This window comes from Stegastes partitus, unplaced genomic scaffold (genome assembly GCF_000690725.1).
Source record: "Stegastes partitus isolate 25-593 unplaced genomic scaffold, Stegastes_partitus-1.0.2 Scaffold191, whole genome shotgun sequence".
NCBI lineage: Eukaryota > Metazoa > Chordata > Actinopteri > Pomacentridae > Stegastes > Stegastes partitus.
In genome coordinates, this window is record NW_007577922.1 from 126,036 (window position 1) to 194,360 (window position 68,325).

The following is a 68,325-nucleotide window of genomic DNA, read 5'->3' on the forward strand; positions in this document are numbered from 1 at the left end:
AACACTACTTAAAAATCAACTTTTTTTTCCTTTTTAGTCATGAAGCGTACTATGCAGTGCAGAAAAAAAAAATCATATTTGAATCTCGATCTAATCATAGAATCGCTCCCAATTTAAACATAATATCATATTGCACTCAAAATTAAACAAGTCGTGTGCATTAAGCAAATGTTCTCGCTGAAATTGTCCTGCGCCATCTGAAGCCGACGCTGAAGTGGTGCGCCGCTATAGCACAACGCCTTCCTATAAATGAGAAATTGCTCTATTAATATTTGTTGCATGAAATATCAGGGCTCAAAATACGAGTTGAGTTGCAGCAGTGCAACCCACAAAGGTAATAGAGTAGTAAAACATTGTTTTCCTCTGTATGTACACAAACTTTTACGGTATGCATCATAATCTGGTATAATGTGAATGAAAGGAGAATTTTTCTTGTGATGCTGAGCTGTTTTAAAACCACATAAGCTCTCTAAAAGGTTTTGGTGAACTCCAATGAATAAATCCCTGTGTACATCTTGACATGAGGTGACTTCAGGTGTGCTGTTGTTGCTGCTCAAGAGGACTCTTTTAAAGAACCTGACTAAAGACTGTGATTATTATTTTAAAACATGAATTCATTTAGATCAAAAAGGGGAAAAAAACGGCATTATTTAAGATTGATATTTCTGTTTTTATACATTATTCTGTATGTAGTGAGCTGTAACTGCTGTCACTCCTAAAACTGCTCCAATTCTACATGTAGCTTTTGTCTAATCTAAAAAAAAAAAAACACAAACATATTCTTGAAATACACAAACAAACTCAAAAAAAAAAAAAATCGTAAAGCAAACAAGCAATTATATTTGTTCACTCTCCATTGTGAGCTAAAACCATATGCAGCTTTAAAGGGTGTTTCTCTTCCTAATGGGTCCCGTGAGGATGAAGGGGTTAATTGATGCAGATGTTGATCGCTTTTACACACGATGCAGGGAGCATCTCCCCGGTGGCTCCTATTAGAGGCAGTTTTAATGAAGTGCTAAACAGAAGGCTTTCCTACAGTGTGGCCTGTCCTCAGGAATACTCAGGCAAAAGAAAGCACTTCACAGGAAAACAAGGTCCCCTATTGATCGCCACGCCAAATAACTGAATCCTTTCCCAATCGATGCTTATTTCTCAACTTATGGAACCTAATAGCGGACAACGTGAGAGAAAGTCAATCAGGGAGGTGTTGTGTTGCTTAGGACACATGCATGAGTGTCATTTAGAGGAGGGGGGGGGACTGCAGATTTTAACCTTTGCAGCTTTAATTGTCTGAAATGCTAAATAAGTGAACATCACAAATTAAGCAGACTTTTTTTTAGACAATTTGTAAATGTGCTTTTTTTTATATTGCAAACATACATGTTGTGAACTTTAGCCCCCCCACAGACATGATATAAAGAATTATCACACTGGCCGCACAAAAATTCACGCGTGAATCTAATTCCAAAATTATTTCTAGGAGCCCACATGAACAAAATCCCACCACATAATATGTACTAGTCAGTGGAGGTTGGTTAAAGTGATGGTAATGCAATGGGGCTTCTCACGCTGCGTTACCAGCCCATAGTCACTAAATTCTGCTCATTAAAATGACAAACCCAAACACACAGTTACTCAGGCGTGATCTTCAGCTGTGTATGGCATCTGGCCCTGACGCACCTCCGCCCCCAACTCCCCAGAGCATCGCACACACACACACGCACACACACACACACACATGCATACGCAGAGTAACCCCAATCAAATTTTAAAACAATCAGCATTCCTTTCATTTCCAATTTAGTCACCTGCCACAGTCTCCTATTAGTGTCCACTATGATACAGTATTAGGGGTTTATAAATGAGGACGGTGTCTTCCTCCTCTTTCAGTCTGACAGAGTTTTCTGCATTTTTTTTCCCCCCCAGTCAGCTCCTCACTCCATCCGTCAGCCTCTCCTCCATCCTGATTATCAGGAGACACCAGTTTCAAAGAGACATCTTAATAGTGATGTCAACGTATTAATTAGAAGTGTTAATGAGCTAAAAGCAACCCAAATTAAATTAATGCAGCAATAGACAGAGAGCGAAATTAGCTTCAATTTCTGTAAATGATTCTGAAGTGTGCACAACATATCAGGCTGTCTGAACATTCCCATCCCCCAAAGCTAATCAAGAGCTACATTGCAATTAGCTGCTTAATTAAAGCAACACTCTGCTCGGAAAATCCGGCACAATTAAGTAATGGCTGTTATAGCATGAAGACAGACTGTATTTTTCTTCTGGAGGGGGGGAAAAAAAAATAGAAAACAACATATTCTATCCCTAATGGCCTGCAGGGGATTGAGCCAGCCAAGATGTGCCAAGATGGAGAGGTTTCTATCTCACGCTTCAATGGGGATCTTTGCTCCAGCTGGAAGCCTTGTGAATCAATGACAGCAAGGAAGATCAAACTGCCGTGCCCAGGGTTGCTAAGACATCTGAATTGGCACTGACTGGGGTGACTGCGTCCTAATCACCAGTTCTATTTTAGCAGCTCAATGGCTTCCAGTTGGACAGAGGGGCTCCAGACTATTGACACTTTGCACATATTTCAGCAGCGGACCTGTTACTGATCCCTGTGGCTGTGGACACTGTTGTCCTTCAGTCCCTGCTGGTGTGGCTGGAATATACCACAGTGTGGAATAAACAGTGTCAGAGCCAGAGGAGGGGAGGGGGAGGGATTTAGAAAGGAAAAAAAAATAAAAAAAAGTGGCCTTAGCTTTACATTTAAAGTTTAAATATGTACATGGATAGATTGGATGCATTTATTATTCAAAAATAATGTAAACATATAAGAGGTGCCTAATTGGAATGCTATGGGCCAATTAGTGCTGGAAAATGAAATTTCCATTACATGTACATCAAAAGATTTGTTTCGGGGAGACCAAATGGGAAGGTCTTTTGAGTCACATGATTAATTGGAAATATACGTCTTAGCAGCTCAAAGAAGGCAAGACATTTCGTTTGAATTTGCTAAAAACTAATCCACCGTCATTTAGCTGCTCTAAATCCACGCTAAATACTCATGCGCTGTGTACTGCAGTGTGATTTCTGCCGTTAGTATAGAAGAAATTCACATATTTTACTATTTTGTACCAACAGGGAATACTGCAAAACACCACTCGAACTTCAAGTGTTTTCTGCCATGTGCTACTTTTTGAGACTTTGTCCCTTTGTCTGTGATCATAAAGCAAAACTTCATATGTCATATAGAATTCGATTAAGATTGCAGTTTTGCTGTTGCCAAACGTTAAAACATGTGCAGAGTCCTTTATTCCTTTGCAGAACAACCAGAGCCTCCTAAATGCTGCAATAAAAGCACCAACACAAACCACCGTCTCCTATCCGACCCACAAACAAGCGCAACACTTGGTTTCAAATGAGGAGCCCTCCTCCCTGCCACTCACTTATTTTCTTGTTTTAAAAGCACCCGAATGAGCGGTGAGCTGTGATTAACAACCTTCTCGGAGGTGGAGTCCAGGGACTGTGGTGTAAACGCCATCCTTCAGCAGGTGTAGGCCACAGCAGAGCATATGCCGTCAGGTAACCAAGCTGGTTCGCTCTACAGAGACTCAACTGTGATCGTTTCCCTGGGCCTGCTTCTGCTGGGAACCAGTGTCACTCACAAACACCATCTGCCAGGAATCAGGTCTGCCTGCTAAGAGCATTTATCAGCGGGTCAAGGAGTGGTGCCTTCACACCTGCCGAAGCAAACAAAAGGAGAAGCTGCTTAACGTCGCTTTTGTTGTCGCCGATTTCTTCTTTAAGAATGAGCCACATAAACATAAAGCGGTAAAAGCAGAGATGGCTCAGGCCCACAGCGCTCCAGGACACCTTTCCCTTTGCTGAAGAGAGGGGAAAAGACACCTGAAGTGTTTGACGCTAAATTAGCTTTTCAAAGACAATAATTAGACTTCTCCCCTAAAGGTAAATTACCTGCTAACTAACTGAACTGTGTTCTAATTATAGGATCTTGCCTCTGAGCCATTGCCAAAGATCCTTGTTCCTTGCAAGAAGATGTAAAACACATAAAAGAAAAAAAAAAAAAATACATGTTGAAGTGGTAAAGCCTACAGAATACAGAGTGAAAATGTGTTCAGTGCTCCCGTTGCTCTGTAACGCAGAGCTGGAAAAGTGACAGATCACTTGCATAACTGCAATAACCTTTAGAGGATTTAAACAAGATAATTTCATACAGCAACCAGATGGCAGCTATCGTTCCTTATGTGCTTTCTGACAGAGGAGGTTGACTGAGCAACACTGGATGGGTGACAACTAGGTACTTATCTGCGCTTTGCATATTTTGCAGTTGATGTTGTGACACTGCAAATTGATTTGTAAGACACACAGTCAGTGAAAGGATATTGAATATTTACACTCGCCAAGTAATAAAACCTATCATGTCTGCGATGGGGAGGGCTTGGTTGGCCTTTAGGTCTAGGTAATTTCTCATTGTTCTGCCGGGCTGAGTGCTGAGCCTCCCGCAAGGCGGCACTGTGGCTGTGGATCACCGCAAAGCCTCAGTGAAGGGCCACGGCAAAGGGCCACACATTGGAATTCATCACCCGTGCTGATAGCCTGACACTAATTAATATGTAAATTTAACATTGTTTGTTTGCCGCCGTGTCAAACTTTGATGTGAGGAGTGGCTTCCAGGTTAACAGAGATTTAGTGGAGATTGAAGACTGCAGACCTGCCACATACCCCGACCAGCCTGTAATGTAATATTTTATTTAAATACACCAACTAATACTGTATGTCTCCACAGCTTAGAACCTGAGAGACAGGCTAATGATATTTTATTAAGCCAGAGTAATTGAGGATCCCATCAAAATATGTAATTAAACACTTAAGCATAATTATCCAACACAGTAGGAACCCGAATGAATTAATTAAAAAACGTCAATACATCAATTTATTTGAATTCCTTTGTCCCTTTTCTACTTGTAATAATTAACATTTTAATTGCCTTAATTTGTGATGAGTAAAAGAAATTCACACTTTATTTGACACCGGCAATAAAGCAAGAAATTTAAGCTCACAATAATGTACTCGCAGGAAAATGATGATGAATGTTAGTCACATATAGCTGATTGCAGCTGAGAGAAGAAGGGGGAAAAAAAGTGGTAAAGTGTTTTTTTTTCTATTTTTTTGTGCTGTAAAAGTGGAGGGTGTATATCAGTCTGTGTGTGTGTGTGTGTGTGTGTGTGTGTCTTTGCGTGCTTGCTTGCCGGGGTATATGTTCATTATCAGCAGGCTGCCTGGGTTTGATGCATACCTGGAGAGCAACTTAATATCCTCAGGCCACTACTACATGTCAGGCCATGAGAAAGATACACACACAAGACAGAGGAACATCTCTGGCCCCGGTGGAGCCATTTACCTTTCTCCAAGTAGGTTCAAGATATTAATTAAGATAAATCTACCTCAATTCACACATTCTGCCATCTGCCTATTTATCAGAATTATGTTAATCATTTCTGTAGGGCAGAAGAATTATTACCCATTTTGTACGTAATTCGTATTAACATTCAGAACTAAATGATTTTTGCATTCTGTTCCATATGGACTCCTTACACCATGACATCTTTTCAGCATACAGTATTAAAATAAGGGACACATTCATAACACTCTTCCGGAGCGTATGACAGCGCTTTCCCTCCGGTACTCCCACAAACAATATGGAAATGTATCCATTCTAATCATACGCAGCCTCTCAGGATTTATTCGTCATGATGCACCTCGTGCATTTGAGCAGCTTTAAACAAAACAATAATCTTATGATGATCCGTTCTGTCTCAGTGGCTGTGATTTGAAGTGATTCAAGACTGCCTTTTTTTTTTTTTCTTTTTTCTTTTTTCTTCCTTTTGGCCAATAGATGAGCTAGTTAATTAAACTCTGAGGAGATAATTAAGATGAGACGGCTGCTTGAATCACTCTGGTCATTCTGCCATTATCTAGGGCAGGCCGACAGGTGGCACGGGCCTGCATCAGGTGACGGCTCAGCCAACAGATCGCACCATATGATGGTACGGGCACATTTCATAGCATCCCCCCCCCCCCGCCATCCCCGGTGCGAGATGCTCCTGCAGACCCACATGTCATGCAAATCTACTGTAGATCTACTGAGCTGTTCGACTTGATCTCGGCTTTGAGTTTAGCGTCCGTGCGGATGCTGCTGGTGCGTTTGGGTCAGAGTCGGGGGCTGGAAGGAGAGTGCCAGGGCTAAAACAGGGCAGATCATACTCCTGCACAAGCCAAGGACTAATGAGGGTGAGGACGGGGCCAGGCAATGCTATGTGATTAAATTTAGATCTGGAGGGAGATCTTGACCCATGGTGGCCTATGTCTAAGTGACATTTACCCAAGAGAAACACACTGCAGCTGAGGCTTATTAACCTTTTATAGATCTAAGCAGTGCCGCCTGTCTTAATTGGCAATTGGATTATTAAACAGACCAAATTCATAGTGATTTGATCCAACAAGGCATGCAATGTGGAGGCTATTTTGGAAGGTGCAGCCTGCGACTAAGTGTGCATCCAATCCACGCACAATCTTCTAAAGTAAATCGTCTGGGAGGATCTTCAGTCAATTACCGGATCGTAACCAGCATTATTGGAGGTAAGTTATCAGGTTAACTGTGAATTACACTGTCAGTAGTGCAGAGTTTGGATCACTTTATATGCAATAAAAAAATCACAATCATATAAAGATAAAGGATAGAAAATGTGTTTAGCACTGACAGTTACATCATAATGAATTATTTTGTTTCATAAGTGCAACAAGACTTACTTCTGGGTAGTATTAACTATATAATCACATAATATATAAGAAGAAAAAGTTTCTGTAAATATATCAGCTACTATAGAAGGTAGTTCTGTTGTATACAGATCTCATTGTGCGTGCATCCTGTGTCAACTCAGGTAAGTTTAAATTAAATAACCCTCAAAAGTGATGTGACTATGAAGTTTCCAAAATGGTAAGAAGAAATCAACTATCACCTTTCAAATGTCTGATGATCTGAATATACACAATAAAAGACTGCTAAATTTATGTATCTTGAAAACAAACACAAATCTTTTTTCTGCTAAACTCTTTCATTTTTGATTCATACAGACGCACATATCTTTTTTTTAGTAACAACCCTTTAAAAGCTTTTCCTATAATTCTGAATATATTTAAGGAATATTTAAGAAAACTACCACTGGACCCCGAGCGCAGAAGTAACTGATCCAGAAGGCTATAACTGTGAAGCATCATGTATTTTATTCTTCAATCTATTTTCACTGGATGATTCAGCAAACATAATGATGACGTAAACTGTGAGCAATTAAAGTGTTGCTCCAGTCACGTTTTCCAGAGCAAAACATGCTGATTGTTCTGTGATCTTATTTACAATTTCATATTGATCAAGTGTGTTTAACTTTCTTTATAATTCTCTTCGTGCATCATTACGTAGAAACGATGTAACTAAGTCTCACCAGAGATTGATGCATTACGTACAAAGTCCTGTAAACGTTGTATTATTTCATTCTCTGTCATTGCAGTGCTTGTTTTAATATTGAAAAAGCAGATTAATGTGTATTACTCTGTATTTAGACTGACGATTGAAAACCTAGAGAAGCTCTACGCTCGACTTCATGTTGCAGGTAGAAAAACTGATGGTAGAAGCAATCGTCATTAGAATTTGTTTCAAAATCCTCTAATTTAAAATAAAAAGCGATGAGCTGCTGAGCCAAATATCATCAGTACAACAAATTTTCCCAGCAGCTCGAGGACTCGTCTTGTTGCGTCGATGCAGATACTCATTCAGTACGAGACTGCCACTTTTATGGACTTCTTACAGTCGGTTAAGATGACCGACAAGCACTGGGAACATTAGTTCTGTGCCACAAGTCCCATACATCAACTGTCTTGTGGCGAGTAAGGGAGGGGATCAACATATTCTAAATGAGCAGACATAATCCCACTGAATGTGGAGTTAAGCCATTTCATAATTAGCAGATTTTCTAATGTATGCCAGGCTTTAATGACCTTTGCAAATGAGAATGGTTGTTTGAATTTCCATCCTTCACATCGTTTTATCCCTGCCATATCTGCCTGATAGAATGAGTGCACCAGTTGATGATATGCATAAGCTTAATGAACAAGTGCACACACTTCTGAATGGAAACTGATGGGCTCAAGCCAGGGAGATTGGAAATGCATTTCCACACCTTGCATATCATCATCATGACCGTAAGTGGTGTCTCTCTGACCCGTTAACAATGCATTTCAAGCCTTTTCCTTCAATTAGGTACACTTCTCACTCAGATTTCTCTCATCAAAATGCTATTAGCATACTACAGTTTAAAAATATACTACACTCCTCAAGCAGCGCAACCTTTTAACTATTGTAAATGACCAAATTATCATTCATTCGGCAGCTCAGATGAAAGTCATGAGGAGCGGGTGTTACTTTCATAGTTAGACTGATGTGTTGTTTGGAAGTGTATCTAGAAATCGACTGAAACTCCCATTTACAAGCTTCAAACTCGTTAGAATCAATACTTTTACATTGACATATCACATATCTATGGGTTGTTTAAACTACCGAACACACAGAGAGTCACTGCCGCTTGGTAGTCTCCCTCGGCTCAGAGCTACTCAGCATCTATCTTTTTAGGATTTTGGGTGTCTGGTCCACAACTCTACTGGTTTGTTTCAATCCCTCCAATCTCAACAACCTACAAACAAACATACAGCATGCACAATGTAAAGCAGCTAACTAACCTGTTATTTCTAATATTTCAGATATTGGTAGAGACCAAAAACAAAACTAAATAGAGATCTGATTTACTTTCATGAGGACACATATATAAATAAATGTACCGTATCTGTGGAGGCATGTTAGTGCACTGGTTAGCACTGTGGCCTCACAGCTACGGATCTTTCTGTGTGGAGTTTGCATGTTCTCCCCGTGTAGCGTGGATTCTCACCGAGTTCTCCAGCATCCTCCCACAGTCCAAAAACATGCTGAGGTTAATTGGCGATCCTAAATTGTGAACGTGAGTGTGCTTGGTTGTCTGTCTCTAAGTGCTGGTAACCTGTCCAGGGTGTCCCCTGCCTTTGCACTAAGTTGGCTGGGATAGGCACCAGCCCCGCCATAACCCTATAGAAGATTAAGCAGTGTACAAATAATGGATGGATGGATCGTATCGTATCTGCTGTTTGCTAAAATTTGTCATTTGAACTGTCAGCTGCCCTCAAGTGGCCAAAGAAAAAACAGTCAAGTGCTAAAACAGGCACTACAGCTGCTATGTGCAACTTTTTGCACATTGAAACTGCGACAAAGATTTGTTGAGGTCTTGTTATCAATTTACAAGGTAACATGAAGACAAATAAATGCTATAATATATTTTTAGCAGGATATTTTTTTGTGCCAAACACAATAACCCTTCAAACAATAATCTTCATAATAATCTGTGCTCACCCCAAATGCTAATAGTTATGATTTGAGTACAAATCATAACATAAGTGCCTTCAAACTGCTCTTAAAAACATAAAATTGTATTGATAGGCTTCAATCTGCATAACTGAGAAATCCAAAACATCAAACGACCCCTTTATTACAGTCAGTGAACGCACCAAGTTAAGACGGACCCACAGTAACAGCACAGAAACGAAAACGTACGTTTCTCGAGATTACACCAGCGATGTATGTAGCGCTCCACTGTCACGCTGCCTAACTTTACCCCTCGTCAGATGCCTGCTGCAAAGCCATGTGGTGTAAAAGCCACCAACATTCATCATGGCTTTAATGCTATCAAAGTCTAATCTGTCTGGGATTCCATGTGTGTTAACACAGCTACAAACGCAGAGAGCAAACACTCCAACAACACTACATAAATGTCTCAATATCTTAACTAGACAATAAATAAACCTTTCAATTCCGACGGATTTGCATGAGAAACGTGAGCATTAGCGAACGGAGACAAGTCTTGTGCCTTTCTGCCGAGGGGAAGGATGGCTTCAAACATGATCCTTTGTCAGACGGGATGGGAGACACAGACACACAAGCCTCTCGGTTTTTGCCAGATCTGAGCTCACAATGCCATAGATTAGTAACAGCCTGACCACAGAGCTGAAATAAGCTAATTGCTTAATTAGCTGACCCAATTCTATAAGCTTCTTTTAGCATATTAACAAGAGCTATGCAACAAATAGTTATGTTTCTACAGAGGCGGTGTTTGTTTATGGAATTACAATAATGAGGATCAAATACAAAACATACGGTCAATGGCATTCCCTTTATGGAATCTCTGCTTTGGAAAAATCAAAGCATTGTGTGATTTCAGCAAAACACTGAGGTGCTTGTATTTATGCAAAACTGATTTCAGTCTTTGTCTGATCCACAAGCAATGATCCTCATACTTATTTGTAACTGACATCAGTTTCATGTCTGCTATCCTCGTGTTTTTGTTTGTATGTTTCCCCCACTTCCTTTTTTATTCTGTTAAACAATTAAGCTGCTTCGGGGGAACAGTTTGACCGCCCTCTCAATATTTCTGGACATTTGAGCAACGAGGGACAAATGAGAGAAGGGACGGGGGGAAGAAAAAAAAAAAATCTTATTAGATTGAATGATGATTGAAATGGATTAATTTACATTTTCTGCATGCATACTTTACATACATGATCTTTGCTCAGCACAGGGAGTTCTGGGCAAAAGAGCACTATTTGTATGAGATGAACTCATCTATATGCTAATTCATTGGCATGTAGACCTGCTTCATTTCTTCCATTCAGGACTGTTTACCTATTAGCTCTTATAGATGCAAAGGGAATTGGAATATTAAAACCAAAAAGCTAAGGAATACAGAGCATTAGCAGTACATCAGCTGTTATTATATTTATATTAGGGTGGCATTTCTGCCCTTTGTTTAAGCTGTAACCGTGAGCCAACTTCCAAGCCACTTTACAAATAAAATAAGCCAACTCTGTCACTTAAGTGGGACTTGTTGCCGCTGACAAAGGCACAGCAGGTTTTCAGAAGTCTTCAAAAGGCCCAGATCAGACTACACCCTTCTGCAAAACATACGAGGATTCAAACGAGGAACAATCTGACGCTCAAACAACTTCTGTTTAGCATTTCACAAGCCGACTTCTAGGTTTTAAGGTGCTAAAATTGTCTTTTTTTTGGGGGTGCGCATTACACAAGAATGCAATCCGGGCACAAAAACTGATTTAAATGTTGTTAGGGAACGCTAACGTGTCCTTATAAGGAGATGTTTGACAGATCAAGTTACAAGTGGCGCCTAAATGTTAATGTAATTTCATATGAACCCGGCTGAAAGAGATGCAATCAACCATTCCTGATTCAGACGACTGTTGTGTTTAAGAGGATGACAACCCCCTTTCTTATTGTCTATGTAATTCACCAAAATTGCCACTTACAGCCGCTAAGAGCAGGACGTTTCATCTCCAAGCTTCCTCTGGTCTTTGCTACTCATCCCATTTCTACTTCCTCCAAAAGTGCCACCACTTCATTAACCTTGCCAGGCATGAGATAAGAGAGGCAGTGCATCAAAGCTGCCTGCCCACAGAGAGAACAGAGCCCTGCGTGTCTCCACTACACAGCAGCCATCACACACACTGGCAGACACACAGTCCACAACCCATCCAGCACACAGAAAAGACCTTTTGTGTTGCAAACTGTCATTCAGAACTGTTTTTTTTCTTTCTGTCTTTCTTTCTTGCGCACATGACATCATTATGTTTTAAATATAATTCGAGGCGGGGTGAAAACATTTGGTTGTTGCAGAGCTTTTTAAAAGCTGGGGCCAGCGCAAAAATAATTGGTCTTGGTCAGACTTGACTCAGATGCTTCCACGCATTGTCTCGCAGCTCAGTTTTAAGAGGAAGTTCAGGTGCGCTGCCGTCGCTGCGACCTGCACACTTGAAAACCTGGAAAATGAGAAAATTAAACAAGAAAAGCATCAAAGCCAACTTGGGCTCGATGAGTAACAACTCCCGACTTCCTCAAAGCATGAAAGTAGATGGTAGGAAATGTATTAACTGAGTCACAATATTGTTTTACTTGCACCACATACAAATCTCTCTGGTGCATTTAATCCCTCTACCCACAGTTTCTCAGAAAGGAGGATATAAATTATTTTCCTTTGGTGGAAACGGCAAATCCCTGTCTGGATTCTGTTAAAAGGCTTAAAATGTCACTAAATGCCAAGGCTGAGACTCCTGCTAACACGTAGGTCTTTAAGACAAGATGTTAAAGCGTTGAAAGTTACCTGAAATTGATGAGGTTAATATTCTTATCGCAAACCGAGGCTTCTGAGAAAGTGGATATTGAAAATAGCCAGGTAACCCTTCATATTAGAGGCTATCACAGGGATTAACAGCATAAACACCAATTACACATTTCATTGTTTATTGTCAGTAGCATTTAGAAGAACACGTTAAGAATACATAAATTAAAAAGGGATTGGGATGCAGAGGGGGGGGGGTTATTTCCCACAATACAGTATCATCATAAGTATGTATTTCAGCAAAGAAGACAAGCAAATGTCCCTAAAAATAACAAGTCACAAACGCTGAATGCTGGGCTGTAAATGAGTAATTTACCATGAATATCCTCCTCTATCCCTTTACGGCCATAGGAATTTCCAAACCACATTATATGAGCATGGAAGGGTCTGTCACTGAAATTTGAAATAGAGGACAAAGGGCCACTGAGCAAATAGGTTTTTTTAGACACCATCCTCTGAGTTCTCTGCCAATGTGAATCAGAGGTAAAATACAGTGCATTAAGTCGACCTCTGAGGCAGCACAGAGGAGGGTAGAGTGAGACATTCTGCTATCTATTAAGACTTGCGTTATGTATATATTGTGTTTTGAAGGAATTTTACTGATCCACAAAACCAGCAGGAAAGGATAAGAGTGAGTCCCTAAGACCATGTGGTAAGCAACTGCAGTGCAGAATCTCTGGCAAGTTGAAAGTTGCTGTGCCGTTAAGGAGAAAGTCTGGCAGAATCCTGCATGCCCGCTGATAACATGGTTGGATTAAGGATGTTTAAGGGAAGTGAAAATTATTCATTTGAGATGGATGAAAGCTGCACTTGTCAAGTCTACCAGTCATGCACTTTATACATTTCATTTCCACTAGCCAGCATGCATAATTTCCCCTCAATGCAAATTTCTACACACTGAAAATTGTGAGCATATTTACACCGCTCCCTTAACACATTCTCTGACACAGAAAATGGATAATCTCTATTGAACAGGGAACAAAACAATGCAATTTTGTTTGCAGAGGTGTGAGAATCTAATTTTGTGCAGGAAGATAAACTCACAAGACTCGCTAGAATGCAAACAATGGCTTTCATTTGAAATCATGCCTGAATCAAAAAGAGACAATGTCGTGCGCCTCTGCTCATCACAATGACATCTGTGGAAATAATTTCAGCACATGGCCAATTATCCAATCAGACTTTCTGTTATGAGCGTAATTACTGATTTGAAGTCACAAAGTCTTGGCCTCGTCGTGGGTTTAGGAGCCTTGTAAATACATATATGTGTACTGTATATCTTTCTCTCTATACAAATATTATGATCTCTCTGATGAGAATTAAGTCTCCAGCCTGGATGGCCAATAAATTAGAGGCACGCTTCTCGTTTACTCATCAGAGCTAATGAGCCTGATAAAATTACCTCGAGGATCATAATTACAGGCTAGTGGCAGAGACTCTGGCAGGGAGCGGAATAAGACGAAACACACACACACACTCGCGCAGAATTTAGATTGTGTTGCAAAAGGCAGCTAACCTAAAACATCACAAAGCACTCATGCCGTATTAATAGAATAACAGGCTAATTTCAGCGTGCATAAGCAAAGACAGTTGTACATTTTTTTTCCCCAACTCCGGCGAGACACACAGAAACCTATAGTGTTTGACACCATCACGTTTTATATATTTAAAAAAAAAAATGTACAGGATTAACATAATGTAAGGTGCCGAACAATATTACAATTACCACCTTTTTCTGTCAGAGCAGTTCAAACTGATTTTACCACCCTTTCATAAAGATTAAGCACTTCATGGGTAATGGCATATTTTAATGAACGATGGCAGCCTGGACACAAGAGCTCACCTCAGAGGATTCCATTTCATCACACATTCACAGGATGAATTGTTTTACTTATGAATATTAATGTCCCTCTAATTTGAGGCTGTTGTTAATGCTTGTCGCTAGGAGCTTGGCAAATCAGGTCCCATTCCTGTTAAAACCATGTATTAGACACCCCCCTGACACTAAGCCCTCGCCTTTGATTCTTAATTGCAGAAGTGCAAGCATTTGCAGTAGATGGGGCGCAAAGCTTTAATTAACTCTAATATCACACATTCAGTCTCGACTGTCACCCACATCACGCGTGGCATTTTGTACCAATATCATCTCCAACTCTGCTCAGCTAGAAAGATTGTGTTCCAAGTTCATGATCACGATTTCATGCATCTCAAAATGAGAGATGTGTAGTTTTTGTAAGTAGCTGCGAAATATATTGACGCCAGCGAGCTATCGTGATGCCGTCTTTAAAAAAAGGAGCTTTATTAAACATTGATGCAGGGCTGTGATCGCTGTTAATGCAAAGGAGCGTTGTTGGCTTCTCACTGAAAGCCATGTCTGAGTTTGTTGAATCAATAGTCATTGGTGAAGCTTGTAACATGGGAAGTGGAGTGATAAAAAAAAAAAAAAAAAAGTGAAGGGATCTGGTTAAATAGAGAGATGTGTGCCAAAGGAAGCTGTTATTAAGGAAGTAATTCACCCTCTCATACACTCTAATCTTCAAAGGATTTATTGGACAACTGATTTCAAGTTTTAAAATACTATAAATAGCGAACAAGCACATACCATTAAACACCTTCTAAGATGCAACATCACAGTCCTCGCAAACACCGCCAATGCCATTTCCACAGATGAGCGGCTCCGCGCGTCATTCGAAACATTTTTAATAGCTCAGGTGGGGAGCAATTCTGATGCAGATATTAGTAAAGAGTAATGTTTAATTAAACCAGGTTTGAAGATAAAGAGCTCAATACAACCTATAGTTTATAAGCCTTCCCCATCCATAAGCTACTGCTCTACCTAATCCTCTTTCACATAACATTATTGCATCAGCAAAGCCGAACATTTTTGCACCATTTATAAAATTAGCAAAGAAATTAACTGTCTGTACTGTGGCAAATTGGATTTCCAAGTTCTCGCCTGGTGATACAGCATACCCAGGCTGCCACCTACAGTACAGTGGGAGAGAGGAACTACAGTCTGCAACATGTGTGGCTCTCCATTTTACACTCCACAGCCATTCCAACCTAATTGTCAAGGCTCTCTACTAATATCCTTGCAGGAAATTTGTTAAAATCCATTATTAAATAAATACTGAAATAATTTCATTTTGGATCAAGACTGTTGAGGGATTACACGCTTTAGACTCCTCATTCCTATTTTGCACGTGGAGCAGCCACAGTGTCCTTTCTGTGATTTAAACATCATGATAGATGATTATTCAAACCTGGCATCCACTTAGCATTTTGTATCGCTAAAATTATGACTATGATGCCTCATTCTGATCACTACATAAACATATACTATCTGTACGTAAGAGGGGGATCAGTAATAACGGGGTTTCTTTGGACTGCAGTGTGGCAATGTAAGGAAAATGTTTACACAGCATTTGCCATATAACTGAGCTTTTTTAAACGGTAAAACTAAGAAAAAAAGACTCATAACTGATAAAGAAATTACACACTCCATTTAAGTAACAACAAACCAAGAACAAAAAGTGACTCTTTGATCAAAAATACCATCAAGATTTAGATTTGAATTTGCAGCAATAAATGATTTGATCCATTATTCTTCCTAATTTGACTTCTCCTCCTTTGCCTTCTCATCAGCAAACTGCAGAAATACTGTAGTAGTCAAATATAAAAACCCTAAATGTTTAAAGTGAATATTAATACAATAAAAATGAGGACAATTTAGTTAGAAAAAAAAAAAAAATCCCTTGAGGATCATTCAACTCGTCTTTTACTTCTTCGCCTGAACAGTTTTGAGATGGAGGTTTTCCTCTTATTTTTGGATTTCTTCACTCCTGTTCTCCCCGCCCAAAAAAACATACAGTGTGTTAGAAGGTGCACTTAAATTAGAAAGAGAAATCTGAAAGACATTATGTGCATTGCTTACCGAGATTCTGCATCATTTTATTCAACTGCAGGTCCTCTTCAACTTCCCTGAAATTGACCGAAGAAAAGAAAAACTCTGATTATGCATATTGTCCTGTTTACATATCAAACTGGTACACTCTCTGCATTATTTCTTTTTAAATAATCAGCCCTCTTGTAATATAAAAACTAGGTCTAAGCTGGATTGTGTTACCTCAGCCTATCGTCATCCAGACCCTCCACAATCGCATTCCTGCCGTCCACAATCTCCATCAGTCTCTGCATCAGCTTCTTCTCCCGCTGTTGCTCCTCTCTGGACTTTAAATGATCTGCAGTACCGAGTTGTCAAACTTAGATGTTAGAAAAAAGGAAGTAACGCAGGTGTTGGTGAGCAGAGGTTCTGTGATCTCTTTACCTGGCTTCTCCAGCAGCCTGCGAAGTTCCCCCTCCACACCTGGCTGCTGCTGCTCCAGCTCCTGAGTCCTGGCTCTGACATAGGATTCATCAATAACATGTTTTTCTTTTTTTTTTTGAAAAAGGTAATTTACTGTGCACATTATAATAAGTAAGTCTGTTTGGTTTAATAGTTCATACCTCTTTGCAGAGTTAAATGCAATTAAGTGTATAGGAATAATAAAAGTGATACAGGTTTCATTTATTTGGAAATAGTGAGAGAGAAAAAACATTTTCATATAATTAAAATAGCTTTCATGGCAAAAAGAAATATATATATATGTGTGTGTATATGTATATATGTGTGTTTATGTATATATATACACACACTAGTAAGTAAAATTCTTTTCAGGTAAACAATGTCAACCCAAATCACGAGCCAACACAGTAAAACCAGTTTAAACCTTTAAAACAACCAGTACTCACATGTAAACAAGCTCAGATTCCTTCCTAACATACATCTGCTTCTTTCGAATGAGGTTAAACCAGTCAACCATCAGTGGGTCCATCAGTATGTCCGCCTCGCCCTCTGAAAACAGGTAGCGACATATCAGTGAACAAACAAAGTGTATTCACGCTGTAACGTGTAATCAGTGATGTCGGCATCGTTGATCAATCAATCCCAATCAGTTCATTTTAAAAAATAAATTAAAAAAATATGAAACAAAGCATTACAGACTGTGGAAGTTTCTTTGAAATTTGCACTTGCTATCTGCTCCGGGTGGCTGGTACGGTTCAGCACAACTCGACTAAATGTTTCTGACTTGTGAGTAAATGAAATCCTGCAGGGATAAATTAAGCTCAGAAAGTGTTCAGACAGCAACATTTAAATACAACTTTGGCTCTGTGCTCTAATGATACAGTGCAAGAGCAAAGTGCAGAATATATATATATATATAATACATTTTACATCATCTTAATATATTAATATAATTTATTAATATTTTGTAAGAGTGAAGAAGCCGCCCTCACCCACAAACCATGGCTCATTCTATTTTCACCAGATAAACCCATTTGTTTTCTTAAGACTGCGTTATTTGCACAATAATAACATTAAGTGCAAATTAGGTTTTTAAGATAATTTGGCTGCTGTGTGCTGTGGGAAGCTGGTTGAGAGGTTTATTGAGAGGATGGAGGTTTATTAAGATGGCGGGTGACTCACCTCCTGGGACTATGTCAAGGCCTTTATTAAGGGACTACGTTGCAGCCAACAATCCTAAAACGGAGCCCAGACTGCTGGTAATTCTAAATCTGAATCTTTAAATTTAACGTCAGAATGATATCATCCGCCACAGAACAGGATGTTACAACAAGCCTGTCCTTATTCACTGTATACTTAGCGTTAGTCACCTCTGTTGCTGCTGCGAAGTGCCGAACGGAACGCGAGCGTCCCTTTATTTTGCTTTGCCAAGTATTTTATGTTGCACTCAATTCACTTAAAACTCACTTCATTTAAAATAGGAAATTACAAATTAAACCATCCGTGGCAATGTTGATAATCACTTTAGGAAGTTCTTCGCTTTGGGGTTTAAGACTGTTGGTCACACAAAATAAAGTTGTTTTTTTTTCCCTCCTTCTTCCTGATGTCACCTTTAGCTCTGAGTAATTATAATGAGCCTTTCTCACAATTTGCTCATATTTTACGGAAAAAAAAAAAAAAAATCTGCAGAATAATGGATAATGAAAATGTGAGCTGGAGCATCACATTAAATACAAAAGCCCCCGCTGCCATTTTGTTTTAATGCTTTAAAGTGTTCTCAAGTTTTAACATGCAGAGGGAATAAATTAATGAATGAAGCACAGATTTGTCCTCATGTAAGCAAAAATCTAGGAGGGATTAGCTTCATTTTATTTATTCATGTGCACCAAAAATATATATATTTTTCACTCTGACATGAAGGAACTACTTTCAAGAAGTCCTCACCGAACACCAGATGTCCAAACAACTACACAGTTTAGTCATCGGTCTTCTGCGCGATCGTGATACAACACAGTTTGTGTTTTCTACTTCAATGAGTCACAATATCTGAGTAGGTGGATCGATTGATTTCAGGGTGAACATTTTCCAATCCCAATTAGTGGCCAATCGATCAAAACGATAAAGAGTAAGCCGGACAGAGGACAAGCAGCCCGTCGCCAGAACAAACACTTTATTTATTGTAACTCAAGCGCTGCATGTTTCTGACAAATTCCAGTTGAGAAGCAGATGATCTCCTAGGTTGGTGTGCGATTGATGTCAAATTCTGGCCAAGTGACTACACGGCTCAGGCATCCTGGGTGGTGGTGGTGGTGGTGCAGGCAAAAAAAAATAAATAAAAAATTTAAGCAATCGACCAGAATATATATTACTACGCCAGAGTCATGTTGACCTTGAGCAAAGCAATCAGGCCCCCTACTCCTACTACCTCAAAGGAGAAGCAACATCCCTGTGGGCTGGCTGTGCCTCTCACCTCATTTGGCTGCAGAAACAGTAATAGAAATGGCAGGTAATTCCCCTGCACACACACACACACACACACACCTCCAGCTGACGGTGAGCGAATGTGTGAAGCAACCAGGACACTGACGCAGCAGAGGGATTCAGCACAAACTCCAGAAAATATCGGATTCAGTGATGAGGTTGTTTTGTTGCAAGCGTGCAGAAAGGATCACTGGATCCATTTTGCCTCAAAGCACTGTGTCGTGTTATTACACAGCGTCTGTGTCCCATGTCAGCTAACCCTCCTCTTTGCTACGAGGTTGACCAGCTTTGTCACTATCAGGGCTAAATTCACTGATATTTAAATGGTAGAAAAAATGAGCAGGGGAGCAACAGGAAGATGTATGTAGCACACTGGTGTCGTGAAAAGAGAGGGAGTGTGGATGTGGACAGAGAAACGTAGCTTTTTCCAGGTTAATTATTGGATATAATTCAGTGTGATTCTCAGGTGTATTAGTGAAATATGCTGCAGGGTCTCTTGGAGAGGTCGGTTAAGTAGACATACGTCACACACAAACCCGAAAGCAAATCTGAACACACATTTGTTGGGATTCAGTTATACCTGCAAGCCTAAACAAGGAAAAGAGAGGAAGCAAGCGGCGAGCAGCGGCAGCAGAAGAAGAAAAGTACCTTCCTCACAGCTGCGCAGCTTCTTCTCCAGCTCCACGCCCTCCTTCTCCAAGTGAGCCAAGTTTGTCTCAATATCATTCAGCTCCCTCTCGATCTGCTCCGCCGGAATGTGATAAGACTTCACCTGATGTAAAACAAAGAGTCACGGGGAAGTAAAGATAATTTTAATTTGAAAATCCTGACTTTGGCCACTTTAATGTAAAGAAGGTCATTCTTTTTTTCTTTTTTTTTTTACTGGGAATGTAATGAAAGCATATTTGTAGAGCTGTTAATTAATCTCTTAAGAGACTTAATGGAGGGAACTTACAGAGGGTGACCTCATTTCGGTCCTGGAGGCGTTGGTGGGTGACAAATACTTTCCCTTTTTAGCAGCTAAGAGGTAGATAAAATAGGATTAGATAGTCCTTTCATGGCAGCTTTTCAGAAAAGCATTGTCACATATGACTTCACCTGGTTTATTTTCAGTTTAAAAAAAAAATATGACTGCTCATACGAAATCAACAAGATGGTTGAAGCCATGTATGTGTGGCTTTGATGACATTTAAAAAAAAAAAAAAAAGGTGGGAACCAACCTGATGGATTTCCGTAATTGGCAGGAGCAGTCGTCGAAGAGCTAATAGATTCCACAGCTGGCGGTCTGGGTGGGGATTTCACAGGCGAGCGACTCCCATGTTTAAAACCTAAAATAAGGACAGGAGGCTTTACATGATGTAGATCTGCAGCTCCAGAGGTTCAACCTGCAATGCGTTTTTCACTGTTTACTTCTCAAATTAACAAAGTCCATGACCTCAGCAACTTTTGATGGGTCAGTTGTTATACAGGTATTCATGGTTCCCAGAGGATGAATCTTATCGATTTCAGTGATCCATTCATCTTTTCTCCTCGTACGCTGCCATGAGGTTCACGCTTGTAGCTTTGAGTGAAATGTGCGATCAACTGTAGGTTGGGTTGTCATGAACATTACTACAGACATTCATGTTCCCCTCAGGATGAACTAAGATTACTGTTTTGATCCTTGGACGTCTCATGTAGCAGCATCACTGGACCACACTCTAAAAAGCTTCCAGTAGCTTAGCGATGACCAAATAGCTACGAAACTAAGAAATATCCATTAGCTCAGCTGTACTTTATGTTTAGTGCCAATATGCAAATGCTGGCATTCCATTTTACGAGAAGCTAACGAATTATCTCTACAGCTCAAAGCACTTTTTGTTTACGCCAGTTCAGAGTCGCAAGTGGCTGTACGATTAGTCATATAAACAACTTTTTAGAAGAATGTGTAGACACCATTCAAATTGTGCATATGATACAATGATTTGGTGTTGGTCTGTTGTTCTTAACAGATCTGTGCTGAAGTCCCATTAAGAAGAGTCACACATGGTCTCTATAGCAGACAAATATGAGGTTTTGAATCGTCAAGACGAGCTGAAAGTACAGTTTCAAGCACTAAACTTTACAATGATTGTTCCTTATAATATCCAAACCTTCATTAATAAAATGTACTATCCTGGCAGACGTTACTACAGTGTTAGGACAAGTCCTACCTCGGCTTCCGGAGCCAGGCGGAGCTCTCTGGGGACCGACTTCTGTAAAGCATTTAGCATCAAACAGAGCAACTGAAGGCACTGCAGGTGTTGGAGACAAGGGAGGCCTTGTTGTACTGACGGAGACATCAGAGGACGTCGTGGACATGAATCCAGGTGTGTGTTGCTCAGTAAAGGCTTCAGGTTTATCATCTCTGGAACTGGGAAACAATGAAATGAGCCTCTTACCATGTTGTAAAAAGCACCACATTAATCTGATTCCACAGACGGAATGTGCCTTTAGGTTGGATAAGAATGAAATCATATGAAGAAAAAGCCTCACCTTATATTTTCTAACATTAAGAGGTGATGGAGGTAGTGGAGGAATCATCAGCAGAGGTTAGAAATGAGAAAATCTAGTGTTAGAGTAGGAAAGATTCAGGCCTGGCACTTCTTGTGGGTTGTTAGGATGGAGGACAGTGTTAAGCGGCTTCACTCGGAGCCGGTCAACAATAACAGAGATGGACGAAGCGCCGTAATTCTGCATTCTGGAGAGTGAATAAGCTGAGAGATCAGAGATGTTCAAAGGAGAATCTTTAAAGACAATTTTTGTCCACTGGAGTGACCTTTCCACTTCCAGCCAAGAGAGAGAGTTATTGAGCAACAGTCATTATTAAAATAGCTGAGCATACTTACTTTAGTACAGGTTTGAGCTGCGTTTGCCACTCGTGGTAGACGGGATCTGCAGGAAAACATGAGATGAAGGAAAACATAGTTAGATTACACTTATTGTCAGTTTATTTGTTAATGTTTTATGGGTCACTGATTAAAGTAAGAAAAGTGCATACTGTGAAATTTTATTTAGATATATTTTACCAGCTTAACTGTGTTTTTTTTTTCTTTTTAACTATTTTGTTTTCTGTCATTTTACAAATTTCCCCTATTTTCTTGAATTACAGACAATATCTAGTAGTCACAGAAAAAAAAAGAATTTACCTGTTAACTGTAAAAAAAAAAAAAGAAGAAGAAGAAAAAAGAAATTGCAAAAGAAAAAGAAAAAGCCACAATTGTAAATGACATCCAGATCAAAATCTGTATCTGTAAATCTGTAACACATAGTGATTGGTTCACCCACAATGCTGATTTTTTTTACATTTTGTTTTTTTTTTACTTGATTTAAATTAAAGAAATATTGTTATTTTACAGATATTAAAATGAAGGATTGAAAATAGTAATTTTTTACAGATTTTTCCCGTTTTGTTAACCCACAGAAAATTTCTAGAAAAATCCCTGAAAACTGTATTATCTTTATTTCATTTTATGATACTATAAATAAACAGGCCAAAACTGTCCACATAATAAAACTAGATTTCTACAAATAGAAATTTGTTCTTTCACAATATGTGTCTATAAAATTACACCAACATGTTAATATTGACCATTTTTTACAATAGTTTTTGAACCTTACAATACAATACCTTTTTTTTGTTTTTTGGTCACCATGACTGCCAGATTTTCGAAGCTTTTTTGTTTGTTTGTTTTTTCAGTGTGTCTTCACTTCTTAGGGCCACAAATGATCTTTACTGGACATTCTTGAATAAAACACAAATTTCTCATATTGTAAAAGCTGAAACTACCAAATGTTTGGTACCTTTGCTTGATAAACAACTGAAAAAAAAGAACGTTTTTACACTGGTGCTAATTAATACTTAAATAATCAACTTGAATAATCTGCTAGTAGTTTTAGCTACAAATAACAGCACAGTGACAACATTTTTTTTTATCGTGGTAACAAGTACTGAAATTATTCCTAATGTCAAAACAGCTGATGTGTTAGTACACTGCTGTCTGTGTGACGTCTGCTTCAGCAATGACATGCAGGTTCATGTAAACAACAAACAAAAGACTCCCTTGACTCTTCTGCGTCACACTCACCTGAACAGCTGATAATGAGAGCAGCTACGGGTTTCATTGTCTAGTCTCACACAACAATGCGATAAAGTGACTCATCCTCACACATCCACGTCTGTATTACAGAGCCGGAGTTCCTCAAGCAAGTTGGAGTCATGTTCAGTCTTTATACGGTCAACATTCGTGAGTGACACAGTTCGTTTCTATGTTAAACAAAAAGACTTCTGTCAAGGCTAAAAATAAAACCGTCTGAATACCCTTCACAATAAAACTTCCAGTAATTGTGTTTCTGTCTGCAACCCCTCTGACACCCCGTACATGCACGTCCATCCCAAGAGAGACAGTTCAACTCTGAAAGTTCATTAGTGTGAGACAGAAATTAAAATGTCAGCTAACAGCGTGCTGGATGCACCGGGGCTGTATAAATAGGGCAAAAAATGACAAAAGGTCTTTGTTTTCTATGAATGTGTGAGACAGACAGAGAGAAAGAATAGGGGGAGGCGGAGTGGATGGTGGCGAGATGTCAAATAATGGATCAAGAACAAGTGAAATGAATTTAGTCGAGCTTGCCTTTGGCGGTTTTGTGTACAGTTGTTGGCCTTGTGTTGTCTTTGTTGATGGCCTTTAGACATGGCGATTCCTTATTGTTTGTCTGGCTGGTGGAGGGCTGTCCTCCCCAGTTTCCTGCTGGGCCTTGGCTGCATTTATCCTTTCTCAGACCAGCTGAACTTGGCTCATCACCAAACCTGCAGAGAGAGAAAGCCCCTCACCGTCAGCCCAACAGAGCGGGAACGACTAGAAACATCCACATGCTAGCAAAAATGACTATGCCTATTCACGGACACAGATTGCATGCGGGCGCGCTTCTCACCGTCTCTCCGCCGATCGGACGGTGAATGGGCGTTTGTTGTTATTGTTGCAGTTTTCCTCCGCCAGTTTCTTTCCAGTCTTCACCCCGGCTTGGCTCTTCTCATCATCGGGACTCACTGCGACCTTTGACCTTCCTAAAACACTTAAAGGTTCCTTCCTGTTGCCGGCTGAGGTTTCTGTAACTTGCGACGCAGACTGGAAAAACTTCTGCCGGGCCACCTGCGTCTTCTGGGCCGAGGCCGTCCAGGCCTGGGAAGGCGGAGGAAGGGGACTGATTGGCTTCAGAACAGCATCGAGTGGCGCTGACAGCACCGATGAGGGGCGCGGTGCAGGCTGGGTCTGGCTGGCACTGCGCGGTCGTACAGCTGAACTGGCGGGTCCGTTTTTGGCCTCAGAGGAGGGAGGCTTGATGTTGGTCTGGTGGGCGTTACAGATAAAAGTGTCTGGATTCTTCCCAGGTTTGTAGCTTCCTGCATGAAGCACACTGGAGCACTCGCTGCATCTGGTGGTGGAGGGTTATTCATATGAAGCGATTAATGAAATAAACCTCAGTACATTAAAAAAAAAAAAAAAAGTACTAATTAATATTGATTAAATTCTTACTTGAAACAGCTTCTGTGATAGAGCTTGCCCTCCACAAAGTGCCTCTGAACCAGATGAACGTGGCTCTTGCATGCAACACATTTGCTATTGAGAGTCCCGGTTTTGTTGGTGTTCTCCGACAAAACCACCTTCTGTGGAAGAAAAGCAAAAAGGGAATACACGTCCCCTTATTAACCCTCTGAACAGCAAGCACTTTCTGGCCTTTTATTTCCTCTTGTCTCTTTTTTTTTTTACTGCACTATAAAGTCCTGCATCTCTACAGAAACAGCACAACCATGGTTAGAAGTAGAGAACTCAATAACGTGTTGTGTACAGTGTAACAAAATTATAATGGCATACACCAGTTTCATTTCTTTGATTATTTGTTTTACTACTATGAATATTTTGCTGTTTATACTTTCAATTCGTTTCCATACCAGTCTGCTATCTGTACTGTGCACAGCCTGCAGTTCATCTGAAAAGGCCCTGGATTCATATGTCCCTACATATAGACTCACACTTTTTTTTTTTGGCCAATTCTGGTGACTAAAAACTGTATATTTTTCCCTAATTTTAAAAGAGACATGTAGAATTCGATAATTTAGATGTAATATCCTGATTTTAAGTATATATTTGTTAAGTTTTTCAGTGGATCAGCATGCCACATGAGTAGCTCAAGGACAAAATTGTAATTCTGACAATTCCATGAATTTTCATAGTTTCTGGCTCTGATGAATGTTGGACTTTTTTTTTCTTTTAACATCTCTTTTAAACCCTCTGGTGGGTACAGAGGGTTAACATTCACTTAACCTAAAGTACTAGTGGACAACAACAAGGCTATACTGCAAACACTTCCTGATGACATGTTGTCTGACATCCGTACTGACCTGAGCAGCAGCTCTGGCCGGCTTGGGTGAGGTCTTCGCTTTGAGAGTGGAAGGTAAACAATTCTCAATGGCGCTTTTAGACACAAAGCTTTTGGCAACCACTGGGAGATTTTTCTTCTCTGATGGCTCCTCCTTGGAGCCCTCTGCTGGCCTTTTTACACCTCCCACTGAGGACGAGTAAAACACCATTAGTGTCAGAACAACCACGGCGCAGCACAAGAAAGAAACAACACACCTCTGAGAGAGAAACATGTAAGGAAAAGCTTTGAATCGAAGAGGTGGGAGGACGGACTTCTCAAGCTTGTCTATGAAGTTGCTAAGGCTTTTATTGTGTGAAGCAGATATATTCTCACTGGGAGGCCGTCCTTTGAAGTAGTTATAGTACTGGGAGACGTAGGTGAGGATGCTCAGCCTGTCTGGGATCCTTAAAGCCACCATGTCTTCTGCATCTAACAAAGCTGGGATCCCCAACTTCTCCTCTGCGACCTGAAAAGCCTTGAAAGAGAAAAGAGAGAGAGAGAAAAAAGCAGCAACAACCTTCATTTCTTGCCAACAAAGAAGCATCTTTGCCGTATGAAAACAAAGTATTCACAGACTCCTACAACTGCAGCATGTGTAAACACGTCAAACAATACAATTTACTTTAAATAGACCAGCAGTATTCTGTGGCACGGCCCAGAGAGGTCTGGAAAAAGGCTGTATAATGAATAGAACAGTTCCTGTGAGCTTGCAGGGATAAGAAAGAGGATGGAGGGAGCAGGATACCAGGGCATTGTTTAGGATAAGCCTGGACATGCTCATTAAATTTAAATAAAAGCCCTTCTGAATACCAAGTGTGCTAATATAAAAGAAGGGCACAAAAGATAAAGAATCCCAGGTTCTATTTTGCTTGTTTTTTTTGCTACAAACATTTTTCAACTCCTGAAATAACCACCTGTAAGAAACGTGACACTATTCATGAAATATAGAAGAGTGTGAATTACAGCTGCAATCTCACGTTTCAGCACAGGGGAGCATCTTCAGCAGCCGATCAAAACTTTAACCCCATCAAACACACCGTTCACAAATCTGTTCCTCTCAAGAAAGTGTACATCAAGCGAACCATCATCACCATCATGTAGGATCGAGTGGCGCGTGGACAGCAAGCCTCATTCAAAATGGATGGGCTGGAGAGCTTCTCCCCTGGGCTCAGGTTTGTCGGCGGATCATCCAAAGACAACGAGGAAGTCATACAGAGTGAACACTGTAGCACCCTGCAGGTCACAGGAAGCTGGGGGAGATGGCAGAGGACTAAATAATGGAGAGGTCCCGGCTGGGCTGCTCATGTCGTACAGGGGGTTAACAAAACAAGGACTTCTCGTGGACAGAGGCGGTGTTGGAAACGTTCACGTCTTGAGAGGAAATTAGTACGGCTTTTGGCTTTGAAACAGCTAAATATTTAACCAATCTGCTGCATAAATGCCAAGACAAGAGCAAATACAGTGAGCGTGTGTGTGTGTGTTGTTGCTGCATGTGCCATCATGTATCCGGGGTTAATGAAGTGGATGTTTTTATGCTGCATCACATTTTGCAGCTCGAGTATGAAGCGTGATTCTCTCAAGCGAGACAAAAGGTTGAACAACTTGACATCTTACCAGTCTGTTGTTCTCAAACACATCCTCTTTGCGGAGTGAGTCATAGTCTCTGGGAAACACAATGAGGAGAGAGGAGAAGTTAGATATGTAGGGAGGGGAAAAAATGGAGGATTTAGACTAGAAAAAGTTTGAAAAAGTTTTTAAGACGTCATTTGTTTTTTTTTTATGATGGATCTCCTTAGAAAAATATTCATAAATAGAAGATTTAACACTACAAATGATCATTAAGATGATTGAAATAAACACAAAACATTTAGGTTGATACCAAGAAGACAAAGAAAACCATGTAGTCAAACCAAACTCCAGCAGGAATTGATCAGATTTTACCCACTAATCCAAAAGGTAAATACTCACATCAGATCCGGTCTGTATTTGTGTATAAGCGCGCAAAAAGCCAGTCCGTTCCTGAAAGAAGTGGTCATGTTGGAGATGGCCACGTCTCGGTAGCCGTCACACTGCAGCTTACACCACTGCTCCAGAGCCTTGATGGCAGCCATGCTTCCAGCGAGACGCGAACACAGAGTGTGCAACAGGCAGAAGGTCTCAGTGTGGAGGAGTCAGAGGAAAGAGCGATGTAAGAAAAAAAAAAAACACAGTGTCTGAGTTGTGGGTTTGACCGTGAACTGCGGCGCTGCAGCTGCGTCCTGTTTCCTTGAGAGCGCCGCGGCTCTCCGGGACGCGCTGCTGCTGCTGCTGCTGGAGGTGGTGGTGGTGGTGGTTTGGGTTTCTCAGCTCATTACACTAATTAACACCGACTGCCGATTCGTCATTCACCACAGTAGAATAAAAGTCATCCATGAAAGTACATAGCGAGTGTTGCTTTAATAATCCATGACAATGAATCCTGCAAAAAGTTTCCTGTTCTGTTGTGCAGAAAAATGACTGAAATGAATCAATTCAAGAAGTTTGTGTCAAAATCCAGATGTGAACCTACCTTTTGTCCAAGTTGTTTTTTTCTTTTTAACCAAAACTCAGTAAGTCCACCCAGTTGTCTCAAACCTGGAGCTGTTTGGCAAGCAGAGATAGACTAAAAGGTAATTCAGTGGATCTATTCCTGCTACTTTATTGAATGCAAGGTTAGAGATCAATAAACTAAAATTTTAAAAAATGCAGATTTGGATCATCCGTTTAAGTTACAAACATTATTTTTGATTAGTTTTGTTGCATCAACTAAGTACTGTGTGCCAGTTAAACTTAAATGTTCACATTAGTTGATTTTAAGCTACATTTAAGTTGAGGTAACTTCAGGAAATTGGCTTGATGTCCTCATTTTTCTTCCCTTTGAGTTTAAAAATGTTGATTCAGATCAACATTGTTTTGATGAGTTGTGTTACATCAGCTTAATATTCTGTGTAGAATAAACTCAAATCTCTGCATAAGCTGATTTTAAGATAAATTTAAGTTGAGGTAGATTAATTAATTGGCTTGATAACTTGAAGTTTTTACACGTCGAGTTCAGGATTTTAAGTCTCCCTCCAAAAATGACTGATTTCGGTCATCCTTTCAAGTTGCAAACGTCGTTTTGATGAGCTGTGTTACATTGACTTAATATTCTGTGTAAACTAAACTCAAATCTCTGCATGAGTTGATTTTAGGCTAACTTCAAGTTGAGGCAACTTAATAAAATTGGTTTGATAGCAATTTTTCCACCATTTGATTTCAGGATTTTAAAGTCCCCTCCTCTGTCTTAAGAGATGGTTAGGATTGGTAATAAAAAATAATAATAATAATTTTGATTGTAAACAAAAATCTATTTTCAATACAAACTAGTTGGCTGAACATGATTTCATCAAAAGTTTTCATAACTCAAAAAGATTGACACGAACGTTTTCTGTTTGTTTGTCTTTAAATTGAGCCTGTTGTTTCTTCTCTCCTTCTCATATGTGAACTTTGGGTGCAATTATAATTTTTATATCAATTTATTGCCTCTAATATTCTTGATTCTTTATATATTTTAACTCCTCCTGTTTCAGGAACCATCCGGATTACATACGTGCCTGTAGTCAAACTGAAAGGGAGCAAATGCGTCTTTATTTATTGCATTTGATTTTGATGGTAAAGCTCAGACTTGGACTTATTTGCCAACATATATAGCATAGTTCACTAATGAGCCGTAAAGTTTCACAAAGAGCTTTCATAAAGGTTTTACAGCTACAATGTTTTCAGTTAATGCTTCATGAAAATGATCCTTTAGCTCCAGTAAAGAAGAAATTCACTGCAGGATTTATTCAGTATAAAACACCAAACTTGTTATCTCAGCCAGCATATACATATGAGAAGAATTATATGACATGCATTGTTTTTTCTTTTTACCTCACTCTTCTTTGTGTGGGGCCTAATTGGGGACTAATTGAGGCCAACTATCCCCATATAAGCAAGAATTTTGACCTAATTAGCCCATATCACAGTACCCCACAAAGTCCTAGAAAAAAAAACAAAAAACAAAACTTATAGCTTGATTTCTCAAAAACTTTCATATAGAAAACTGATTATGAAGAAACACACTTAAAATCTGTGAGAAAACTTGCAAAGTCATTCCACCTTAATGGGGAAACAAAATAACTCAATATGCTTCTCTGACCCATTTTGAAAAGTAGTTCCAAATCAAATTTGACCCACAGACCTCATCAGTGAGCGTCCAAACCTCTGACATGGGGAATGTAATTAGCGTGAGACCAGAGTTGAAATTGAGTCTTTGAAATGTGAGCGACCCACGCTGACCTCATTCATTAAAACGGGCCACAAATACTGTAAGACATGAATTGTTTATTAATTGTCACAAGAGGATCCGGGAAATTTAGGCAGAGCTAAATAGGTTTAAAAGTTTTAAATGACTGCAGACAACAAACAACAGCGTGTGACTCGATTAGAGTAATAAAAAAAATGTATAGAGTTGTTGCATTTGAAAACCAAACATTGCATGTTGTGTTGTCTGAACCGTCTCATCTTTCTTGTTTGAGGACGAACTCATGCCCAGAAGGGGGCAGTGTCTTCCTGCACTGTTGGAAGCCACTCTCACCACTCCCAGCCTGCGGTCAAATGCATTAAACAATGCATGCACAACAGTATTAATGTGTTTTCCCTGCAAAAAGTGTGGAGGCATGAAGGAACTGTACACAGAGTTTGACCTAGACTGCATCCTTATACACCTGGCAACACCTGCACAACAATATTATTGTATAACGCTGGACAAATGTTGTACAATATCATGTGCGGCATTTAAAGAAGCACATGTGGTATCAGGAGATCAATAGCTGTCAGTATATTAAATCTCTGATGCAGTTTATCATGTGATCGATATACTTTAGAGTCAGTCTTTGTGATTTCATTTTTCAGCTATTCCCATTGTTTCCTGTGAGGACGTGCGGCTGCATGTCGACATCCTGCCCGTCTGTGAGGGCAACCCAACAGGTCAGCGATGAGCTCGTCATTACTGAAATCATTTAGAATCTGCCTGACTGTATCCTGTTTCAGCCACGCCCCGAGAAACTGAAATTTTAAATTTTGTTGTACCTTGTGTATGATGACAATAAAAGCATTCTATTCTAAATGATAGCTCGTCAACATTTGTCACCATTATCCGTTAAAGTCCTGAGTGTGTCTGTTCATTCAGAGAAGATACCGTCAGTCACATTCAGGATATAATAATCACCCAGTTCTGACATGAACTACAGAGTTTTTACATTTGCATGGAAACATACAAAATGATGATGCGTACTGACAAACCCAACTTCAACAGCTCTTGACTAAAAAGAAGTTAATCAGAAGGTACTATAAAGAAATGAAACAAACTTTAAAAAAAAAAATAGAAACATTCACTTAATGAAAGCTGAATAATGAAGCTCCGTGTCCCCTTATAGTTCCAAATGATGCTCCTGTATATTTATAGCATTTGTACATATCATCTATACAAACAGGAAGAAGGGAAATGATCAGTCATTGTGCGTGGCATCGGTTTCCTGTGTTTGTGACTGTGTGTCACCCCCTGACATGCTTACTGAGCTGTGGATCTCGGCCTCGTGCTCCCTGGCTTTGGCCCGCAGCTTGGCGATGCTGCAGGAGCGGAGCTCCTCCGAGCTCGGCCCCTCCGGCCTCTCCCACTTCCCCGACCTCGAGGTCAGAGGCTGCACGCTCAGCACAGCACTCGAAGCTTTTGTCCATGGATAATTCTGTCCTTCCTGCTGTCTCTCCCAGTGCTCACCGTCACAACTCGCTGTCTGTTTTAAGCTTTTGTTTGCTTTCTCGGACGTTTCATCAGTGTCTCTTTTGACGTAAGGACCTGCAAGCTGGCCCTGGAGCTTCAGCTGCCGCCTCATCTTGGCACGGCGGTTTTGAAACCAAACCTTGACACAAATAATGAGATATAAAATATAGATATAAATATTGAAGGAAACATAAACAACACTGTGCAACGCTTCCAAAATGATGCCAAGATATTGAGCCAAAAATAGTTGGTTCCAAGTTAAATCAATCATTTGTTTCTGCTTTTTTCAGAGCTTCATTAAAAGATATGCTACCTGTCTACCAACATGCTGATATTTTGCAATTCCTGACACAAAAAAACTCCACAAACTTTATGTAATAAAAGTAACTTTGGAGAATACAGACTTTGCCTGACTAGCTCTGACTGCTGAAGTCTTAAATTGGTTTCAGCCGAAATTCTGAATGCACTCTCTAAAGTTTTGACCCGTCTCTTACCGTGTGGCTGTGTTGGCCGACATGAACAAGTACAACAAGCGCAGATCAATCAGTGACAGTTTCAATACACTTATATTAGTGGGAGTATTTGTAAAAATGCAAATCTGTCCTTGAAAAGGTATGATGGATTTATACTGACAGAACTAGTAATTCCACAGAAAACCCTCCTTTACTGGACCACAATATGACACCCTGGAATTCATTGCAAGTTTTCTCGGTTCAATTCTGTCATCACACGTTGGTGGTGATGGAAGCAGGCAGTGGGGCGGAGGAGCTTCATTTGCACACTGTACATAAAGATTATTATCTGTTGAATGAGTATGAAGTGAACAATCCCAGCAGGAGCCCAGTGTTCCAATTACCTGTACTCTGGCCTCGATGAGATCCAGTCTGAGGGCCAGGGCCTCCCTCATGAAGATGTCTGGGTAGTGGGTGGTCTCGAATGCCTTCTCCAGCTCCTCCAGCTGCCAGCTGCTGTAGTTGGCCCGTGCGCGACGCTGCTTCACTGGCCTCTGTTCATCTGGAAAGCACAGCGCAAGCACCAATTACACAATCGCCAACGGGTGACAAGGAACTAATGGCTCTAGATTGGATAATTAGCACAGCAATCATTAGGCCCACTTTAACACTGCTTGATAATTGATTGTTAGTTACGAGCTGTTAGTCAGTCTTTTGTAAACATTTACAATACGATCAGATGGTGCTCGCAGACTGTCTTAGAGACTGTGGTCGTGCGGTGCCAGTTTGGCTGTGAACAGTGTCGCACGAGCATCAGTTCCTGTTTTCTCCACAGCAGCTGCAGCCTGAGCTCACCTATGCTCTCCGTGAGCGGCCCCATCCCGACCGCCTGCGTGGCCAGCAGCAAAGCCTCCTTGCATGGCTCCGGCTGCAGATAATTCCTCAGGGACTCGTAGCTGATGAAGGGCCCCGGGATCAGGATCTGAGGTTGAGAGCCCAGTCTGCTCGGGAAGGCAGGGAAAAAGTGAGCTGCAGGTGAGTGGAAAACGGCAGGAAGAAGAGTGGAAACCAGTCGCCCTGGGCCAAACATGTCCAAGCTATTAAGAGTCCAATATTTCCAGGCAGTCCAATGAAAAGGGCCAGGGTGACTTCTAAGGGGATGCTGGTGGAACAGTGAAATGCATCCCAATATCCAGGGTATAAAAAAAAAAAAGAAGAAAACAGTTCTGATGGCACACCAGGTGTATCAGTTTAGCTGCTGTTTGTTGCTGAGCGCAGGTAGAAGAGTAAAGGTAAGTCTTGAGTAGTGGAGGTGGTCTCACCTGAGCTTTCTTCTCCCCCTCCTCTCCTGGTCACATGACATCCTAACAGACAGCAGGACTTGCTTCATGGGACGGAGCTCAAAATCCAACCTATGATTCATTTTCTCACTACTTCCTTATCAGTGTTTGCTGCATTTGTCACTACTTTTCCAACAGTAGTTTTTTCCCACATTATACAAAAGTCCTGAACTTGTCTCTCTCTCCCCCTCACCTGCCTGGGACAAGTTGCAACAAAATTTCCAAGTGTGACTAATGGAGCTGAGTACGCTATGAGGATGTTTATGTTCATTTAGACACACACTGAACTCTTACCTGACCAGTTTAACGGTTGTCAAGAATAATAAGATCAAATCACTGGAGCACACATAATGAAAACACTTGTTCAGTTCTCAGAGCTGAAAAAAAACACAAAACAAAGGCACTCGACCCTGAACAGCAGATTTGAGGATAAACACATAAAGCTGGAAGTTCATTTACTGTTTTTTAATCCGCGGTTAATAACTTGGGATTTACTCTGTGATTGATTTTATTCATTTTAGTCGAGCGATGTTTTCTTTTCCAAACCACCTCGACAGATCGTTCATCATGTCAGCCTTCAGAGCAGTGAACTTCTTGATCAGTAGCAGCGTAACACAAATCCCTGTTTTACATGACTATGCAAATCCACTGGATATGAAGCCAGGTAAACCAGGAATAACAATCCATCCATCCATTATCTATACACCACTTAATCCTCACTAGGATCAGGGTGGGGGGACAGGTCACCAGTCTATCACAGGGCTACACTTAGAGACAGACAACCAAGCACACTCACATTCACACCCACTGGCAATTTAGAATCACCAATTAACCTCAACATGTTTTTGGACTGTGTGGGAGGAAGCCGGAGAACCCAGAGAGAACCCACGCTGCACGGAGAGAACATGCAAACTCCACGCAGAAAGATCCCGGGTGTCCTCGCTGGAACGCCGGTGACCTTCTTGCTGCGAGGCAACGATGCTAACCACCAATCCACCTTTCAGCCCAAAAATAATAATGAGATTTAAAAAATTTTCTTATGTTTGTTGTTCTATATTGTTTTAAACTTCTTTGTCATCTTTCTGTTCGTAGCTTTTACACCATTTGGTCGTGGGAGTGGTGATTCCTTGACATCATTATAAATATTGTATCAATATCATTAGCTTAGTTTAAAACTTTTTAAAATCTCATTAACTGTTCAATGGATTGCACATGACACACATTCATGGTCCCCTGTGGATGCATGCTCTAACCCCCAGAATGAACTGTAAAACTTTGGTGATCCCTCATTTTCACATAGCACCATTGTCAGCCAAACATTTCCAGTGCTTCCGTTTCTAATCAAATACCTGCACATGGAACAATGACTCCATCAGTGTTTCAGTGCTTAGTAAACAAGAAATGTGCTGTCTATCTAACTATTGTGAGCATGTTAAATGCATTAATTTACCTGTCTATCATAGCTGCGGATGTGGATATCAGTCTGGTAGTCTTTTGTGACTGGATTGCCGGAACACGTGTTTGAACAAGATCCTTATCAAGAACACCTGCTGATGAGAAGATGAACACCTTCAAGAATAGTGCACCGACACTCTTAAACACACTTTTAAAAGCTTCCATAACCAAAACTTAAGACAGCAGCAAAGTTTAAATAAAATAAACACCCTTTAACTGTTATAAAATATCATGTGAAAGGAATAAACCCCTGTTAAATGGTCAGCTCAGTCAGAAAACTTTAGATTTGTTGTAGACTGGCACCTTCTGTCCGACTGAAACTTGTGTGTTTAGACGCTAAACAGTGAGAAACAAGGAGGGACAGCTCCTCTAGTTAGTGCAAAGCATTTATGTCATATCGTGTGTTTGTTAATAACTGATACGTGCAAGAAGTGCTAATATATTATTACCACGGCTGGAAAGTATTAAGTCAGTAGTCAAAGTGTTACCAAACACTTAGAGGATTTTTCCGTCTCAGATCAAAGCATACATATCAACACATTAACAGCCAAGACAGGGAGATTATTAACACTTCTTCTTTCTTTTTTTTTTCTCCTTCTGAGTAAGGCAGCTGTAGCTTAGCGCTGATGGATCCGTGATGAGATGATCGCCAGCGCTGCCTGTGTGAATTAAACACAGGTGTGTCAATTAATCCAAAGATACATATCACCCAACAAACGCACAACCGCTCATCAGCTCAGATGGTGAAAACACGCTGCTTGTCACCACCAAGCCGGCACCCTGAGGTGGCTTTGATCAGCCCGGGACCTCTGCAGGAGGCAGCTGGTCAGAGATGAGGTGAGTCACAGGATGGTCATTCCAACGAGGACTGCAGCTCCATCACCTGTGTGGCCCTTTCATCTGCACCTGTTCAAACACTAAATTAATGCCTTAGTGGACGCAGCAAAGAGGTCAGGATTAGGAGCTCAGCGTGCCGAATCTCTTTAAAGCCCGAGTTGAAACTGAAAGCTGATATTTAAGTGAAGTCGAGGCTTTTTCTTTTCTATCAAAGTTGCACTGTTTTCCCCACAATATGATCTCCTGAGCAGCAATGAACCCAATCTAACTAAACTTTTTAGCATTTGCATCTCCTTATCTCTTAAAAGATGTTCTAACTACACAACTACTACCTCAAAATAAACACTTTTGTAACTTTATATTGAATTAGTTGATTTAAAAAAAACAGCTTTTAGTGGAACTTTTTGTTTGTGTGGAAGCATATGTTAGTGAGGGAGGGAAAGGACGGATTGAAAGAAATCATTTCTTGGGTTTTCAGGGAGAACGAAAATAGATTAGAAATGTCTGCTTTGAGCTGTGGCTAAATAAACACTGTGTGTGGTGGGACTGACGACTGAATAGCCATCTCCGTTTGTCCCTGGCACACAGACAGTTTCAGGGATTTCTGGTCTGTCTGAAAGTAGACCCCCTTTCCCTCACCCTCAAACTGCTGTGTTTGTCTGTGCCTGGGTCCTTTAATGCCCATTGATCCAGATAATCAGGGACAAAATTGGTGAAAAACCAGTGGGGGGAGGTTCTGACAGTAGCTGCTCAAAAGACCTGCTCGTGGATAATTGAAGGAGGCATTAGGACAACAATAGTAATGGCTAATGCCAGGCTGTATCGGTATTTTGGCTCCCTGAATGACACGGCAGCGCTGGAGATCCGAAGCTAAAATGGCAATCATCGCGTCATTAGCAGACCTTTAACTGCAGGGACAGAATGTGCATTATCTGTGGGTTTAGCAAGTCACCAGTGGGATGTCCTTCACACGTCTTCAGCCTGAAGTGGACTTGTCCGAGCTTGTTTTCACTCATTGCAAACTTTTAAACAAGGACACCTGAAATCTCTGTCAAATGTGCTTTTTTTTTTTTTAGATCTCACTTAAAGTCCTCCTACAATAATGACAGTTTTGATTGTTGACATTTACATTGTAAGATAAAGAATATGCAGAATTTAACATGAAAAGGTTTCTACATGGTTTCTGTAGCTAACCTTTAATTTAGGGTTTTAGTGCACTTAATAGCATCATTGTTTGACATCACAACTTGTACGGAAGCCAGTCCTCATACAATATAAAACTTAAGTCAAAAAAGCCTCACCTTTAATTTTTTTAGACACAGATTACTTAAATCTGAACATTTCTATAAACCACACATGTCTAAAGGGGATCTTTAAACAGTCAATCATTTGAAATTAGCCAACTGGCAAATCAAAATCTAACATTTACTCTCTTTTAGCTCTGTTTTTGGTCTCCACCAACTCTTACAGAGAATATTTTGCTAAATTCTCCACTACAGCCACCCCAGCTAGACATTATTGTATCCATCAGCTGTTTGATGCTAAACAGGTAGAGTACATTGGGTTTTCAAAGCTTTTTCAGTGTAAACAGATGCTAGCTGAGGCTAAAAATGCTATGTGAGCCGTGAAAGTGGACCTAAACTGAACGTCCCTACAAAACTCTTAGAATTAGGTGATTATTCTCTGAAGATTGAAGACTAAAAGAAACCTCTTCCACATTGTCATCTAACACATTGATGTCATATAAATATCCATAATAGCAGCTTTAAAGGGGTGAAAGTACTCAATAACTGCGTGAACCACAACTGTAGTTTCAAATATCCACATAAAAGAACGATTTTTAAAGTGGTACCAAGCCTCTTATGTTGACATAAGTCTTTTTTTTTTTTTTGTCTTGGAATTTCTTGCAGAAAAAAACTTTCACTGAGTCGAAATCCAAATCAAAAGAAGTCTGCTATTTACCCACTTTTTTTTTTTTCCCCCTTGACAGACATGGCTGAAGTAGATTAACCGTCACACCGTGGCCCTCAGTGTGATAAGATACCATCTGATATAATGGAGATCATGAACACTGCACATTATTATTCTTTCTCATCCACTACAATGGCACTTTAGCTCATAAAACAAGAGTTCTGCCAAATGTCATACGAAGATGGATGATAATCGTCAGCTCCACTGTCATGGGAATATATCTATCTGGTGTAATTTGCAGGCTGGAACAGCTATGAGCACAGATTCAATATTTAATGAAAGTATAAGTGAAGCTTAAGGGTTGTCACTTATGCCTCCGCTCTTAATGACATGTCACATTATCATACTTATCGGATTGGGTCAATCTTAACTGCAATTACTGGCTTCATTTCTTTTTAATTCATTACAAATGTTGGATCATTTCAGTTGTCCACCTCTGTGCAAACACATCGGGAATGTATTCTCGGGCCGCTTGAATATGTATTTTAGTGTCAACTGCCTGCCCAAACTTCAGACTAAAATCTATTAATGGGAGCGTGGATTGGTATAATTCAATCAACACACCTAAAATGTGTTTGTAACTTGGAGAAAAAGTGTGTTTCACGGCTGAGGAAGCCCCTATGCTTGGTGCCTCACTCTCCCTGGTAATAGTATCCCACAGTGAGCAGGTTGATTGTTTTAGTCCTGGATCACTGGCCATGGGATAAACCTGAGAGCCCAGCCTGCTTTTCATGTCAAAACCTTCAAGGGAAAGCGGCCACAATCCAAGAGCAATCACACTTGAGACATCAAAGTGCCAGAGAGAAGGGAGGCGAGAGACGGTCCGTGGTTTTTCCTTTTTTTTTTTTTCCCTTCTTCCATGCAAGCCAAGTGCAACTCAAGCGTGGAGTAAGAGGAGATGATCTAAGACGAGGGTGCCATTGAGAGGAAGACGGAGAGCAGACAGATGTGCATGGGCAGGTAGCGGCACATCGGGGCCCCTCCTGTAGCTGAGAGAGACACCAAGAAGCCTCCGATGGCTGCATTCCTGCTCGCTGCTCATTCACTGTCCACTTTCACGTGGCCGGGAAAAGCCAGTGGCAGCCAACAGGCCTGCATTTCAAAACAACTTTTCAAACGCTTGCATGGGCCGAGCTAGGAAATGGGTTTAGATCGTTTAAAGTCCTGATACAACGATGACAAATCATTACGAGTAAAAGGCCAGAATTCAAAATATTGCATAAAAGCAGAGGAAAATAACTGTTATCAGCACAAAGCGCTTAAAGTTTCAAAAAGGCACATTCTGGTAGAAAAGTGTGTTTGTAGAACTTTACTGTAATGGAGCGAGTTTTAGCAACTACTTAGAAACTTGTAGGTTCCCAGCATGAAGTGTTGCTATGAATAACTGGCTGGTAAATAATAATTTCTTGTTTTTTCATTATTGCTTTCTTGGTCATTTGTACGAAAGCCCCAACTAGCCTGTGCTTTTTAGTAAGGGTTCATACCTCACTAGCCAAAAAAGTTCATATTAACCATCCTCTAATAAGCTTTTTCTTTTTATGTAAATTCTTATTTTATACTGCACACCTTCAACCCTCCTATTACCTTCAAATTTACTGAGATTCAATTTGATCCCAGCAATTTAAACCTCCAGAAAAGTGTCAGAATTAAAATCATGACCCAAGTTCATGTGTAAATAGCCCTTTAAATAAAACTGAAAGAATTATGTCAATCACTTATTAAGAGGGGGCTGTGCAGCATGGGTTCTCTCCAGGTTCTCTGGCTTCCTTCCACAAGTCCAAAAACATGTTGAGGTTAATTGGTCTAAATTGTCCGTAGGTGTGAATGTGAGTGTGCTTGGTTGTCTGTCTGTAAGTGTGGCCCTGTGATAGACTGGTGACCTGTCCAGGGTGTCCCCCTAGGTCAGCTGGGACCCTAGTGAGGATTAAACGGTGTAAAGATATTGGATGGATGGACTTATTAAGAGGTATTAAACATTGAATAGGGTCAAACTGACCCCAAAGACAATAGGAGGGTGTGGCTGTGGCTCAGGTGGTAGAGCGAGTCGGTCAATGATCAGAAGGTCGACGGCCCTGTAACCCGTGTCGTGATCGTGTCCTTGGGTGAGACGTTTCACCCACCTTTCCTGGTGTGAATGCATATGAATGGGTTGTTTAAGGTGGTGGTCGGAGGGACAGGGCAGCTGTGGCTACAATCGTAGCTACCACCACCGGAATGAATGTGTGTGAATGAATAACTGACAGTGTAAAGCGACTTTGAGTGTCTAGAAAAAATATACAAATCTGATCAATTATTATTAAAACAGCACTAAAACAAATTCACGTACTTTCAAATGTTACATAAAACTAGGGGGAAAATAAAGTATTGTCAGGTAAAAAGCTTTTTGAAGTATCAAAAATGCACATCGTAATAGAAAACTGTGTTCAAAGAATTTTACTATTTGAAGTGGTTGAGGTGGAACTATTAAAGCTCCTAGTTTATAAACTTGCAGACTAGTCACATTGTTCTCAACACGGGGCATTGACATGATTATTTGGGTAGTAAATTAAACAAATGGAAGTTTCTGCTATTCATTGTCATTTTCATCTAACCAGTTTTTTTTTTGAGAGGTCATCACTCACAAGATGAACATTCATGTCATTTTAGTAAGTTGAACATTTACCTTTCATGCAGACTTTTAATTTGAAATGCCCGCCTCGAACCTGCACTTAAATAAAAGCACATAGTAACATTCCAGGATACAAAATACGACACAAAAAAGGTAGATTACCATAATATTATCAGCAAAATGTCCCTAAAGTATTAAAAAGTGGACGGACTTTTTTGTAAGAAGTCATCACTGATTTGTCAAAGAAGTCGTTTTCTTGTTTTGTACTCTCATAAGCTAAACATTTGCTTTTTCATGTAACTTCATAATCTGAGATGGCAACCTCAAAATAGTACTTGAATTAATGTACACAGTTACTTTTCTCAAGCACAAGAAATATGCAACATAAAAAAAAAAAGAGCCAAAATGTTCAGCGTGGACAAACAAGGAGCTAACTCCTAGCAGCTGGCATGATGAATAAAGGCAGCGGTTGTTAACTTGTCAGTGGTCCGTCAGACTATTCAGCAGCAGGCTCCCCCTCCCGCCACTTCCTTGTTAGCTGTCACTCATCTCTGTTCCGCCTCACTGCTGTCCAGCCAATAGGATGCTGGCGCCCGACCAAGATCCCAAGCTGCTAAGACTTGTGCAGTAAGTTGATTGATAACCATAAACAGAGCTTTTGGCTAGTTATAGGACACCATACAGGTGCAATTAACACATCAAACAGCATCAGCATGGAGAAGAGAACAGGTACGGTGATTGCTGGGACGCGATTTAGTGCACACATGAATTATATGTGTAGATGTGGACCGGATGTGTGAATAAATATTCATGTAAGAAGATTTAGAGTGTTCCGCAGATATTTAAAATGGGTTGAATTCTGTGCATTACTGTTGTCAGCCTGTCATTTGGTTCCCAAGTAGGTACAAGAAAAAGTGTCACTTTAGCTGTTAGTCAATAAAACCACCTTAAGTTCATAGTTTTTCTCAACTTTTAAACCACTAGCCTCAGTTTTACATTTTACACTGCATTAATGTAATCGAAGACGACCTGCTTTCAAGCGTCCAGCCCATGTATCTCACTGATTGTCTCTTATTTCTGAATGACAGATTCCACTGACCCACCAGTGTGGGCATGTCCCCACCGTCACCGAGGATCCTTAAACCGTGCTGCCGCTTCGTCTCCGTCCATGTAACAAAACACCAGCAGCACTCTGTGTCGTAAAATGGCCTACCCACATCACATCTTCAAAGAAGCCTTTGGTCTGTGTGATTGAACAATTATCGCCACGGTTAATTTACCATCAACAGGGACGTCCACTTTCCCAGTTCACCAGCATGCCCGCACGTTGTTTAACTTATCCCTTTGACTCCATCAAGAGGTTTTCAGATGAAGTCACTGGCACTGGGCAAAACAACTCACACTTTCATGGCAAAATGCTTTCCATCACAGCATGTGCATCACGCCTTTAATTTGTCTGTTACACCCCGGTGAAGAGCGAGCGCACATGTGACAGCTGTTTCCAGTTTTATCAGGATCCAAGAATTATTGGAATGAAATTAAACCATACACTGTCCTTTTTGTTTTTTTAATTTTTCCACCTCAATCTTTTTTGAGGTGCTAAAAATATTATTTTGAAAGGTAATTATGGGTTCTTGCAAAGTTTCTGTTTGTACAATTTCAGCATTCCGGTGCTTGAAGAACAACTGCTAACCGCTTCTGTCGGGTAAACGAACAATAAAGACGGCATATTCCAAAAGGTGTTTTATTGTGTTCAAATTAAGGCGGCTGACAGATAATGTTCAGGCGTTGCAGGATATTGTTTTGAATGATAACGCTTTTGTATTTTGGCCTCTGAGTTTTAATCATTTGAAAGTTGTTGAATTGGATGGCTGGATAATAAATTAAAGCCCAACACAATACGAGACAACCTTAAAATAAGTCACATTCTTTCTTGTAGATTTTGGAACTCTGGAGACGTTGGAAAATTCTGAAGAATAATAAAAGAAAAGAAAACTGCAACTATACTGATCGAACACTGCTGTGATAAAACAAGGAACAATGACAGATTTTTAGAAGAAGAAAAAAACAAACAAATGTTGCACAGTGTGCATTTTACCGGTATAATAATGTTGATGTTTCATATTCAAACTAATAAAAATATGAACGCAAAAAGGTGTTGGAACATTTTTCTTACGGAGCTGAGTAATAATGTCTGTTTATAATATAACAACTCAAGAAATGCATAAGCCTCCCTTAGAAATGCAACCAAAATACTTTTCAAAATTATTTCAAAATCACCTGTATGATAATTATAATAAAATATTATAATTGTCTTTTACACCCACAGTTGACTATTTCTTCAGTTTTGATCGAGTCGGTTGTCTTGAACTAATGTACCTGAATGTACCATTTCTAGTTCTTTCCTCATTATTAATATAAATCAGTTAAAAACAATTTACATCCCTCACAATGTAACACATGTACTAATTGTCGCATTATGAAATAACTGAAATTTCACATTTTTAATTATAACATTTTCGGCTCATTTAGAGGGAATTGAATGCATTCTTTGAAGTCGCTAAATTATCCAGAAGTTATTACATTACTGGTTTCTATACCAGCTCAGCTGAGGATCCTTTAATCTGCACCACTGAAGAGCCACAGAGTTTGCTAATCTGCGATGATCAAATTATGTCTGAACTGAAGGGAATTTAAAAAAATAATAATAATAAAATAATGGAGCTCTGGAATGCAGAGAATAAATGAGACTTATTTTCAATCAGACGTGGAGTCGTGTGTTTTGTCTTTATGTCGTTGCTTCCATGTGAAGGACCTTCATGGACTCTGAGAGCATTGAACTGGTGTCAATTTGTCCGTAGATACCCACCAAAAACGCCTTGTGGAGCAGAATGTCTGCGTGTTCTGGAAAGAGAAAAGAGCACATCGGATCATTCGGCTGTCTGTCGCTTTATGTACGATACTGCACAGCTATGAGGCTATGATACCGGACCGACACAGGAGGCACAGCTTGTACATGTCTTCTTACCTTGACAGAGAAGCACGTATTCCGGAAGATTCCTTAGTGCAGTCTGAACCACATCGAAGTTGCCGCTGCCCATACAATACATAAAAGTCGGCAGGAAGTCTGTTGCCAGGCTGCAGCACAAAAAACACACTCTTACATAATGGAAAGTAAGTGGCACCACAGAAATTATGAAGACAGATGGACTAGTGAAACAGTGACAGACAGATGAATATCACAAAAGAGTCATTTAAAAGAAAAAATAAATAAAAAATCATCGGCTCTTCTCAGGTATTGCTGCACATTTCAGTTGGATTTCTGCATGCATTCTGTGAGAGACGCAAACTCACCAGGGGTTGTTCTGGATGCAGCGCAGGGCCAGACTGAAGGCCATGTTGCGACACAGCTCCTCAGACGAAGTCATGAGCCTCTGCAGATCACTCTACAACCACAAAGACGGGGTGGTGATCGACGTGTGACACACTGAGGGTTTCAACACTTGACCTTTATGTGTATCTGTTGTTCATGACTCACAATGAAGTACTGTATGATCTCTGGGCTCCTCCTTGACTTCTCATCCACCTCCGTCAACACTTCCAACACATCTATAGCAGATGGGAACAAAATCTGTACATTACTCATATAGGTAAAAGGGGAAAAAAAATACATTACTCAGTATGATTTGGAACATGTGAAGGTGGAACTGCTGCAGCAACATGGTAGTTACCCTCCACTGCCTCTCCTCTTGACATCTTTTTCAGGTACATCGTCATGTCTGCAGCGCTCAGTGAAAACGAGGCCGATATGTTGACGAGGGGCAGGGAGCCAGTGGACACATCATCTCCTAAAGAGCAAGAAATACTATTTAGGAAATTGTATGCCTCTGTAGGAATCGTAGTTTGCAAGAAAAAGATACCAAAAGCTGGTATTACAATGTATCACTGAAATTACAACCAGCATTCAGACAAATAGAACACAAGTGGGTGCAAGGTGACAGCTGTTTTGATATTTTAGATATGTGAGGGCTCTGTGAAAACTCCATGTGCTCAGCTGTGCTTACCGTCTCTCTCTTCTGCTGTAACCTCTGCAGAGGATCTTCTTACTGGCAAAGTGAGTCCGGCAAGCAGAGATTTCAGCTGGACCAGGTCTGGATTTTCTGCACACATACCCCTAAAAGAAAAAACAAAACTCTTCATTTTAAAGCAAAACCATTGTTGCTGTAAATGTTAAAAAAAGAACTCTTGTTAAGCATTTATTTATTACAAATGCATTCAAAAGATACTTACTGCAGGATGTCAGAATGCTTCTGTAGATAAGGAATGGCTGCTGCTGCGTCATGCGTTATGTACTTCTGTGTGAACTGCAGAAACTTATTGATGAAGATCAACGGAGAGCGAGTCCTCTGAAAGTTCTACAAGACGGGAGACGCACAAATACATAGGAACATCGTCAAATTTGGATTTGTAGCTCATTAGAACAAGTTGTGTCTGATCTCGACCCTAAATCCTCAAGCGAGGATTTGAAAGCATGTGAGCCGCTCACCTGGAGGACCTTCATAAAGGACAGAAGGCAGTCTTGAAGCGCCCTCTGGTGGTCACTGTGGAAAACAAGCGGCTGCAGCAGCTCCAGGATGGCCAGCACGTTGCTGAAGAACGTCATGTGGTTTTGCTGCCGAAACTCCTGCATGTTTAGGTGCATGCGACCATGTAGGAGGCCTGCGATCATGGGAAGGTGTCTGGGGAGCAAAACGAAAAAAGAAACAAGAGTCATCAGCTTGATTATTCTTTAATGGCAGCAGATAATCTAAAAGCTATAACGTAAAAAAAAAAAAAAAGCAAAATAGTACATTTTCTTTTTTTCCCACCTGAGTAAAAGGACAGGGTGCGACACAGCCAGCTTCCTGCAGGCAAGGTTGGCATCGGACACGCGGCCCTCCACAGACTTTGAGTCTCCGATATCAGCAAGCAGCGTGACAAGGCGATGGACCAGCACGTCAAGCTGAGAAACATTCAGGTATACAGTTAACACTTCATACTGTTATTGTAAAACCGTGGGTTTAAGAATGGCATTTGTCAATAGTATTCAACACAAATGCATTTTTTATTTGAAGTGGATAAACACAAACGACATAATGAATAAAATCAATTTCCACAAATTATGAGCATTTTCTGCGGGTAAATTTGAAGATGAGCATTGTTCATAAAACTCAGTGAAAGCTGTCTCTCTCCTGTGACAAGCAGTGAAGTACATCAGCAGGCTTAATCATATGGCACTTACAGAATCTTTTTTTTTTCTCTTATGTGACTACAAACGTAGCCAGATGTTTGACTCTACATATGGGATGTGTCCGCTCTAAGCATGACATCTCTATTATATTCACAACAATGAAATATGTACATCAACGCATTAGCATATAAAAATTCAAAATCACAGCATAATGTCACTAAATAAATTTAGTCAGAACTATACAACCTAGTGAACAACTGAGACATCTTTACCTTGCAGGTGCTGCCGTCTGCAGCTCCTCCAATGCTGAATGTGCCTTCAGGCAGGGTAACGTGTTGGATGACCTCAGGGAAGTGCAGGTAGATCTGCAGCAGCAAGTTCTGGCACCACTTACTCATTGTACTGGAAGCCAAAGTAAACAAAAAGCTAAGTATACTGCATGCTATAGTTTAGATACAAGCCACCAAGGAATAAGTCATTCACTTTAGTGAAAAATACATTTTATTATTGGCTTAGGACAGTTCGGCCGTCCATCCTAAAGCCACAAGCTTAGTAAGAAAATAATCAAGACTGTAATCCCTGATGTTATTGAGTTGTGTAGCTTGAAGCTATTTAATTGACAGTGACTGCTTGACCAGTTTTGTGCAGCCATAGAACGCCTGTCACAGCACTACTGTATAGCCTTACTGACATCATAATGCAGCTTCACAGAAATAGTACTTTACGTTTTTGTCAAATAAATCTCAGTTATTTTTTTGTACTGATTATCAGCAAAGCTGATATGACATTAAAGATTAGTTTGCACGATAAAGCAGCCCTCTATTGTTTTTGTCAGCAAGCTACGACAATTAATCTACATTAATACAAACTAGGTACATCAATAGCATAATGTAATTCGGAGGTATTTGCCTTCAAGTCACTGCAGTTTTAGAAAATCCTCTTACTGGCTAAAGCTCTTGTCGGGCTCAAAAGATGCACTCTCTACTAAATGAAAAGTTTATTACAGCTATGCATTAAGTAAATCAGAGCGACCTTGACCAAGAGTAAGGAGTCTGCTCTGTGTTCAATAGTTTGTGTGTAATTGGAATAAACACCGGCTTATCTGACAGCAAGCTTTCCCAAGAAGAATACTTAACATACAATCAAGTGTTTATTCAACACAAGGCCAAAACCCTTTACTTTCAACATGTTTTTATCCTGCCATATTTTCACTAGCAACCATTTAACCAGACAGCTTAGCTGTACTTAAAATACTGTAATTCTGAAGCTAATTTTGCTTGACCTTGGCCAAAGTTTCCTCATTAAAGTGGTTTAATAACCAGAGACATATTCATGAAAGGAGGGTTTGCCTCCACAAAGAGTTGCACCCTGATCTCTGACAGCTAAGTCAGAGCAGGAATTCACAACACAGGCAAGTTTAGAGCTTCAGCCTTAATCCTCTTGCCTTCATTATAATACACTGAGCTTTTAAAGAGATCACAGTACAGACGACTTCTGCTGGTTTTAATTTCACACCAATAGACCTAATTATCGAGTTTTCCCTGGTCCACAGCATTGTGGCTGACAGAGGAAGTCTGAAAAGTTCATCTGCACTGAGTAGGAAAATCTTGTGCGATTTACCCCAAGTTTATCAGCCCACCATAACAAGAAAAAAAAATGACTTTCAGTATTTGGGCTAATTAGAGAGAACAATACAATGTGTCCAAATGGACTGGCTGAGCATTTTGACAAACCTTAGATGATAACGTGACAAACATGTGCATCATAAGAACAGAAGAGAGGAGTCTGTGTCAGAACCTTTCAGAAAACACACATCCCTGGTAGCTACTAGCATACACCTTACCTGTCCTCCCACTTCTTTGTGCAGTTGATGAGGTACTCTGATACTTTCTTGATGTTTTCCAGACTTCCATTACAGTAAGAGTGAAGGAGGGGCAGCCTGGACTGGATGAGGGAGAAGGAGGCCTGGTCGGCACCACCTTTGTCATCGTGAGGTGCGTTGCGGCTGTTGAGCTCAGACTCTGACAGGATCAGGTCCACCAGGCTGATGAGCTCCTCCGAAGTGAGACGTAGCACAAACTTCTCCGTTTTCTTCTGCACAGAAAAAAAGGAAAACACTAGAGTCACCTTTAGCAGAACTGACTCTCTGTGAATTTGGTCTCATTAGAAATGCAGAATTATTTGGCAACTAGGGAGTCTGCATGCAGTCTTTTGATCTTACTTGAGGGATCTTCTGGTCACGTCCTTGCCAGATACGTGGAATGTGACTGCACGCCCACAGGAAGTCCAAGGCCGATGACGGGTCTAGTCTGAAAATCCGTAAAGAGAAATTGAGCTAAATGTAAGAAGATCTTCCTCAACATAATCTCAATACGGTACAAGAGGAAAGTTTAGATAAAATGATGTACTTGTAGTCTCTGCGTTTGCTAAGAAGAGCGCTGATACACTGCAGCAGGGTGGACCAGTTTGACTGATGTGTGAGTAAGGCCAAAAGATAAGGTCTGTAGGCCGGAGTGCCTCGTGCCTGAAACAGATAACAGCAAGAAAGGATGCATCAATAATGCCAAGCAAACACCTATTCTCATGTGAGCAGAACAGTATCTGCAGGTGATGCTTGTCTTACCTTGTTGAGGGTAAACAGCAGCTTCTGTTGAAGGTCTGGACACACTGAAGTAACCTCAGGGTCAAGATGTTCCAGCCAATCAACCAGCAGCCCTGAGTTCAGCCCTGACTTTGTCACCTCAGAGCCACTGGTAAAGGTCAAACTGAAGGGTTATTCTATAGAAATGTAACTCAAGACCTCAAACAAAAATGATGTACAATACAACTTAGCTTAAAATGCTATCTCCAGTGTTGAGGAAATCGTGATTTTAGCTCAAGAATCACATGACACAAAATGTTCTAGTAGCAACATTGCCTCTAAAGCCGCCATAAAGCTGCAAAACCAATTAAACATTCCCGAACGAAATCCAATAGGAGTTTACAAGTACAAGGCCACAGACGGCAGGCGCCGTTTAGCTATTTTTGTCACAGGCAGCCGTGTTTGTCATTTAGTCCTGTCAAATATAAATGTTTCTTGCATGACTTAAGAGGGAAATAGAATTGCAATGCTCACTTGTTAGAATCCACTTCCTTTTTCACAGCTCGCTCCTCACTTTCCTGAAGGAGCAGGGAAATCACCATGGCAACAGGGCCAGCCGTCCCATTCTGTGTACCAACAGTCATCAACAGAGACAGTAGCTCCTCCAAATATGGTGACTTCACCTCCATCAGTCCTTGTAACACTGAAAAATAATACAGCATAGCACATGTACTCATACGCTTTGGACTCCCTAATTGCATTCATATGAAACAAAACCAAATGTTAAATGTTTCAGCAGCTTCTGAGCTTTAGTGGCAGCAAACTACAGTAGTAATGTGGGTGTTAAATGATATTCATGTTTGTGATTCAGTTCACATTGTCTGTGGACCAATTAATCAGACGTCTTGTTCGTTCAAGACTTCTGATGTTTTGTTTTTTTTTTTTAACATCAATACTGCTTCTGTCTTCCTTTTATTGTAAAGAACTCATTTTCCTTCATTCTAAATGTGTGAAATTAAGCTGATTGTTACAAATTCTATTAAACGGAAGTCCTCACATTTATTATATAACAAAAAAACAACAACCTATGATAATGACTCTATTGATACCTTTTCCGATGAGTTCAGCTTCTGCATTACATCTCTCTCCAGCTCTCAGCATCGCCATAATGGTTCTCAGTGGCACTTCAGTATCTCTGCGATATGCCAACGTCTCCGCGAGATGAAGGAAACCTGTACGTACTGCAGAGTGGAGATATTTATAATTTATTGGAGACTGTTTATATAAAATAACACTTGCAAAAAGATAAATAGTTAGGAGTGCTCACCATCACTGTGCCTGTGTTTGTGAGAGTTCTGACCAGCAAAGGATTTGAGCAGTGTCTTTAATGGTCCTGCCTCCACAGTCGGGTTGTCTAACCAGCTCAGCATCTCGACAATAACTTTGAGGAATAGTGAGGAGAAAGCAATGTCCTGTGACACGAGGCGCTGGAAAGAACAGACATAAAGCAAGAGAAAAAGACAAAAATGATCATAATGTAATATTTTAGAAGAGCAGCATACAGAATGATGCACTGAATGTCAGCATGTTGTACCTGGTAGAGGTGAAGTTGGCGCATAAGTGGACACGAGAGAGCATGGCTGCGGTGCATCGACATGACAATGGGCCCTGCATGGGCAGAGGTGAGCAGAGCTGCGATGGCCTGAAGCAAACGAAATGCCAAACCACCCTGCTGAATCTGGCCCTGCTTGGCTCGCATCAGTTCTTTAGCCAAGGCTTGCTGCAGGGCCAGGGAGAGCTGACTGGGAGGAGGGCCATGCCAACGAGGGTCCACCTTCAACGGAAAAATCTGGAACGAAAACGACAACGAAAGATGTCTGTTTGATACAGAAAACACCAACAACAGTTTGAAAGTAAAGGAAAAAAATTGGACATAAAATTATAAACTGACATTTAGGTCAATTTATATTTGTTCTTGTTATCCAAAGAGTTCAAAAGAAAACACACACACACAAAGAGATCAGATTTAAACTGCTACCAAATCCTACCTGAAGCATCATGCCAGTAAGATCATCGTCAGGCCCCACTGCAGGAAGCTGAGTGGCTGCTCTCATCTTCACAGAGCTGTGGGGAGTTTCCACAGTAACCTTGGCCTTACTGGTTTCAGTTGAATCTGTCAGGAAGGACGTAATCACAAAAGTAATATGTACATAATTAACATATGTTCCTTGATTGTAAATTTGTCATCGACTTTACACTAAAGCTCTAAGGTCACGTGCAAGTATAGACAAATTAAAGAGTAAGGTGGGTGAACATTTATTAGAGCTACTGATTTAAATGTTGGAGGATAAAATCACTGACCTCTGCGTGGAGGAAGAGAGGAACTCAGTAAAGCATGGAAAGTATGCCCCCCAGTGGCCCCTCGCTCGTGCTGCACCTCAACCAAGTGAGCCATGTAGTCTGGTACAGGAAAAATAAACCGTAAGCATTCAAAAACGTTTTAAAATGTTTCAACAGTAGAATATTAGCAGGAAATCTTACGCTTGTCCATGATGTTTTGCTCCAGCGTCTGTGGATCATGAGAGACAGCTTGATCCAGGTACTGCAGAAGTTTACTCATGCTGGAGACTGGAATTCCAAAAGACTGAACAAACAGGAGCAGCTGCTGCGGCTCCAGGTCTTGTAAAGCTGAGGGAAATATGTGCATTGGTCCATTAAAACAAGGGAAAATCTCTTTCTTGGTGAGCCACACACGTTTGTGTACAGTGAGAAGCTTTACCTGCATCAACCAATCGAGAGACCTCAGATCGGATCATTCTCAGTTTCAACCAATCAGGCAGCAGAAGGGCCTCCTCTGAGGTGTCAACCAGGAAGGCAGTGGGGAGAGGTTTCTTGTCCGGGAACCATATGTCCAAAAGAGCGTGGAAATCACTCTCTCCTATAAAATTCACAATGGTAAGATGCTCTTACAGCCCCTTTAACAACGCAAACATTGAACTTGACAGTGAACAGGATTACCTTTAGGCGGCCCCAGAGTCAACAGGATCACCATGGCATGGACTACAAGAATGTGCATCGTAGCAGTCTCTCCTGTAGTCCAGCGCAAAAACACCTGATCCTGGGATTCTGACTGGAAAACATAAACACGACAAAGAGCTTAAGTTTCATTCAGCAAATACACACTGTAATTAATAGTCCCCTGGTTAACACCTTTAGTTATGGAACGCGATTTAATCTTCAGCTGATAAAGATATTTCAGTGGAAATGTAATATTTTTCAAAACTGGTCATTAGTTTGTTTTTCTTTGCACTCAACCTCACAAGATAATAAGAATTAGTGAAAATGACCAGATTATTAGATGCAAAACTTTGCTGTAGCTTTGACAAGATTTCAGGATGTAAGGAACACCAGGCACATTTTTAAAGTTTAAATCACTGTGCATGAGTGAGAAGATAAACAAAAAGTTTCCTGTAATGATAGTCTCAATGTCAGTTCCAGTGCTCACCCAGCTGTAAAGATCCTCCCCCTCCTTTGTCTTCCTCATCCTCTTGATGTAGGCAGAGAAGATGGTGAGGAAAGCAGAGAGTACCGCATCAGACTCAGGCCTGCTGGAGTGTTTGGAAAACAGGTTGTTCATGATGGTGGAGCGCTCAACGATAAGCCGGGCAATATCCTACAGATAGCGAGAGAAACACCAAATCCATGTTAGCACTGCTCTTTGAAAACAAAACTGGTTAAAGAAATGTATGTAATAAGAAATTTTAAGGCACTCGCCGTGATTACCAGAGCCAGGTCATTATGAGAAGCCTGCTCCTCCACTGGTGCATGCTGGGATAGGTAGATGAGATAGGCACTGATCGTCTGTGGATCTGTTTCCATATGAATGGCCTTTAAAGGAGCAGACAGACAGATACGTCATTCAAACACCTGCTTTTTAATTCTCACTAAAGTTTTACTTTTATTTACAGTTCACTGTTGAGACAAACTGACCTGCTGCAGAGCTGTGGATGTCATGCCTTTGACGGTATCAAACAAGGGAAGCTTTGGGAGGTCTTGCAGCAGCCACTGGTACCCTGGCAAGAGTTCAGCATCTGCAGAGTCTTCTTCCATGGGCTGCTCTCGCTCCTCTCCATCTTTCAAGCCTCCTTCACTCAGCACCAACGACAAACCCTGGACACAAATATGTAACGTAGATGAAATCTTTCTGTTTTTTTTTTTTTTACTCATAACACAATGCTACTTAAGATTTTTTTCCTTACCTTCATAGCAAGAACTCTTGACGCAACCTGAGAAGAGCTGAGACGACGCAGGAAGTAATCGAGCACTTCACAGGTTGTCTGTTCGTCAGCCTTAGGACCTAACAAAAGGTCCTGGAGCCGTCCAAGTAGCTGCCGTTGCTTTTGTTGTCTCTGACGGGAAGAGAGATTAGTCAGAAGTCTGTAAGTTCAATTTGGTAACCAGATGCAAAGATGTATAATTAAGAATGTGTATGAATTTAACATGCAGCTTCTTTATTTGAAACAAATCCCTTGAATTAGGAACGAAAAAATCTAAGATAATCAATGTACCTGTCTCTTCTTGGCCTTCTGTTCTTTGCTCTCGCCTTCTTCGTCATCCTCTATTGGCAAACTGTCATCCGCAGCATCATGCAGAAGGAATTCACACAAGCACTGCACTGGAAGCACATCCAAGGACCCCTCACTGGACTGGACCAAGTCAGCCAGCCACGGCATGGACTGAGAGGAAGCCTGTCAAGGGTTTCAAATGTATGACAGTTACATTACCTAATGTCATGGTTTCTATCCTATTTAACCCAGACTATGATTCGAGGATTGGTTTGTCTGTTTTAGGTCAATGTTTTATGTTTATTAAAGAAAAATTCAAGGCTTTTTATCCCATGACATGGATATCTGCAACAAGCTAATACATGCTACATACTGAGGCATAACTTTTATTTTGACAGTCCTTGAGCACAAGCAAACTTTTTACTATTAATGCTTTTTTTTTTTTTTTAAACTCAAACAGTTTGATAATAACTCAGGACATGTTTTTAGAAAGGTAAGCAACAACAGACATCATTAATTATTTATTATTAACGCTGGCTCTTTTTCATTAGTTGTCCCAGTAAGCAAGACTGAGTGAATCAACATGTACAACACCAGAGCTGAGCTGCTGGGACACCTACAAGAAATGCAGCCAAGTTCAAGAAGCGACAGCAAAAACCCAAACCAATGTAAAACATCAGCAAATACAATTCTACTGTGAGCAGTTGGGGGATGTGGAGTTGGGTGCTGTTGGTGAATCGAGCCTTACCTGTCTCTGAATGATGTTGAGAAGAAAGTCTGGGTTGCGGCTGCGGCACAGGAGATGACCAAGACGCAGAGACTGGTTGAGACTCTTTATCTGCTCCTGGACCTGAGGAGGAGGTCGACGAGGAGGACCCCTGAACACAAACAACAATTCTAACTTTATCTTCCCATCACATAAACGTTAAGAGAATTTATCATGACTTTAAAAGCTCAGCAGTTGATAAAATAACACAGGACTTTTTGCCGACAATAAATTTTCTATGACCCGACAGAGGCATTAAAAGGAGGACTTTGTAGGTCAACTGTCATTTATAGCTAACAACTGGGACATATTTTTAGAGGGTATAATTTGTCATTTGTCATGTAGTTGAAAAACGGTTGAGTAAAGATGCTCATTAACATGCTGTGCCTGTCTTGTGTGCAGGACTTAAGGTGATATTCTTTATGATATGCCGTGGCTTTTTGTGGAACATCTAATGGGAATATAGCGGGCTTGTGTCAGGCATGCTGTTTAACCCTCTGAACCCTCTTGAACTTTCTGACAGTCCTTGAACGAATCATGTGCGACTGTTGGTTGGTCAGAAAAAACAACCAAACCTAACCTAAAAACAGGATATTTCGTCAAATTCACTTTATTCTATGCGTCTCATTTAAACAACTGCAAAAGCTGAACAGTCACTAGATTCTAGCACAATGGAGAAACCATCAGTGACTCAGCTGGATGGATGGAAGGATGGAAGCATGTGATAAAAATTCTGGGACGTTTTGGCTGAACAGAGCAGAGCTGCAGGTTGATTTACACAGAGCAAATAGGAGACATGGATGAAAACAAACAAACAAACAAAAAAACATTTGTTTCCCCCTCCAATGATGGAAACATCAGTGGGTAAAAATGTTTTTGTTTTTTTTTCTCCCCAGAGTTTCCCCCTCTTTTTTTTAATGATTGCATTCTGATGTCGTTATGCTGCACAAAATATATTTTTGAGTTCTCTCTCTTTTAAGCCAGAGGTGCGTGACTTTATATTGCTGTAAAAAATGAGCTCATGTTGAGGAAAAATGTGACAGTTCATAAAAATTGCCCAAAAACTGCTGGGGGATCAGAGGGTTGAAGCCTTTGTCAGATGCAAAGAACAGCAGCGAGAAGACAAAAAAAAGGATCAGTCTTAAAAACTCTGCCTTTTCCAAACTGAATAAGCAATGTCAAAGGTTCTACTACATGAATTCATATCTATCACACAAGGATCAAATTCAACTGAAAGTGATTTGTATTGGTATCTTACTGTGGGTCCAAACTGGTAAGCTGTGACAACAATAGGCTGTTGCTCTCAGTGATGGTCTGTTTGGTGGAAGCTGCTGCTAAGTGGCTCTCAAAGGCCAAGATCTCCTGTTTCTCTCTCTGGGAGATCTGCAGCTCCCTGTTGATCATCTCTGTCTTTGTGTCCTCGTCCGCAATGGTGCAAGGCGGATATGTGTAGTTACTACGAAAGCACAGAGACAATTGTGTTAACTCTTCGGTGTTATCACACATAAACAGTTAAACTTTCAGTAATAAACTTTTCTTACTTTGTCATAACCATTTCCATAAGCATTTTCAGCGTGGGGTAGCCATCCCAGGCAGCCAAACCTAAAGGAAAGAAAAAGTCGGACATCATATTTGTCAAAAATATATTGCTTAAAACACATAGCTTATCTTATGTATATAGGTATACATGTCTATGTTGTACCTATCTTCTGAGGATTAAATGCAGCCACCACAAGCAACAAGAGCCATGCCTTCCAATAGAGCGTGGAGATTGCCAAATTTGGTGGTTGGTACCTTAAACATGAGGAGTCATTTGTTATTTTAGTCTGTAAACTGCATGACATGTATGTGTTGTGAAAAGCCACTGAAGACAGCTGACGTACCCTGCCGGCAGCTGGATGTTTTCTGGGTGGTGGTATGTACACAGATTCAGCACAGCATCAATGAGCTGGATCCTTTCCACTTTTAGGACCTCTAGATCTGTTTAACAAAAAAAAACAAAAAAAAAAACAGTCACAAAACCACAGCAACAGCATCCATATTTCCTTTGGTCATACTTTCCTAACATTATTTAGCTCACTCGCAAAGATAAAACATGAGTAAGGACTTGCCTTGGAAGACTTAAGGCAGCTCATTAAACCGAGGCACAAGTGTTTACCTAATGTCCAAACACTCTGCCAGGGTGTAGTATAAACACCTTTAACTGTGCTCATAAACATTTACAGCCAAAATTGTTCTCCACACACCATCAGACTGAACTCCAGCAGCTCTTTTAACCAGGTGATCTGCGAGCTCCATGGCATCTGCCGGGCCGAGGGGCAAATCACGCGACAGCCCGATCACAAGGATGCGCATGAGCGTGTCCTCCAACAGAGGCACCTCAGAACAAAGGCGAAGGAAGAAACTGAGGGATGAAAAACAACAAAAAAAAAAGCTCCATAAAGTTACAGTAAACAGTCAGTAAATAATTTGCAAGTGCTGGAAGGAGGCTCACTTTCTGTCGCTCTCAGGAGGCCAGTTGTCCCACTTGTAATAAGTCTCAGGTTGCTCTGTGAAAAGCACTTTGTGAAGGCTGCAGACAAGAGGAATGGAAATCATAAATCAAGTAGCGGAAGATATGACTAGCTTGTAATACATCAGGTACACGCAGATACTGACCAGTGAACATAGTCTTTTGCACCAACTTTGCTGATGGTAGGAACCACAGTGTGAAGCCACCACACAGCGTCTCTCTGGATGGCAGCAATCTGATTCTGAAACGACCTCAGGACCTCCAGATCTGAAACAAACCACAAACATGATCGACCCAAAGCTAAGCCTAACACCTTTACTATCATTACACAACTGAAACAAATGCACAGCACGCACTCTTCTTCTCTCCTTTGTCCCATGCAATGCCAGCTTCCTTAACCTGCGCAGTGATGCCCAACATCATGGAGACGGTCAGCAAATCTGTCACCTGGATGACAAATCGCTCCTGCGGGAGAGGTGACGACAAACAGTTTGGCATTAACTTTAAATCCACGAACAAAGCAGCAGAAATTAGGTAGTACTGGGGAGTTTTCATTTTCACATTACTTTGAACTCCATGTCCACATAGCTGGTTTCCTTTCTCTCCTGCATCAAACCAAAGCAAAATGACTGGAAGTTGATCTCGTGCTTGGTCTGTTTGATGATCTCTCGCAGCAAAGCTCGGGAGGCACGGAGGTAATCGTCTTTATTGGTTAGCAAGTCCTGGAAAACCATCGCCAAGAACTACAGGCACAAAAATACAAGAGCATTGTCGTATTTGAGAAAACTATTAAATTGAGAAAACATACTGTAAATGGGAGCACAAACAATAATTCAAAAGGGTTGAGTTTCACCTTTGGAGCCTGCTCTGGGCTGTGCTGCAGCACTGTGTGGAGCACCTGCATGTTGTTGGGATTTCTGGCATTGGACAGCTCATTGAAGATCACCAGCTTCACCATGGTGCCCAGGTTGTCTCTGTGTGCATTTAGAAGCTCCCTGGAGGGAAAAAAAACAAACATCCAAAGCATCAGTTAGTGTGAGTTAATGAGTGAGGAGGCAACATGAAGGAATGATGATAACTCCACAGACCTGACACATAGCATGTAGTGGTTGAGAAGGACTTTAGGTTTGAGTCGGATCTTGATCAGGTTAGAGATCACCTCCATGTCATCTGCTCCGTGGGTGTTGCAGTTCATACACAAAGACATGAGGAGGTCCTGAGCCGGTCGAGTCAGCTGTGCACACAAAAACGAGAGAGGTGATGCTTAATGATCAATACTGGGGGTGGACCAACGTGCCTTTTATTCATTATCATTACTTATACTAAATATTAGTAGTCAAAGACACCGATAACTGGTCTTTAGAACTAATGTAGATTTGCAGCAAAATAAAATATTCAGTCTTGGAATTGAAAATAACACAAAACTTGTTGAAACCCCGGTTTTTATTCATGTTTAACACATGTTTAATTAGTCCCCAAAGGCAGGCTATCTTTTTAAAAATCACCAAAATGACATAATTTATCAGAGCAAGAACAGAATGAATCACCAGATTTTCAAATGTCCAACAATCCTTGAACTAATTATGTGTAACTTTCAGTTCTGTCAGGAAAATTATCCAACTCTACACTTCAAATTGTGAAATCTCCTGCCACCAACCAGACTCTGTAAAAGCAAAAAAAATCCTCTGTGCAACCAAAGATATTATTCCCCTGACTTATGGCAATATATATTTGTTCCACTACACAACAGACATTTCTGCATTCTCTCAAAATGCTGTTTCCACAGAGGATCAGGACTTAATATTGCAGAAAAGAATTAGGCCACAGTGAGGGAAAAGTGTGTTAAGAGCCAAAAATGCCCCAAGGTTGCTTGTGGTTCAGAAGAATCAGAAGACACCACATAACATTTATTTTCTCGGTGTGAAACCAATCAGATAGCGCTATGGGCAAGACAGTGCTCAAGAGTGGTGACAACAGATTGAGAGGGCTTGCTGCATCAGAGCCAAAACAACACATTTGTAAAATGACTCTCGTCCCTGAATCGGTTTAGAAAAACACAGATAATTGGAAAACTCAACACCAGATCTAATAATTTCCCAGGCAGATAATCAGTTGACCCTTACTCAATACATAGATAGCTATTACACAACAGAGTGTCCTGCCAGTCCACTGAGCTCATAGTGCTTTATAATATTTTTTGCAACTGGAGACTACGTTTCACCTGTATTTTCAACAAGATACTGTGACAGATTATTAGTATTACTATTTTACTAAAGACATAAAGCATGCCCAGCCACATGCTGTGAAATTAGCTTTTGCAGATGTCAGTGTTATACCGCTTACCTTTGGGTTCTGGAGCCACATCTCCAGCCTCTGCACCGCCATGAGTCTCGCCTCTTTGTAGCCACACGTGGCTGTCAGCAGACGCAGCAGGTTACGGGACACGTTGTCCATCGGTTGCCTGCGGTTCAACTGATCCCTCAGGACATCAAGCACATAGTCCTCCACGCTCTCTGCCAGCTCTTCATACCTACAGATCACCAGGGAATGACAAATAAAATAAAATGGAACCATTCTACACAATTCAACTGTGCGACATTAATTCCAAAATCTTATCATCTTGTCATTTATCAAATGGAAATCTGAATTGCATCTAAAACGTTCACTGTAGCAGTTGTCACATCTATATTAGTAGTTTTCATACCTCGGCATAACCTGCCCTTCATCCTCAGGGCTGAGTTTCTCTTCTGCTATCAACAATTCAGTCTGGCTGTCGTCTTCATCTGGGGTTGAAGGATGAGGGCTGCTACCTACAAGAACCAAACCCAGAAAATCTTATCAGCACTATTTTACAAATCTACCAACCTGAAACCCAAAGAGAACAGGGCATCTTTTAGATGTATTATACCTGCACTGAGATCTCCACCAGAGCGGCCAGTATCAGCCTGCAGCAGCATACTCTTTGGGGGCATCTTTGTGCCAAAAGCAGTCTGAATGTTATCAACAAAATTCTTGCAGTGAGAACTGTCCACCCAGATTCTTTCCCCCAGTGAATCTTCAATGTACACCTGAAAATATATATTTTAAATTGACAAGTTATGATAAAATATGATGAAAATGCAATTGTTGAAGTAAGGAATGTATGAAATGTATGAGAATTTTCTTGACATTCTCACTTTGACAAAGATCTCTGGCCAGTTCTCGTCCTCCTCGTAGGCTGCCATCAGCAGATTGCATGCCAGAACAGACACCAAGCTGTTGCCTTTTGCTTTAAAGTTGATAGAAGCATCCCGACGCAGGAGGCTGCACAAGGCCTTGTGACAAAAGCAAGACAGGAGGAGAGTGACAAAAATTTTGAAACGTTCATTTGGAGAGAACAAACTATTCATAGTACATTTACTTTGCAAGGCTCACTTTTGTTAATGCAATATACTGGTTTCAAAACTTTACTAAATTCTCTAGTTAGCTAGTTAGTTTGTTGATTGTAAAATTGCGGTGCTAAGAATTTGTCAGCACTACTTGATTGTTATTTTTGCCTTACACCAAATTTAAACTGAGAAGACGAGGACAAATGTGTATTATAATATTGGAACTGGTGTCTATATGTTGCTGTTAATTTCCGCTTGCCATACTTAGAGCATTTCTGGAATAGAAGTTTTACCTCAATAATTCCTTCAGTGGCAAAAACGTTGGGCTTGATCTTGGCCAGAAACATGAGGCTGAGGTACAGTGTAATGTCAGGCTTGGCTCTGTTCATCTTGAGCTGCTTCACTGCTCCACACAGCAATCCCTCAATGCGATCATCGTTTCCTTCCGACTCTGCAGCTTCAATCTCATCCAGCAGCACCGCTGGAGAGACTGTCACCATAAGAGAGCAAATGTTACTTTCGTTGCCAGTCACTAAGTGAGCATTTGTAGCCCTCTCTATGTGAGCTTTTACAGTTCTTTTAGAAATGCAGGCTTAGAACCACGACTTTACCTTCAATAGGTATCACTGACGGTTCCTTTATTGAGGGGGATATAGCCCTCTTGTCCACAGCTGCAACATCAGCGAGCCGTCCCAGGGCACTGACTGGAGGGGTGGTGGATAGTTTGGGCCGCTTTGTGAGGTTAGATAGACCTGATGAGGAAGGTAGAGTGGAGGAGGTCTCTCTCTTACGGTCCGCTGGTAAACCTGTGGATGCTGGCTTCAGGAGGACAGCGGGGGCTTTGGGCTCTCCTGACTGGCTTTTTGATCCCAGAGCAATGAAGTCTCCTGGTGGAGGATGCCCTGGGAAAGACAGATGTCACAGCTAGATGTAATCTTTGTCTGCTTAGCAACTATCATCAACATATAACACAAGGATTGACTGCGTAACGAGTCTTACCTGACGGTTTTGCAGCACTGGGGCGCCTGAGCGTTGTTGGTTTTGGACGATTCATCTTTAGTGACAGGACGAAGTCAAAACCAATTTCTCAGCAGGCTGAGCTGGTGACATCACCTAGCTTAGAGTAGCATGTGAATAACAAAAACACCAAAAACCACAAAGTTAGTACCGTTAGCCAAGGCAACAACTAACTTCAACGAGCTATTTACGACCATTTATCGAAACAACTACTCAATTAGCAAGGAGAACAGCATTGGTATTGCACACCAAAATATACACTTCGTCTTAAGTGACAAGTTGAATGTGTTAATTACGTTTATACAACACAGAGGACTAAAATGCTAGGCTAACAACAATGAATGTGCTAATGCTATGTGGCTAGTAGCATCTTTAGCTAATATAACGGTGAGAAACATTAGCTTTGACAGCAAACTAGAACTACATTTCCCTTAAGGTAAAGTGACAGTGGTTCGTTTGTTTTATATGATTCATAAAACTGACCGTAATTAACCGGACCGACGCTGTTCGCGGAAAAAATCCCAAACGTTATCTGCCAAAAGGCTACCAAACTGACTGAGCCAGGACGGTTTCTTCTTCTCTGTATTAAAGCGGCTCACTGACAAAGATAAACGTTCGTGCCGCCCCCTAGCGCCGTAGAGAGGTATTACACAGGAAGATGACTTACCGACGTAGATCAATGAAATGCGTAAATAAATAAATAAATAAATAAATAAATAAATAAATAAATAAATAAATAAATAAGACGTAAAAGCCTATGCAATATTAAATAAATATTCAGATAAAATAAATAAATATGGCTTTTAAATAAATCCTGTAAAAAGAAAAGTAGATAAGACGAGAAAGAAAATTACAAAACCACCTTCATATAAAGATAAGCGTTGAGAAGAAACTTTTCAGATGATATCTACAACTAGGGGGACCTGTTTAAAAAAAATTTAAAAAACTCCTAAACACATAAGCTTAAAAAGGGAACTTCAAATTCAGATTTTGTGGCTTAAGTGAAGTCAATTTGTACAACCAAAACACTGCTAAGAGCCCTACAACACTAAGTTTTGTCCATCATCTATAGTCAGCAGATTTGCTCTGATTGTTATTAGTTATTTAGTTGGTGTTATGTGTTATCAGACTTTATGGATGAAGTTTTTTTCCTTGTCAGCACCTGCACCTTTTCTCTTGGACTACTCAAACAACTAGTCACCACATTATTACTCAATTCAGTTTAACTTAGTATTATTTTATTTTACTTAGCACAATTTTACAACAAAGCACTTAGGCAAATCCACCAAATCTAAAAATTGCTCTGGATTCTTTTTGCACAAGCACAGTGGAAAGAAATAACATCAGTTTTAAAAGTAGAAAGCTCCGGTAGAACCGGGCTCAGTGGGGGCTGCCATATATCTCAACTGGTTGGAGGTTAGGGGAGAGACAACAAGAAACCAGACTGAAAACAGACAAAAATGCATAAGACAGTCAATTAAATGAAAAACTAAAATGAGCAATAACCACCTATATGACATATCAATCTCACTCCAGCTGGCAGCTAAAGAAAAAAAAAGTCTCAACCCTTGTCTGGCTCAGCAGTTCTCAAACATGTCATGAATGCATTTACTCTATGTCTTTGTGTTTGTAAATGTACTTGTTTTAAGTGCATATGACCCCTCTTACAATGTTGCACATAGTGAAATGTCTAGCTTACCCAGAATAAGAATGCCTGAAGGTCTTTAGTTGTAGTGACACACAGTGATGGAGGGCATTCTGATGCACGCAATATAGCAATATGTACTCATGTCTTGTAAAGATCCACCAGAAGTATCCTAATGCTAAGCTAACTTCATAGATATGCAGTTATCTACTAATCCCACCAAACATGCATGTGTTGCTTGGTGGCCACAGTGACGAAACCTGTTTAATGAATTTAGACTTCGTTGTCTGTTAGGAACATAGCATGCATTCTAGTCATCACCTTCAAGTAATAGTTTTAAAACAGATGGAGGTGTAAAAGCATGGCTGCAGCCTGCAGAACAGGTTTCAGGACACTGATGACTTTGCATATCTTTAGTCTAGAAAAAATATAGAGAAAATTGATGGAAAACAAACCGTCTAAATTATTTGTCACGCAAATTTACCCAATCAACTTACATATTAGGGTTGAAGCCTTTACCATGCTATATTATATATTAAGGTAAAGACTCTACAATAGTATTAATAAGGCAAATTTGCCTGAGTAATTAACTGCTACAATTATGATCCTGCAAGCTGCAAGGTGGATTGGTGGTTAGCACCATTGCCTCGCACTGTTGTTCGCCTCCCAGTGAGTACACGAGAATCTTTCTGTGTGGAGTTTACATGTTTTCCCTGTGCAGCGTGGGTTCTCTCTGGGTTCTCCGGCTTCCTACCACAAGTCCAAAAATATGTTGAGGTTAATTGGTGATTCTAAATTGTCCGTAGGTGTGAATGTGAGTGTGCTTGGTTGTCTGTCTCTAAGTGTAGCCCTGTGATAGACTGATTACCTGTCTAGGGTGTCCAAATCCAAAGATTCCCTTTGAGCAAGCACAGAAGAGCTGATATATGATTGTTGCTTGAAATAAGTCTGGGAAAAAGTGTACAAACTCTGTTTTAGTAGATGCATTGTCAGATGCCTAACTTTCAGCGCTAAAATGTCTCATTAACACCTCAATAATTATATTACTGTGAGGCTGTGCTGTCTTGCTGCTATTTTAATATCTTGTCTGCCACATTCAAAAGTAGAGAGTTCATGCTTTAAAGTGATGATTTTATATATAATCTTCACCAAACAAAACACCGACAATGACGGCAGCGAGCTGATTTATGGTTCACAGCTTCTTCGTAGGGACTTTCCAATAACCCATGTGGGAACAAATGCAAGACAGAGAAATGGCCAGCAGATGTCATCTCTTTGACTGCGTCACACGCATCAAAACAATGAATCATTTCAAGCACAGTTGGTGACAGTTGCTTAATGTGGTTCACTCAGTGCTTGGGAAAGTGCTTTTCCCATCACTGGTGCCAGTGACGGCAGATATTTTGCCATCTCATAATCATGATTGCAGTCATCATAATTTCTGCACACCGCAGCTTCGAACTGGTCCAAACATTGCTCGTCTACCGAGTGTTTAACGCTGGTGTTTTTCCCTCTCTGTGTTCCTATGTGAATAATGTTATTATGTGATCAATAAATGAACTTTACTTCTTCCCCTTGAGAATAATGCTAACATCAGATGTGTTATAAGCAGCATCCATATGGTTTCCTGTTGACACTCGTATCCTAATAAATATAAGGCTCGTAAATATTTCAACATTTTAGTTTATGTCATCTGCGACTTTGGCACACATTATGATCCATAAGATGCACTACATTCATAACACATCTGTTTGTCTTGTATTTTGAACATGAGTTTGGCAAGAACATTTGAGCTTCATTTACTAAAGCAACAATTCCAAAGCCAAGAAGATAAGCATTTTTTGCACATTTGAACCAGCACTTCTGGGAACTTTGTCCAGAACTAAGAGGTGCATACCCCCTCTATCGAGTCATATGATTCTGATAATCACCCCAAGAGAATCGCTTCTGAGGAAAAGAATGGGTTTGGAACTGTCCTTATGTGAAGCTAGAAGTCAGGGGGAACAGCCAGAGGTAGCTGAATGTCATGCTGGCTTTAAATTCCAGTGATGTAACACAAGGTGGCAGCAGCCTCTATTCTACTGAACTGATGCCATTTCTTACTGACTACATCCTCATATCTTACCAACAGAACTGTGTGCAAATTAAATAAAAAAACGACTGAAATCTACTTTTAAACAGAAGAATATGCCATGATAACACAATAACAGCTTTTACTGCAGCTGAGATGAACAAGATGCAGCTTTCCTCATGAAGAAAGATAGAAACCTGATTCTTTTCTACGAAATGACAGTTGGTACATTTCCTTTTCTATGACTTTTTATTATTATTATTATTTGCAACTGTCCATGTCCTGAGGAAAACAGAATCACAACATCAAAACGTTACCGCTCTTAATAATAGTCCATATTTAGTCCCACCCATGGTCAGCGGCGGTGATTTGCTCATTCCTTGAGCATTGCTCAGCTGTGACAAGACTATCGGGAATAGAAAGAGGTTACTGTCTCCTTCTGTGTTTTACAGAGGTGCTCCTTGACGATGGATTTGACTGTATTTCAGTCCTCAAAAGGCGAAACTTTTCCTTTAGATGTCAAATAGTTTTCAGTATACGGGGAAACCATAAGAGAATCTCGCCGAAGTCTATTAGTGGCTATGAGACTTTAAAGAGTCCACCTCGGCCTTCTCCAGCTCCTGCTGTCACCACCACTACTACTGTAACTTCACCATGTTCGTTTCCATGCCGCTCCGGGCTGCCAGCTGGTTACGTAAAGTGTTTTCATATGAAACACATTTTGGTGAAGTCAGTGGAATGTTCAGTAAACGCTCCAAATTAAATCTTGTGTCATATGGGAAGTCTACAAATCTGCAAAAACAATTCTTTAACTTTCGAGATTACGTACGGCTCAAACGGTGCCAGGGGCAGCTGTCTAATGCGTCGGGTATTTTTCGGTAAGCTATTCCTGAACAACGTGGAAACACCTAGCAGGAGGAAAAAACGTGATTTGGAATTCAGTATTTTTTAAGCAGCCTGTGTTGTTTGGCTCATTGGTAATACTGTTATTCCAGTTTAAAAATATTCTGTATGGTTAATATCAACCTTTTTCTCACTAATAATTTGGAGCATTTGGAAGGGGAAAGAAATGATCCCCTTACAACAGGGGGCCTCTTTGTACCAGATCAGATTTCTGAGTTCAACAGTCTGAGTCAGAAAGAACCGAGATTAGTGACTCAATGTTACTTCCTGTAATCCAAAACTGCCTGCAAGAACCCAGACCCCACAGCACGCTGATCTAACAAGAAGTCTGCTGCACATGGTCCGCTGTTTTTGTTTTGCTGGACACAACGGGTGTATTTGAGGTCATCTATGTATGCTGCTGCCAGATGGACAGTAATTGGATGGTATGGCATTGACTGAGCAGCTGGGTGTCCGACTGATGCTGAATATCAGAGGTGGCCCTGCAGAGACTTTATCTCACCAGTTGTGTCTTTTTCTTTGGTCTGGCAGCGTCTGCAGGAAACAGACACCACATGTACTACAGCCCTGTTTCCATTTCATTGTTTCCAGACGATGTTTTCTGACTTTATCTTGTCAAATATCTACCTTCTCGTTTAATCACGTCATCTCATCTAATGTCTAATTTGATAATCTCATTGCTTTTTTTTTTTACTTGAATGTAATCTCGTCTCATTTCATCTGATGTCTACTTGGATGCAATGCAATCTCTTTCTCATGTAAACATCTCATTCTAATTCATGTTACTTATCCTCATTTCGTTTCATCTGCTGTCATCCCACCTCAACCAGTATGGCGTCTTCATTTGTAAAATTTTGCATCTTTCTCTAAACCCACCACATCTCTTTTCATATGTAACGCAAGTCTGTCTCATCTCTTTAACTCTCATCACGTCTCATTTTATGGAAAATCAAGTTTACTGTAATCTAATTTCAACTGATTTCACCTCATCTAACCTCATCTAAACTCGATTCATTTACTCTCACTGAACGCCCTATCAAACCCTATGTAATCCAGGTTTATTTGCTCTCACCTCATCTAATCTCATTCTCATCTAGACCCATCACCTCTCTATTCTAATCTAATGTACTGTTATTATATCATCTAATACAAAATTTAATCCAATCAAATTTTATGTAATTTCATCTCTTCTTTTGTGAAAGGCAACATCATTCTCATCTAATCTCAATCTAAGGATTCCCATCTCATCCCACAACACATCTCATCTAGAACTGAATTCATAAAAATTTGAAATCTGAGGAAATACAATCTTATTCTATCTTATCCGATTACATCTCAAGTTTAATGTTATCTAATTTCATGTCTAACATAATCCAGTCTCTCTCATCTCACCTGTCATCTTACATCATATTGTTTTATTTCCTCTCTGGTATCTCACCTAATCACCTTTTATGTCTCGTATTATGTATTCTTATCTTGCTCTAATGCAATCCAATCTTATCTCCTCCTGATCAATCACATCTCTCTTCCACGTCCATAAAATCTGCGTCCTTCTCCAGTCACATCTCACATAACATCCTCTCTAAATTCTTGTAATCCCAATCTACTACTCATTTAATCTCACCATCTATTATGTAATGTATGTACATTATTCTACTCTAATTCAGTGTAATGCGATCTCATTTTAAAACTTTCCCAATCCAGTATATTTTCATCCAATGTGTAATCTCACATCACAAATAATGTAATTACACCACAACTCATCTGTAATCTAATAGTAGGAAAACCAACCAGACATCCTCTCAAACTTCCTGCTTGATGCCTCATCACATGTTAAGCGTGTCCTTCCTGACAAAACTGTTGGATTTCATCTAGAAAATACGAAGCCGACGTGCACTCGGTCACCAAACCATACCTAACTCATTACAGAAGAGCTGCATGAAGGAAACGGCGTGCTGCTGCTTGCGGTCGACGTGATGGTGATACAAGCTAACCAGGACACAAAGCCGGTTACTCATCTGGTACATTTGCTTTTTACTCAAAACATGCTCCAGTGAAGATGAAAGAGTCGGCCCAGCCATGTATAGTAAACTAAAAATTGATTCCACATGCGATTCAGGCGAAGAGGTTGATCTGCTGAGTCATTACCCATAAACGATGACAGTAACCATAAATCTAATCTGCTTCTCTGGCACGAAGCCAAAGGTAGAACAAGTGAAGTCTGAGGAGTTAGTCAGTTTGGCTGCAAGTTTATGAAACAAGGGAGTATTCCTCCTGTGACTCACAACAGTCAGTATTCAGTGTCTAACGTCAGTTCTTTGGAAAAACAGTAAAAAAAAATAAAAATAAAAAAAACAAGCCCTCCGCACGATAGACAGATGACTTTTTAAGAAGTCTTGCAATGTGTTTGTTTCTCGTTGCCTCTGGTAAAACCCAACTCAGCATTTATTATTCAATCACTTATCAGGCACCAGTCATAAGGTCAAGCTCACGTCATGCATCTGACACCGTGTGTGTGTTTATTTGTGTGTCTCTGTGCTTCCTCTTTTGTCTCTTCAGTTGCTAAACATAGCACAGAGGGCATCATGGAACAAAAATGATTCAGTAAGGAAGCTGCTTTTTTTTTTTTTTTTTGGCCTAACATGGTAAATGAAGTTTAAAAAAAAAATAAACTGAAACAGGGAAACCACCAGTCCTTCAGTGACAACATGTTCATGCTTCAGGGTTTGTCAACATGTCTGGTAAATGTGCAATTACGGCTCATTATGAGGTAATTTCTGTCAAGTTTGTAGTGTTTTTTTGTTTTTTTTAAAGGCTCTATTTGACAGCTTTATATATTTTCATCCTTGTTTGTTTAATCAGCACAAATCACTCGACACAAATGAATAAACAGGCACCAGCTGAAGAAAGTATGCGCAAAAACCAACCAGATTCTACATCTTCATTTCATCAGTGCAGCTACAGAGGTCCCAGATGGTCATGTCTCCTTTAAAACATCGCTTTAAACCATGTTGCAGGAGAAAAGGTGAAAATCTCCTCATTCACTGTGTTTGAATTTTAGTTTTTTTTAACAGGCTCTGTAGTCTGAGGCTGCCCCGGGGTCTTCTAATGTCAGATAACCGAACAGGAAAAACCATACAAGTGCAGGCCTTAAAAGGCTGCCAACTTAACATATTTACACTCGGTACTTAATTACCCAGAATAACCTGTGACGTTACTGGCAGCAGTGCAGTTAAAATAAGAGAAATCCTGTGACTGCTGGACTACTACACCACATACTTTCCTCAGGAATGGAATGCTGCTGCTGCTGCTGCTGCTGCTCTCACAGTCAGGCGGAGGGAGGAGGTCGCTGTTTTCCCTCACTTAATGCACATTTTTGAATACCTTGTAGTGCAGACCTGACCATAAAAGAGTTAGAAGACAGGAGGGAGGTGAGTGGCTTCAGTTTATGACTTCCTTAAAGTTGTATTTATTTATTTTCCTCCTGGCTGATGCTGGCAACTCACTTTGATTAGTTTTGTAAAGTAAGCAAAAGCAGTCGCCAGCAGTATCTATCTTCTATTTCTGGCTTCACC

General features: G+C 40.5%; 3 protein-coding genes across 7 annotated transcripts; all 3 read right to left on the reverse strand.

Moving 5' to 3' along the window:
- Positions 1–12,449: 12,449 nt before the first annotated feature.
- micall2a (mical-like 2a) lies at positions 12,450–27,786 on the reverse strand. Of its 2 annotated transcripts, XM_008280357.1 has the most exons (17): positions 27,580–27,786; positions 27,226–27,274; positions 25,945–26,086; positions 25,592–25,758; positions 24,726–24,856; positions 24,124–24,624; positions 23,823–23,998; positions 22,038–22,083; positions 21,363–21,562; positions 20,391–20,498; positions 20,126–20,190; positions 19,819–19,942; positions 17,136–17,238; positions 16,672–16,745; positions 16,471–16,585; positions 16,279–16,325; positions 12,450–16,186 (listed from the first exon to the last, which is right to left on the reverse strand). In XM_008280357.1, exons 1-17 carry the CDS (start codon positions 27,720–27,722, stop codon positions 16,107–16,109), a joined length of 2,271 nt encoding a protein of 756 aa, XP_008278579.1. In that variant the 5' UTR covers positions 27,723–27,786; the 3' UTR covers positions 12,450–16,106. The 2 variants fall into 2 exon arrangements, with proteins under 2 accessions (XP_008278579.1, XP_008278580.1); XM_008280358.1 differs by lacking the exons at positions 12,450–16,186; positions 16,279–16,325; positions 16,471–16,585; positions 16,672–16,745 and having other exon boundaries at positions 17,159–17,238; positions 19,828–19,942.
- Positions 27,787–29,420: 1,634 nt separating this feature from the next.
- On the reverse strand, positions 29,421–33,280 carry LOC103356273 (paired mesoderm homeobox protein 2). Its single transcript, XM_008280359.1, has 4 exons — positions 33,204–33,280; positions 32,737–32,882; positions 32,286–32,443; positions 29,421–31,568 (listed from the first exon to the last, which is right to left on the reverse strand). Exons 1-4 carry the CDS (start codon positions 33,269–33,271, stop codon positions 31,158–31,160), a joined length of 783 nt encoding a protein of 260 aa, XP_008278581.1. The 5' UTR covers positions 33,272–33,280; the 3' UTR covers positions 29,421–31,157.
- Positions 33,281–41,820: 8,540 nt separating this feature from the next.
- Positions 41,821–60,708, reverse strand: ints1 (integrator complex subunit 1). 4 transcript variants are annotated; one of them, XM_008280363.1, is made up of 48 exons: positions 60,615–60,708; positions 60,114–60,231; positions 59,726–60,016; positions 59,408–59,604; positions 58,923–59,060; positions 58,655–58,814; positions 58,451–58,556; positions 58,090–58,276; positions 56,835–56,980; positions 56,600–56,741; positions 56,313–56,489; positions 56,103–56,211; positions 55,893–56,013; positions 55,729–55,806; positions 55,481–55,638; positions 55,118–55,214; positions 54,937–55,028; positions 54,776–54,836; positions 54,493–54,690; positions 53,217–53,346; positions 52,472–52,651; positions 52,163–52,312; positions 51,894–52,073; positions 51,687–51,791; positions 51,409–51,576; positions 50,922–51,033; positions 50,683–50,841; positions 50,445–50,591; positions 50,265–50,363; positions 49,952–50,076; positions 49,498–49,752; positions 49,231–49,390; positions 49,013–49,144; positions 48,438–48,606; positions 47,946–48,072; positions 47,731–47,846; positions 47,544–47,631; positions 47,166–47,416; positions 45,595–45,724; positions 44,961–45,094; positions 44,639–44,831; positions 44,383–44,507; positions 44,157–44,266; positions 43,824–43,937; positions 43,631–43,701; positions 43,447–43,538; positions 43,121–43,230; positions 41,821–42,996 (listed from the first exon to the last, which is right to left on the reverse strand). In XM_008280363.1, the coding sequence occupies exons 2-48, from the start codon at positions 60,166–60,168 to the stop codon at positions 42,881–42,883; spliced, it is 6,561 nt and encodes a 2,186-aa protein (XP_008278585.1). In that variant the 5' UTR covers positions 60,169–60,231; positions 60,615–60,708; the 3' UTR covers positions 41,821–42,880. The 4 variants fall into 4 exon arrangements, with proteins under 4 accessions (XP_008278585.1, XP_008278584.1, XP_008278583.1 ...); XM_008280362.1 differs by having other exon boundaries at positions 43,824–43,940; XM_008280361.1 differs by having other exon boundaries at positions 51,678–51,791.
- Between the last annotated feature and the right edge of the window lie 7,617 nt (positions 60,709–68,325).

Excerpts from the sequence above, each read along its gene's own strand:
- LOC103356273 (XM_008280359.1), bottom strand. The coding sequence starts at position 33,271 with ATGAAGCAAGTCCTGCTGTCTGTTAGGATGTCATGTGACCAGGAGAGG. Across the intron at positions 32,883-33,203 it reads AGGGGGAGAAGAAAGCTCAG|ACTGGGCTCTCAACCTCAGA; the intron begins GTGAGACCACCT and ends CTTCCCGAGCAG. Across the intron at positions 32,444-32,736 it reads GCCGCTCACGGAGAGCATAG|ATGAACAGAGGCCAGTGAAG; the intron begins GTGAGCTCAGGC and ends TGTGCTTTCCAG.
- ints1 (XM_008280360.1), bottom strand. The coding sequence starts at position 60,168 with ATGAATCGTCCAAAACCAACAACGCTCAGGCGCCCCAGTGCTGCAAAA. Across the intron at positions 44,508-44,638 it reads CCTTTATGAAGGTCCTCCAG|AACTTTCAGAGGACTCGCTC; the intron begins GTGAGCGGCTCA and ends CCCGTCTTGTAG. Across the intron at positions 43,539-43,630 it reads AGATCATACAGTACTTCATT|AGTGATCTGCAGAGGCTCAT; the intron begins GTGAGTCATGAA and ends TTGTGGTTGTAG.
- micall2a (XM_008280357.1), bottom strand. The coding sequence starts at position 27,722 with ATGGCTGCCATCAAGGCTCTGGAGCAGTGGTGTAAGCTGCAGTGTGAC. Across the intron at positions 24,857-25,591 it reads CGGCCAGAGCTGCTGCTCAG|AAGGTGGTTTTGTCGGAGAA; the intron begins GTCAGTACGGAT and ends TTTCTTCCACAG. Across the intron at positions 20,499-21,362 it reads GCCTGGCTCCGGAAGCCGAG|GTTTTAAACATGGGAGTCGC; the intron begins GTAGGACTTGTC and ends TCCTTATTTTAG.